General features: G+C 39.5%; 1 long non-coding RNA gene across 1 annotated transcript; it reads right to left on the bottom strand.

The window, feature by feature from the left end:
- Window positions 1-13,954: 13,954 nt before the first annotated feature.
- Window positions 13,955-27,543, bottom strand: LOC147821464 (uncharacterized). The gene is made up of 3 exons (XR_015446968.1): window positions 27,473-27,543; window positions 15,594-15,739; window positions 13,955-14,395 (listed from the first exon to the last, which is right to left on the bottom strand). It is a non-coding gene; the product is annotated as an uncharacterized LOC147821464 (long non-coding RNA).
- Window positions 27,544-72,089: the final 44,546 nt, after the last annotated feature.

The following is a 72,089-nucleotide window of genomic DNA, read 5'->3' as shown; positions in this document are numbered from 1 at the left end:
ACTTTATAGGAAGAAAAAAAAAGAATTATCACACTGCCTCTTCCTTTTGCTTTTCGTCCTTCATCTGCTCTTTCTTCTTCTCTTTCCTTCTTCCTTCTGACTTCCCTTCTTCTTTTTCTTCCTAATCATCAAAGCCACATTTAGCTACAAATTTTATGGCTTCTGTTGTTGGTTGGGCTGACCTTACATTCCATAATTTAATACTTTCAAAAAAGCTGGAAAAAGTAATATAACATTTTAAAAGCAGATTTCAGATTTTGAAATTTGCTTTAAATTTACTTAAATTTAAATACAATCTAGATCCAAACTTTACTTTTGATCCATTGAGTCTCTAAATTTACTTTCCTGGGGCAAAGTTTTGAATGACGAGCTCTCCTGTGGGCCTCGGAGATGCCGCTGTGAAATGGTGAAGGAACAGTGCTCTGGCGACTTGGGGGTTGGAAACATTTCCAGAAGTTTGCACTTAACTGCAACTTAGCACTTCACATTCTGAAAACTCCCTAAACCATTTATCAGGCATTTTCCTAGCTCCCTGTCCTACAGGTTGGGTCTAAAGAATTTCTTTACATGCCATATAGATAGACACAGATATAGTTGCATTTTCCCCCTGAGCTATCCTTGGAATAGTCAAAGAGAAATCTGGAGAGCACAGTCATTTGTTTAACCTTCTGAGAATTGATCTAAGTTCCAATTTAACTTTGAACATGAAATATCTTCTCTTACTTCACTGATTTCCTACCAGCCCTAAAACTTAGGACATGTCTCTAGGTATGAGAGACAAGGTAGCCTTGTTAGCAGCAAGAGTTCAGGCTCTTGCGTCAGAAAGATCAGTTACCTAAGGCCTCCAGCTCTGCACTATCTAACACGTTAGTTGTCAGCCAGCTGTGGCTACTGAGTACTTAAACTGTGGTTAGTCTGATTGAAGACATGCTCTTAAGTATAAAATACAACCCTGCATCTTGAAGACACAGTATAAAAAAGAATGCAAGATAGCTCATTAATAGTTTTCAAAGCATACTGATTTCGTGTTAAATATTTGGGAGTCATCAAGTTCAGTAAAATATATATTAAATTGATTTCACTTGTTTCTGATTTAAAGTGTGGATTATAGAAAATTTGAAATTATCTATGTGGTTCACATTATATCTCTATTGGACAGCACTGTGCTAGATCTTAATTTCCTCATCTACTATGTAGTGATAAAGTAGTAATTACCTTGTATGTTGGTTGTACTAATAACATCTGGAGCATAGTTCTAAATAAATGATCATAATATATAAAAACTACAAATAATATAAAATAATATTGATTTGGGTATTTTCTGAAGTAGTTAATTAGGGAATTATTTATGTATTAAAAGAAGAAAGATATAATTTTGAGCAATCCAGTCTACTTTTTAAGGACACCAGGCTCTGTGAAGTGCAGTGGAATGGAAACATTCCAGTTTGGTTCCTGAAAAGGATAAACATAGATTACCATATGACTCAGCAAGTCCACTGTAAGATATATACTCAAGAGAAATAAAAATACAACATATGTCCACCATCAAATTTACACACAAGTGTCCTTCGCAGCATTATTCATAGTGTAGAATTAAAAGGTAAAACTTTTCCTTACCTATCACAGGGTCATAGTTGACACTCCCGTAACAAAGACAGACTAGCAAGAGAAAAGCATGAAATTCTAAGTGACATGAGAGTTTCAGAAGTGGAGCCCGAAAGCCTTCTTCCACTTTCCATAGTGGAAAACTGCATTTTTATGCTAAACCTGATAAAGTGGATAGCTGTGGAGAAACATGACCGGGCAGGAAGGGTATGACCCATTGGTCACAGATAGGGGTGGGGGTCTATCCAAGCCCTGTTGGCTCAGATTCTTTTCTGTGTCTTGGCGTGCAAGTCTTTCCCACTAGGAGTAAGGAATAACATTTGGCACAGTATGATCTTCAGAGATCTCCTTAAGTTGTATGGCTTACTTTGGGGGAGTTTCTGTGACCTGCCTTGGAGGAGAAAGGGTTTCAGGAGAGGTAGGGTAGGAGAGAGACTTTGTTTCTGAGGCTCTTCCAACCTCCTTCAGTTCAAAGCACTTAACATTCAAAAAAGGGTCAGGGCTGGGGATTTAGCTCAGTGGTGCTACCGCCTGCCTCGAAAGCTCAAGGTCCTGAGTTCAATCCCCAGTACCATAAACAAAACAAAACAAAACAAACCCCCAGAAACAAAAAAGGGCCATACTTTTGAGTATTGTGCCCTGATAACAATAGGAAAAAATCAGGAAATAACCCAAATGTCTGTCAACAAAATATGGTACATCTAGGCAATAGAATACTACTTAGTCACAAAAATAACACATGCTACAACATGTAGGAATTTTGCAGACATGCTAAGTGAAAGAAGCTGGTCACAAGCAACCATGTTCGTATATGTTATTTAGATGAACCATGGAGAATAGGCAAATCTATGGGGACGGAGAGTAGGTTAGAGGTGGCCCTGGGCTAGGGGTGGTTGAGTGATTGCTAATTGGTGTGGGATTTCGTTCTGGGGTGATGCAAATGTTCTGGAATTGGACAATGGTGATAGTCTGTGAATACACTGAAAACCATTGGTTTTTACACTTTATGTGAATTATATGGCACATCAATGATCAATAAAGTTGTTATTTAAAAAAGCTTCTACCAACTGACATCCATTAGGATGGTTACTATCAAACAAAGAAGCCCAGAAAATAATAGGTGTGGACAAGGATGTGGAGAAATTGGAATGTCTGTGCACTACTGATAGAAAAGTAAAATAATGTAGCCTCTATGAAAACTGTATGGTGGTTCCTAAAAAAAAAAAACAGAATCACCATATGATCTGACTTCTGATTCATACCGAAAGGAATTGAAAACAGGTCTCTAAAAGATATTTGCCAAGTTTTCATCATTATGACTAAATACCTGAGGTGGGGGAAAACTTAGAAGAGGAGAAGGATTAACTTTGGCTCATGGTTTCAGACCATGGTCAGCTGGCTCTGTTGTTTTTAGGCCTGTGGTGAAGCAGAACATTATGGTAAAAGTGTGTGGTGGAGGAAAGCTTCAGGAAGCAGAGACAAGGAGACAGAGAGCTCTCCTGATCCAGTCACCTTCCAAAAACACTTCCTTTGAACACATGAACTTTTGGAGAGATATTTTAGATCCATAATATACATCTATGTTCTTTGCAGCTTTACTTGCAATAGTCAAAAACAACTCAAGTACCCATTGCCAGATAAATGGCCAAGCAAAATGTGATATGCACATACAATTCATCCTTAAAAAGGAAGGAAATTTTGATGTGTGCTGGAACATGGATGGATGGAACATGGATGAACCTCGAAGACACTATGTAAGGTAAAATTAGCTGTTAGAAAAGGACGGATACTGTGTGATTCCACACAGGTAGCTGGAGTGGTCAGCTTCATAGAGACTGAAAGGAGAGTGGTGGCTGCCAGAGCTGAGGAGGGACTGAGGAGTTACTGTTTATCATGGGTACAAAGATCAGTTCTGTAAGATGAACAGAGTTCTGGGGACAGATGGTGTTGATGGTCAATGAACTGTACTCTTAGAAATGGTTAAGTTAGAAATTTTGTTACATATATTTTACCACTTTGGAGAAAAGCTTATAACCAGGGTTTATAGCTGCAGGTTGTTAGGGTTTGGGTCTAGATGCCCCCTCAGAGTCTCAGGTGGTCATAGGCTTGATCCAGAGTGTGTGAAGCTGGAACTGATTCATGATGCAACGCTAGGCTCAAGGGCAGTAGGATTAAGGGTGTGCGTGCTACCCAACCTAAGCAGTCTGAATAAGATAAAAGGGGCAGGGAGACTCTGATAACTTCCCCTTGTTGCCTTTGCTGCCTTGTGTGTGCCTTATTGTTTGTCCTCTGCAATGTCTGCCTGTTTGCCATCCCTGCCTTGGAACCAGCTGATTATGGACAGAAACCTCTACAAACTGTGAGCCAAATAGACCCCTTCCCTTCCAACTTTTGGTGTCAGGTATTTTGTCTCAGCAACAAGAGAAAAGTAACTAGCACACAGGTTTAATGTAGAAAAATGAAATATATTAGAGAAGCAGCAGGGTAGATCTGAGAGTTCAGTGACTTGGGTTCTTGTTTGTGCCTTATGAGCTCTGTGGCCACAGGCAGGTCACCCAGCCCTGTGAGCCTCTGTGAGTTTATGGCACAAGGGCATAGACAGAGCACTTGGAATAAATTTTATGTGAGCACACTGTGAACCGGAAGCTTTGGCAAACAGGGAGCTGAAGGCATTTAGTTCTCCATGAAGTATGGGGTTCGATAGGTGAACACACTTAAAGCAAACCCCATTTATGAAAGTTTAAATTTACAAAAACAAATGTAGAAGATAATCATTTGATTTATAAGAGAATTTTCTGAAAACACTCTTAAGATCACAGCTTTCCTACAGCATATTATTTATTTCAAAAAGTTTTGATTTACTCCTAACTTTCTCAAGAAAAAAATGTTAGCTCAACTATATATATATATAAAATTTATCCTTCTGTTTATGTTGATATACACACATAGACTAAGAAAACATGCAAGCACTTACACAAATTGTCCCTTCCATTCATTTCATATTATACTCAATTCTCCAATGCCTGGCCTTGTGAAATGAGATTGTGCACAGTATAATCACTCTGACAAATTGATGGATAATAAATCAGGAGACTTTTCATTCAACCTGTCAAGAATAAAATATTGAGTATTTTTGCAGTTTCTAGGGTTGATGTTTAAAGATAGGATACTTTTTAATCATCTCTTCAAGAATCTAGCACAGTATTTGGCACCTGAAGGGACTTGACAGTGTAGCTCAACTCTTGAAGGTAAGAGAAATAAACAAACATGTGCTTAAAAATGACCAAGCCAAGCTGGATCTGAAGATAGGAAGACCCAGAGTTGTGTTTCCCTGGGGCGCTGCCCCTCTTCATCACTTGGGCTGTCTTCCCGCTGTGCCCTGTGCAGCAGGCCTGACTCCCTCCCTCACAGCCCGCTTCGTGTGGTCATGCACAAGTTTTTACCCTAAATAAGAGGCCAAATGGCCAAAGTCAGATTTCTGATAAGTCCAGAGCTACTTCCAAAAAGTCAGAAAAGCAATCTTTTCCCTTCACAGAGCATACTCATCTCTTGGGTTGGAATTAGGCCATTGTTTTCTACAAACCACCATGTTACAATGCCAGTATCCCCACTCTGAAGGAAAGGCATAGTGAAAACATACAACCAGGTGCATCCAGTTCTCTATTCCACGTATTACCACAGCCTGGACAGCATGGCCATGTTCCCAGTCATGTGCTAAGCGCCCTTTAATTATCTTCAGCAATCTGTCTTGGAGCATCTGCAATGACCAGGACACCTGGGACAATCAGAAAGGTGGAGCTCTACATCACTAGAGCTCGTGATCAAGGCTTAAGGAAGAGCTTGGAGGCATGTTGTCTTTGTTTATTTGTTTGTCTCTGTGTTTTAAAACTTTATTCCTATAAGAAATCTCTGCTTTAAAATGTAGCTGACTTGTAGATTCTAATGGAAAAAAAGAAATGCACTCATCAGTTAATAATGTAATGCTGAGGGACCACAGAGGAAGAGAACTGAAATGCTCGAGCCCCTGCCAGTCTCCCAGGAAAGCCACTGTCCTCCACAGGACCAGGGCCTGGGGCCAGCCCCTTTTCAGCCCGTCCCATTCATTCAGGGAAGCACATGTCATAACCCTTTTCACTGCAAGATTTCAAAACTGTAACCTGTCAAACAAGCTTCACTGACCTTTAAAAGCAAAGAAGGTGGGAAAAGAAACGTTTTGTAAATCAAAGGAGAGGAACAACCCACTTTCTGGTCCCCTTTCTGTCTCTCTTAGACAAGCTTTCTTTTTTTTTTTTTCTCTTTTTTTCTCATTTTTTTCCCCATTAACTTTATTGGTATATTTTAGGTATAAAATACAGTTACATTCATCACTGGGATCTTGTACCATTACATGAGTCTCTTGGTTCTCATTGTATTTCCCCTTTCCTTGCCCTCCCTTCACCCACTCCACCCTTCCCTATTTCCAAAGACCTTGTTTCCATTTTTTTCCTCTTCTCATACTTTTTTCTTTCCCTTTTTTCCCTTCCCCTACCCCTCCCAATTCCCCTGCTCTTTTAGACCTTTTCTTCCTGTTACACAATATCAATTATACATTTTTTAAAATTACAATATTAAGATCTAGGAGACATTACCACAGATTTTACAGAATTTAAAAGGATATAGAAAGCATATTACAAAAATCCTTATTGAAATAAATTTGACAACTTCTAAGAAGTACCTTGGAAGACAAATTAATGAAACTAACTCTGGAGGAAATATAAAATTTGAATAGCACCTATTAAAGAAAGTATATTCCAGCTTGAAAACCTACCTATATGACAACAGCAGGCTCATAAACATTTTAACTGATAAATTATATCAAACATTTAAAGCAGACAAAAGAAGGAACACTTCTCCCCTCATTTTAGGAACTCAACATTGGCTAATCCTAAAACTGGATAAAGATAATAGAAGAAAAAAGTATGAACATAGATAGAAATGTGTTTAACAAAACAAACTCTTAGAAGTCAGATCTGGCAGTATGTAGAAAATGGTTTTGTTATAGGGATGGCAGTGTTGGTTCAGCATTGGAAGATCCACCCCCAAAAGTCATCATTTTAACAGAGGAAAGGAAAAGGCCATATGATCCTGTCACTAGTTGGAGAAAAAGTATTGGACTAAATTCTAGAGCTGTTCATGGTAAAAGCTATCAGGAGACTAGAAGTAGAACAGAACCTTCTCAACAGATCAAAGACATGTACTCCGTACTTCCAACAAAAACTCCTTCTATGAATGGAGATGATACAATGCTTTCTCCCTAAAGTGGGGAACAAGGGCATATATGCCTACTCTTCATCTGTCCATTAGACTTTGAAACATAGGTCTAAACCAAAATAGCCTGGCGATAAAATGACACAACTAGGATAGGATTGGCACAGCAGAGGCAAAATCTTTATATGTAGATGAAATGATCATCTACAGAGAAAATACTAAGAAATCTCTAGGAGCCCCTAGAACTTGTACTTGAATTTAGCAGGATTAGAAAACACAAGGTATATATAAAAATTCAGGTCTGTGTATACTTTCTATAAATGAAGAACTGGATATTGAAATTTAAAAGTTATGTAGGAGTACAAAGGACCCAGAAAAGCCAAAAACAAAAACAAAAACAGTGTTGGAAGATGTTTAGCACCCAATCTTAAGACTTCTTCTAAAGCTACAGTAATCAAGGCAGTGTTGGTGTAAGGAAAGACATATAGATCATTGGAATAAAACAGAGAAGCTAGAAATAGAACCACACATATATGGTCCACTGAGTTTTGAAAGATTATTTAACATTAGCATTTTATAGAATAGAAACTCAATTCAAGAGCCGGGGAAGAGATAGTGTCTTCAGCAAACAGCAATAGAACACCTGGTGTCCATATATAAAAAATTAACCTCAACCCTTTTTTTCCATACATGAAAATAACTTGAAGGGGTCTATGAACCTAAATAAGAAAGCCTAAGAGTATAAAACTTTAAGAAGAAATTATAAGGGAAAATGTTTATGAATTCAGGGTAGGCAAGAACTACCTAGGATACAAAAAACATGATGTATAAAAGAAAAAAAATTGATAAATGAGATTTCATCAAAATTTAGAACTTTAAATGACATCATTAAAATGAAAAGTAGTCCTTAAACAGACCATATTTACAATGCATATAACCTATGAGCAGAATATATAAAGAATTCTTAGAGCTCATTAATAGACAACCCAATTAAAATGTAGACATAAGAAGATGATAAATAGCCAGTATAGCACAAGGAATGGTGTGCAACTCTAGAATCAGAAAAATATTAATCAGTACAATAATAAGATTGAATTATACACTCATTAGGGAGACCAAGTTAAAAGTTTTAAAAGCCTTATCGTGACTTTTTCTTTTTGTTCGATTCTCCCCCTTTGCATTTAATTTGTCACACCCAATGGATTCATTCTGCTGGGTTTCCTGGGGTTGTGATCCTCCTTGTCTTTTCCTAGGGTATTGTCTAAAATTTTTTCGAGTTCCAGTTTGGTATTCATGAAGTTCCTGAGGTGCTCTTTGTCATGAAAGTATCTTATTTCTCCATCAATTTTGAAAGATAGTTTTGCAGGGTACATCAATCTGGGTTGGAGGCTGTTTTCTTTCAGGGCTTAAAATACATCACTCCAAGCTCTTCTTGCCTTGAGAGTTTGCATTGAGAAGTCTGCTGTGATTGTGATGGGCTTTCCTTTGTATGTGATTTGTTTCTTTTCTCTCACTGCTTGTAGAATTTTATTCTTCTGTTGGATTTCTGGAATCCTAACTATTATATGCCTATGTGTAGATTTTTTTTGATTAAGGCTAGCTGGAGTCCTATATGCCTCACTTATCTGTATGTCAAGCTCTTTTCCCCTCCTTGGGAAGTTTTCTGCCATCACTTCTGTGAAGAGTTTTTTTATGTCACCTGCACTCTCTCCTCTTTCTTCATTGACTCCGATCAGTCTTATGTTATTCTTCTTTGCATCATCTACCAGCTGCTGGATGGATTTCTCATGTTCCCTTACAATTTTAAAGCAATTTTTCTTTTCCTGGTCACTAATTGCAATCTTATCTTCTATATGTGAAATTCTATCCTCACATCGGTTCATTCTGCTGCTCAGACTTTTGATGGAGTTTTTAATCTCTTGGAAATCTGTTTGTATCTGTTTCATGGATTCCATTTGTTTCCTATGTTGGGATTCCATCATATTCTTCAGATCCTCTATTTTTTTTTAATCTGTGTCCTCTCTAGATTTATTAATCATGTCTTGCACCATGAGCAAAATCTTTGATGTTATCTGAGTAATTATTTCTGATTTCATTTTTCCCAGTTCCTCTTTTGTTGCCAGTTCAGAGAGCCCAGGTGGTTGAGTATCAGAGTGTTCCATCTTGTTTCCCTTTGGGGTTGCTGTAGGTGATCTGGAAGTCTGTTTTTGAGGCTTGTTTATGTGTCTTCTCATTTCCACTGGGGTGGGGTGGGGTGTGCTTCTGGTGCCCACGTGGCTCACCTTCTCTGCTCTAGGAGCTTGGGATGGCAGCAGGGGAGCTTCCTTCTGGGTTCTGGGACTGGCTGAGCTTCTCTGCCCTAGGAACCTGGGATGGAGGCGGGGAGCTTCCTTCTGCGTCCTGGGACTGGCTGAGCTTCTCTCACTAGATTCATTCTTAATTACCCATCTTTCTTTCCTCCAATGACTGATATACCAGATTCACACGCAGACAGAGTGTTCCTTGGAGTGGGCCCCACAGGTCATACGTAACATTCCTCATATCACAGCTCAAGAAATAAACTCAGGAGCTTTGTGTTTATTGAGTTTTGTTTGTTTTATATTGAGAAGTATGATTTCAAAGTTTTTACTTACAGTAGGCCATAACAAAGGGTCACTGCAAATCCCCCGTGTCTCAAGTAGTTATCAGTTTAGGATCCGTACAATATAAACTGTACCTCCTTATAAGTTGCTAGCCATTTTTAGTTTCTTCTATCTTTCCCCAAATATTTATCCAATTTCTCTGTCCTATTCCTCAGTTACTCTAATAGTCCTATCCCACATTATTTCTGTTTTTGTACATTCTACTTTCCCTCCAGTCCAATCCATTCAAAATTTCCTATTACCTTAGAGTTTTCTGGTAGTTCTAACATGAGTAAAACACCTTATTCTGATATGTAAGTGATTTATCAGGATCTCTTACTTATTTTGACATTTCTCCCTCTTTCAACTTCACCTGTAAGAAATTTCAGTCATGGGCCAGGGATTTAGCTTAGTGGTTTCGCTGCCTGCTGGACCTGAGTTTGATCCCTGGTACCAAAAAAAAAAAAAAAAAAAAAAAAAGAAAAAGAAAAAGAAAAAAAAAAGAAATTTCAGTCACTTGAAATAAGCTAAGCCATGAGAAAAGGACCAATGAAATTTTGTCTCCTTCTGGATAAAAACGAGAGGGCAAAACTTTGTAATACATCAATTTAAGCCACGAACATTTCTGCCTGTTCAAAAAGGATGCCTATAAAACTGGCACTCATCACTGGAAAGAAAAATAATTCTCATATATTTTGCTGATAAAATTCTGACCCTAAAACTATACGGTGCTGTCTTAGATCATTTTCTGTGGCAATGACATAACAGACTGGGTAGTTTATGAAAAAAAGGATTTATTTCTTGCAGTCCTGGAGGTGGAAAGTCCATGTTAATGTGCTGCCTCTCCACAGGGCCTCATTGCTGTGTCCCAACATGGTGGCGGGCACCCCATGGTGGGAGAGCGAGCCTGTGAGCTCAGGTCTCTCTTCCTTTCTTACAAAGCCATGAGACCCATCCTGGGAGCCCCATCCTGTGTGCTATCAACATCTGAATTTGGGGATTAAGCTTCCAACATGTAAACTTTTGCAGGACACATTGAGCCCCTTGCAATCCCTGACAGGGAGTGATAACATACACGCATCTTGTTCCCTTTGTGCAGACATCAAAATGCAATTGAGAGAAAGGTGGTGCCTGAAGCCCGATTGAGGTTAGAATGGAGGGAAAATACAGAGAAGGAAAAGACTTGCGTGGCTCATTCAGTGTCATTGCAAGTCACTGTATTAGTTGGCTAGGTAGGGATGCTGGAGCAAAGTGACACAGACTGGATGGCTTCAACAACAGAAGTTAATTTGCTACAGTCCTGAAGCAAGTCCATGCTGAAGAAGTCCACGCAGGGTGACTGACTCTGAAGTCCTTGTCTTTGGCTTGTAGGCAGCCTCTTCAGGGGGTCTTTCCTTTGTGCATTCATGTTCAGGAGTCTAAGTGTCCTAATCTCTCTCTTCAGAAAGACACCATTTAGATTGGGTTAGGGTCCTAATGGCCTCATTTTTACTTAGTTACCTTCGTAAATGGCTTGTCTCCAGACACAGTCACGTTCTGAGGTCCTGGGGGATAGGGCTTCAACACAGAAATTGTGAGGGACACAATTCAGCTCATATCAGGCTTTTGTTTGAACTTTTCTGGGCTTTTCTTGTTAGACTGGCCATATCCGTCCTCTGAGTTCAATGGGTACTTACCTAGTCTTCAGTGGAGGAGACTAAAACATCTAAGGGCAGAATTTGGCTTCACAGTAATTTGAAATAAACATTTAGTGAGTAAAGTGGTCAATTTCCTCAGTGAAAAGAATTACCAACTGAGGTTCCTTCTCTATGTTTCTCTACACTCTTTGGGAAAGCAAAGGATTTCTACAAAAAGGCAGCAAGTCCTATATTCAGATGTTTCCCTTCTCAGATGGTTCTGGTGATGCTAATAAAAATTCACTGGACATAGACCTCATTGGAAACTGGTAAGCACAGTATGTGATACTCAGCCCTTAGAGCTCCTCTGGAAAGTGGTGTCAGGTCAACCCCATTTTATACGGCCATGAGAGCTGAACCATGGAGGTGTCAACTAGAGGCTGGGGTGGACTTAAATGCACTTCCAGATCCTCTAACCACAGTGGGGCTGCCATAAACTGTCAAACATAGGTGTTAAGATAATGAATACATGTTGCCTAGCCTATGTTTGCTATGCAGTTAGGTCCTCAATAAAAATTTTATTTATTGATTTATTTTGTTATTCTGGGTATTGAAACCAGGGCTTTCAGACTGAGCTACATCTTCATCTGTATTCTTACTTTTATTTTGAGATAAGGTCTGGCTAAGTCACTAAGTTGCTCATGCTGGGCTTGAATTTGTGATCTTACTGCCTCAGGTTCCTGGTGTGCTGAGATTACAGGCACCTGCAGATATGTATTATTTTCTGATGATAAAAGGCTGTTGCTGTAGTTTGGATCTGGAATGTTCCCCTAGTCCATGGCCCTGTTGGGAAGTGGGGAAATGAAGAGGTGAGGCCTGCTGAGAAGTCCTCTGCTCATTGGGGTGCATCTTTGGAGGGAAGGGTGGGGCCCTGGTCTCTTCTTTGTCCTTATTTTTGCATCTTGGCCAGGAGTAAAGGGCTTTACTCGGCCACAGGCTCACCAGCTGGATGGGCTGCTCCATTCTGGGCCCCAAATCAATGTGGCCAATCAACTGAAACCACCATAACTAGGAGCCAAAATAACCATTTTTCTCTTTACAAGTTGTCTTACTTCAGATATTTGTACAGCAATGGGCAGGTAACACAAATATTAACAAATATAGCAATACTTTCAGATTACAGCTTATTGAACTTTACAAGGAAAAGTTAATTCTCTGATAGTCACTAGACCCTGAATTCCTTGAGGATAGGCACTATGTGTTATTTATTTTTGTAGCCTGGGAGACCAGGAAATGTGCATGGTATATCACAGAGCCTCTAAGATGTCTGCTGAGTTAAGAATGAATTTACTTATTGACTAGGGATCAGACACATCATATGTATTAAATTAAGCCCCCAATTAATTCAGTTTCAATTATCAGATTTGTGAAGTTGCCTAGGCTGGCCTGGAATCAGTGATTCTTCTGCCTCAGCCACCTGAATTGATGGGATTCTAAATGTGTGCCCCATGTCCAAACCTAACCTGCATATTTAAAATAAAGATCTTGTCTTCTTCACAAAATTCTCATTGGAATGACATTTTAAGCTACATATAAAATACTTGAAATTATTGTCTTATTTTCATTCCTAGAAAATAGCAATAACCTGCTTCTCAAGTTGTACAAAGCCTTAAAAATAGGTACTGGGCAGGCTCCTTCCTTAATTAACCAAAACAACATCCTGATGTGTCTAATGAAAGCTATTCATTCTTGGTTCTTGGGGGATCAACAATTTTGAAATCCATTTCTAATTAAAATGTAGGCTTCTGATAATTTTATTCACTAGTTCAAAATCATAATTTAAAAAATAATATTTTGAGTTATGATAAGTGCCTTTCAGAGAATAGTCATTTTTTTGTTTGTTTGTTTCTTTTTTTCAGACATGATCTCACTATGTAGCGCAGGCTGGCCTCAAACTCGTAGTGATTCTCCTGCCTCAGTCTCCTGAGTGCTGGGACAGAATAGTAATTCTCATATATCTTTTCTGAAATAATATAATTTCAGAGGCTGTTTAGTCAAATGCCTTCATTTTTAAAATGAGAAGAAAACCTGGCCTGAAGAAGCTTCATGTCTTGCTCCAGTATATAGGACTGGTAAGTGGTAGAACCAAGATTGGGCCTTGAGTAAGGGTATTTCCAGGCCTTCCAGATTAGTTACTTTCATGCTGTGGAGACACAATACCTGATACCCACAACTTGAAGGGGGAAAGGTTTATTTTGGCTCATAGTTTGTAGAGGATTCAGTCCATAGTCAGCTGGCTCCAAGGTGGGGCGGGATGGCAGAAGAGAAGCAGTGCATGGCAGCAGGAAGCATAGATAGATCAAGGAAGAAGAGAAGGAGATAGATTCTTCTAGGCCACACCCCCAGAGACCCACCTAGGCCACGCTCCTATAACTCACATCCTCCAACCAGGCTTCACCTCCCATCAGTCATTTAGCTGTAAACTAATCAGCAGACTAATTCATATGACAAGTGTCACACCCTTATGATCCAGTCACTCCCCAAAGCCCCACCTATAAGTGCATGAGGCTTTGGGGGACATCTAGCTATAAACCATAACACCTCGGAACAATGACATTTGAATAAAAGAAGACTACAGAGAAGTTTTGGCACAGTATAAATGTTTAGAGTTCAGTGACTTCATGCAAATACACATATCTGAAGCTCCTGCAGACATTTTTAAGACAGTTTTTTTTTCAAAAACAAATATTCTTGGATTGTTTCCACTTTTAAATCGAAAAAAGCATCAAAGAAGATAATTTAATCATTATTATGAGACTTCACATAATTAATGTTAATTATTTAATAATTAAATATTTCCACAAATTGTTACAATTTTGTTAAATAAAACTTAGGTGTTCAGATGAAGATGGTGTAGAAAGCAACACTGCTAAAATCCTGACTGTCTTCAAGTCAGTACTTTCTATTTAGCTGTGAGCTTGCTCCTAAAGGCAAACCTCTGACATTAGAGTGTGGGTGTGCAAGTGGAGTCTCACCAGCCTTCTGTGCGGCTGTTTTTACACTTGAGATAACAGAAACCTGAGCTTCGCGAGAACCTGTCATCATGCAGAGGATGGTCTCTCCAATATTTCAAAGCCGGGCACAGAGGGCAGGGCTGGAAAGAGGGAATGGTTGCAGCAGTTACCTAGGCATGTAAAGGACTCTCTCGGCAACCACAAAGCCCACCCTGAAGAAGAAGCTGCTGGTGGGAATGAAGGGGAACACCAGGAACAACAAGCCCACGAGAACTTCCTTGTGCTCCAGCCTCTGCAATACACAACAGGGAAGGGCAGGTTAACTTTGGATTACTTCACTTCAGTTAGCATTTCACCACTGCTTTCATTTCTAGTTCTCAGTGACGGAATGGATAAGTTAGCATATACCAACCTTTGCTCTGTGAGCTGAATTTATCCTACAAAGCTTCAGGCTAGAGTCACTGGCATGTCAAAATGCTCATGGGAGCCCTGGACACACATTTGCTACCAAAACATGTAATATTGGCTACTAAGGCTTGTATCCAGATGTCTCCCCAATGTCTTATGAGGTCATAGATGGGGCTTTTCAGAGGTGGCTGGATCTAGGGTGTGTGATTCTGGGATCACAGATGTGATGCTTGGATTGATTCATGGTGAGATGCTAGGATTAAGGCTGCCCTACCTTGGGTGGTGAGTACTGTTCACCTGGGTGGGTTGCCTAGATAGGATATAAGAAGAGGGTCATCCCTTATTGATTGCTGCTTGCTTCTTTTGCTGCCTTCTGTCTGCCATGAACTGTTTCTCCCTTGCGATGCCCCTCTTCCATGCTTCTCTGACTTGGAGCCAGCCAACTATGTACTGAAACCTTAACAAACTGTGAGCCAAAATAAACGTTTCCTCCTTTAACTTTGAGTTGGATATTTTGTCTCAGGAATGAAAAAATGTGACTAAGACACTGGCACAATGGGATCAGTGAACTCTGCTCCTTGCTGTGGGCTGGCCTTACAGCAGTACTGCTTCTTGGTCCTAGAAGCTTCAGAATCCCTGTTGCCAACAAGCCCCTGGACACTGTTCAGGGAGCAAAGCAGATGGATAGAACCAATCATATTGAGCACCTCTCAAAAATAATGCATGTAAACACCATCACCAATAACAAAGCTCACCAGGAGACGCAAAGTTTAGTATGTAGGTAATGGAACACTAATGGTGAGATTTGGGACACCAATGAGGAGGGTTGTTGAGCTAAAGAATTGCTTATCACCCCTCAAATTAAGACAGTAAGCAAGTATTTATTCCATGAAAAAAATTGGAATAAAAATCATTACAATAATTCATTAAATGGAGAAAGCACTTTTCTCAACATCATATGTATTAATTTTTGAAGATTTTCTGTCACTTATAATTAACAGGAAAATATTACCATTTAGTACTACTAATATGTTATAAAAATAGTTTGTATTTTGATGTGTGTATAAGTCTTGGTCACTTACCTGTCACTGGGACACACTACTGAACACTACAACTTAAAGGAGAAGAATATTTGGCTCCTCATTACAGTTTCTGGTCTGCTGGGTCCAAGGCAGGTACATCATGGTAGAAGGGGCTGGTGGAGGAAAGCTGCTCACCTCATGGCAGCCTGGAAGCAGAGGGTAAAGGAAGGAGTTGGGGAGGGAGATACATCCCACCAAGCCATGTCCAGGTGACTGCCTCTAACTGGGTCAATTCCTAACAGCAAGTCAGCTATGGACTTAGCAGTGGACTAACCCACCAGTGAGTACAGGGTCCCTGTGAACCAGTCACCTTCCAAACACAGGAGGCTTTTGTGAGACACCCCAGATTTAAAACATAACAGTATATAATGTAAAAGAATTTGGAGGAAGATCTGTTTAAAATAGACCTGATTAAGATAGAAATATTGTATGATATTTCTTAAAATGATACTCTATATAGAGGACCCCAAGAATGCCACCAAAAGTCTCCTAGACTTAATAACAATTCAGTAGAGTAGCTAGATTCGATAAACACACAAAAATCAATAGCCTTCTCGTACATGAACAACAGAGACACTGAGACAGGAACTGGAAAAACAACTCCTTTCACAATAGCATCCCCTCAAAATGAAATACCTAGGAGTCAGTCTAGCAAAAGAAATAAAAGACCTCTACTCTGAAAACTGAAGCACTCTGAGAAAAGAGGTCAAAGAGGACGTTAGAAAATGGAAAGACATCCCTTGTTCCTGGGTAGGATGAACCAATATAGTGAAAATGGACACACTTCCCAAACTGCTTAATGCAATCTCAATTGAAATTCCAAAAGGATACTTCACAGAACTAGAGAAAACAATCCAAAAATTCATTTGGAACAAGATAAGATCTGGAATAGCAAAAGCAATTCTAGGCAACAAAGTCAAGGTAAGGGGTATCACAAACCCCAACTTGAAACTATACTACAAAGCTCCTGTGATAAAAACAGCATGGTACTGGCAAAGAAACAGACCTGAGGATCAGTGGAACAGATTAGAAGGTGCATAAACAACTCCAGACACACTCAGCCAGATCTCATCTTTGACAAAGGAGCCAAACACCCTTGATGAAGGAAAGATAGCCTCTTTAATAAATGGTACTGGAAGAATTAGGTTTCAACTTGCCAAAAATTAAAACCAGACCTAAATCTCTTATCCTGCACTAAACTAAAATTGAAATGGATTAAAGAAATGGATCTATGGACTGTGAGAACCCCCAGCCCCGGGCAGGCACACTGGGTGCCAGTTTGGCCTTGCGGTCAGACGTAGGTAGCTGCGTCCTGCTCCACCTGGCTTGCCCCACCCACTTGCATCCAGGAGACTGTGAGGACACCCCATCCGAGGCCCACTGGCTGCTGGCTTGGGCAAGTGGGCGCCTGTAACAACAGCCACCGCCCCCCCCACACCTCTGGCCTCTTGACTGTGCAGCTACCCGGTTCCACACTACAGAAGCACAGGGGGACATAAAGGCCATTGTCCTGAGTTGCAGAGGTGAGCAGCAGAGAGAGGGCCTTTCTCAGGCTTCCTGATGAAAACAGAAGCCCACTGGAAAAATGAAGATAATCTCTGCAATATAGGCACACCAGACTGCTGTAATTGGTAAGTTGGAGGGATCATCACCTCCCATATGATCCTGGATTATTTTCAGGGGAAAGACAGCTGGAACCTGTAGTAGAGCCTTGCAGAGTGTGGCCCTGTGGGTGGGTGGGGAGCTCAATTTGGAACTTGCAGCCAGAAGTCTATCTGAATCTCACAGGTCTGTGATGGGCTTACTGGGACTCATTGACTTATAACTGACAGCAACAAAAACAAAAATGAGAGGGCAGTGACGCTCAGCTGGTCCCAGCACCTGGTAGGAAGCTCCCTGCCTCCATCCCCAGCTCCTAGGTCAGAGAAGCTCAGCAGGTTCCGGCACCTGGAAGGAAGCTCCCCAGCTCCATCCCAAGCTCCTAGGGCAGAGAAGGTGAGCCGCTTGGGTGCCAGAAGCGACCCCCCCCCCCGGAAATGAGAAGACACATAAACAAGCCTCAAAAACAGACTTCCAGATCACCTACAGCAACCCCAAAGGGAAACAAGATGGAACACTCTGATACACAACCACCTGGACTCTCTGAACTGGCAACAAAAGAGGATCTGGGAAAAATGAAATCAGAAATAATTACTCAGATAACAGCAAAGATTTTGCTCATGGTGCAAGACATGATTAATAAATCTAGAGAGGACACAGATAAAAAATAGAGGATCTGAGGAACATGGTGGAATCCCAACATAGAAAACAAATGGTATCCATAAAACAGATACAAACAGATTTCCAAGAGATTAAAAACTCCATTGAAAGTCTGCACAGCAGAATGAACCAATGTGAGGATAGAATGTCACATATAGAAGATAAGATTGCAATTAGTGAGGAGGAAAAGAAAAATGGCTTTAAAATTGTAAGGGAACATGAGAAATCAATCCAGCAGCTGCTAGATGATGCAAAGAAGAATAACATAAGACTGATCGGAGTCAATGAAGAAAGAGGAGAGAGTGCAGATGACATAAAAACACTCTTCACAGAAGTGATGGCAGAAAACTTCCCAAGGAGGGGAAAAGAGCTTGACATACAGATAAGTGAGGCATATAGGACTCCAGCTAGCCTTAATCAAAAAAAATCTACACATAGGCATATAATAGTTAGGATTCCAGAAATCCAACAGAAGAATAAAATTCTACAAGCAGTGAGAGAAAAGAAACAAGTCACATACAAAGGAAAGCCCATCAGAATCACAGCAGACTTCCCAATGCAAACCCTCAAGGCAAGAAGAGCTTGGAGTGATGTATTTCAAGCCCTGAAAGAAAACAGCCTCCAACCCAGATTGATGTACCCTGCAAAACTATCTTTCAAAATTGGTGGAGTAATAAGATACTTTCATGATAAAGAGCACCTCAGGTACTTCATGAATACCAAACTGGAACTCCAAAAAATTTTAGACAATACCCTAGGAAAAGACAATGAGGATCACAACCCCAGGAAACCCAGCAGAATGAATCCATTGGGTGTGACAAATTAAACGCAAAGGGAGAGAATCCAACAAAAAGAAAAAGTCATGACAAGGCTTTTAAAACTTTTGACTTCATCTCCCTAATGAGTGTATAATTCAATCTTAATATTGTACTGATTAGTATTTTTTGGATTCTAGAGTTGCACACCATTCCTTGTGCTATACTGGCTATTTATCATCTTCTTATGTCTACGTTTTAATTGGGTTGTCTGTTAATGAGCTCTAAGAATTCTTTATATATTCTGCTCATAGGTTATATGCATTGTAAATATGGTCTGTTTAAGGACTACTTTTCATTTTAATGATGTCATTTAAAGTTCTAAATTTTGATGGAATCTCATTTATCAATTTTTTTTTCTTTTATACATCATGTTTTTTGTATCCTAGGTAGTTCTTGCCTACCCTGAATTCATAAATATGTTCCCTTATAATTTCTTCTTAAAGTTTTATACTTTTAGGTTTCTTATTTAGGTTCATAGACCCCTTCAAGTTATTTTCATGTATGGAAAAAAAGGGTTGAGGTTAATTTTTTATATATGGATACCAGGTGTTCTTTGCCATTTGCTGAAGACACTATCTCTTCCCCGGCTCTTGAATCAAGTTTCTATTCTATAAAATGCTAATGTTAAATAATCTTTCAAAACTCAGTGGACCATATATGTGTGGTTCTATTTCTAGCTTCTCTGTTTTATTCCAATGATCTATATGTCTTTCCTTACACCAACACTGCCTTGATTACTGTAGCTTTAGAAGAAGTCTTAAGATTGGGTGCTAAACATCTTCCAACACTGTTTTTGTTTTTGTTTTTGGCTTTTCTGGGTCCTTTGTACTCCTACATAACTTTTAAATTTCAATATCCAGTTCTTCATTTATAGAAAGTATACACAGACCTGAATTTTTATATATACCTTGTGTTTTCTAATCCTGCTAAATTCAAGTACAAGTTCTAGGGGCTCCTAGAGATTTCTTAGTATTTTCTCTGTAGATGATCATTTCATCTACATATAAAGATTTTGCCTCTGCTGTGCCAATCCTATCCTAGTTGTGTCATTTTATCGCCAGGCTATTTTGGTTTAGACCTATGTTTCAAAGTCTAATGGACAGATGAAGAGTAGGCATATATGCCCTTGTTCCCCACTTTAGGGAGAAAGCATTGTATCATCTCCATTCATAGAAGGAGTTTTTGTTGGAAGTACGGAGTACATGTCTTTGATCTGTTGAGAAGGTTCTGTTCTACTTCTAGTCTCCTGATAGCTTTTACCATGAACATCTGTAGAATTTAGTCCAATACTCTTTCTCCAACTAGTGACAGGATCATATGGCTTTCTCCTTTCCTCTGTTAAAATGATGACTTTTGGGGGTGGATCCAATGCTGAACCAACACTGCCATCCCTGTAATAAAACCACTTTCTACATACTGCCAGATCTGACTTCTAAGAGATTGTTCTGTTAAACAAATTTCTATCTACGTTCATACTTTTTTCTTCTATTATCTTTATCCAGTTTTAGGATTAGCAGAATGTTGAGTTCCTAAAATGAGGGAAGAAGTATTCCTTCTTTTGTCTGCTTTAAATGTTTGATATAATTTATCAGTTAAAATGTTTATGAGCCTGCTGTTGTCATATAGGTAGGTTTTCAAGCTAGGAATATACTTTCTTTAATAGGTGCTATTCAAATTTTATATTTCCTCCAGAGTTAGTTTCATTAATTTGTCTTCTAAGTTACTTCTTAGAAGTTGTCAAGTTTATTTCAATAAGGATTTTTGTAATGTGTTTTCTATATCCTTTTAAATTCTGTAAAATCTGTGGTAATGTCTCCTAGATCTTAATATTGTAATTTAAAAAAATGTATAATTGATATTGTGTAACAGGAAGAAAAGGTCTAAAAGAGCAGGGGAATTGGGAGGGGTAGGGGAAGGGAAAAAAGGGAAAGGAAAAAGTATGAGAAGAGGAAAAAAATGGAAACAAGGTCTTTGGAAATAGGGAAGGGTGGAGTGGGTGAAGAGAGGGCAAGGGAAGGGGGAAAAAAAAAAGAACCAAGAGACTCATGTAATGGTACAAGATCCCAATGATGAATGTAACTGTATTTTATACCTAAAATGTACCAATAAAGTTAATGGGAAAAAATAAGCAAAAACTAACATATAAAAAAAATGAGAAGGCATTTAAGCAAGTCATAAACTCAGGCCTCCACCCCACAAAAGGCAATTTCTGGGGAAAACGAGGTGGAAAAGTCTGATGATCAACCACCTGGATGCCGTGAACTGATAGCACAGGAAGTAACAGAACAGATGAATGAAGCTCTAGAAAAATTCAAAGCAGAAATAATCTCCCAGATAACTATAGAAATGGTGAGCAGAGTGAAAGACCTGATTAGAGGGTCTAGAACAGAAACGGATAAAAAAATAGATGAGTTCAGAAATATGCTGGAAGCCATGAATGGCCAGCATAAGAAAGAAATATAAACCATGATCACCCAACATAAGAAAGAAATGGAATCCATGAAACACGTTCAAACAGATATTCAGGAGATTAAAAACTCCATTGAAAGCATGCAGAGCAGATTGAAGGAATCTGAAATAGAATATCAGATATAGAAGACAGGATTGCAGTGAAGGACCATGAAAACAGAGATTTCTTAAAAATAGTAAGGGATCATGAGAAATCAATCCAGCAGCTGCTAGATGATGCAAGGAAGAATAACATAAGACTGATAGGAGTCCACGAAAAAACAGGAGAAAATACAATTGACATAAAAAAACTGTTCACAGAAGTAATAGTAGAAAACTTCCCAGACAGATGTGGAGAATTGGACATACAGACAAATGAGGCATATAGAATTCCAATTAGCCATGATCAAAAAAAAATCTATGCCTAGACACATAATAATCAAGATTCCAGAAACCCAACAGAAGAACAAAATCCCACAGGCAGTTAGAGAAAAGAAACAAATCACCTATAAAGGAAAGCCCATCAGAATCATGGCAGTTTTTTCAACACAAACCATCAAGTCAAGGAGAGCCTGGAGTCAAGTATTTTAAACCCTAAAATAAAATAACTTTCAACTAGACTGTTGTATCCTGCAAAATTATCTTTCAAAATTGATGGGAAAATTAGATACTTCCATGACAAAGAACACCTGAGAAATTTCATGAAGACCAAACCAGCACTCCAAATAATCTTAAGCAATATCCTAGAAAAAGACATTGAAGATCACAATTCCATGAGGGCCATCAGAGGGAAGCCACCAGGCATGGTAAGAAACTAAAGTGACGGGGGGGGGGGGACTCAAGAAATAAAAGAACCACCAAGAGTAAAACATCATGACAAGGATGAGAAAATATCTATCAATTATAACTATCAATGTTAATGGCCTCAATTCACCAATCAAAAGAAATAGACTGGTAGAATGGATTAAAAAGCAAAATCCAACAATATGCTGTATACTAGAAACACACCTAACTCAAAAAGAAACTCATAGACTGAAAGTAAAAGGATGGAAAACAGTTCTCCACACCACAGGAACCCAAAAAAGCAGGGGTAGCAATTCTATTTGCAGACAAACTAGATTTCAAACCAAAATTAATTAAGAGAGACAAAGATGGTCACTACATCCTTGTGAAGGGAACAGTCCAAGAGGAAGAGATGACAATCATAAATAAATATGCACCAAATACAAATGCCCCCAACTATACAAAACAAATATTAATGGACATGAAAAACCAAATAAGCTCTAATACACTTGTAGTGGAGGATCTCAATACCCCTTTACCACAAATAGACAGATCATCTAGACAAAAAATTAACAACAAAATTCTGGAATTGAATCAAGTTATTGAAAAAATGGACTTAATAAATATTTACAGAGTGTTCCACACCACAAAATCAGAATACACATTCTTTTCAGCTGCACACAGGTCATTCTCTAAAATAGACCACATGGTAGCTCATAGGACATGTCTAAGTAAATGTAAAAGAATTGAAGTTACCCACTGTATATTATCAGACCATAGTGCAATAAAATTGGAGATCAATGATATAAAAAACTGCAAAACTCCCACAAACACATGGAAATTAAATAACACCTTCCTGAATAACCAATGAGTCACAGAGGAAATTAAAGAAGAAATTAGACAGTTTCTACAAATAATGATAATGCCAGTAAAACATACAGGATTTTATGGGACACAATGAAAGCAGTTCTATGCAGGAAATTCATAGCAGTCAATGCCCATGTTAGGAAAACAGACAAAACTCAAATAAATAACCTAATGCAGAACCTCAAGCACCTAGAAAAAGAAGAGCATAACAAACTCAAAGCTCACATAAGAGAGGAAATTATAAAGATCAGAGCAGAAATCAATGCAATGGAGACTAAGAGGATGATACAGAAAATTAATGAATCAAAGAGTTGGTTTTTTGAAAAAATAAATAAAATCAATAAACCCTTAGCCAACCTTATCAAAAAAAGGAAAGAAAAGGCTCAAATCCATGGAGTCAAGAATGAAAAAGGTAGTCACAACAGACCCAGCAGAAATCCAGAGCATCATCTATACCTACTTCAAGAACCTGTACTCTAATAAAATGGAAAACACAGAAGAAATGGACAGATTCCTAGATACATACGAATTGCCAAAGTTAAATGAAGAAGATATAGAAATTCTAAACACTGCAATTACAATGAGTGAAATTGAAAATGTAATAAAAAGTTTACCAACAAAGCAAAGCCCAGGTCCTAATGGCTTCACTGCTGAATTCTACAAAACATTTAAAGAAGATCTATTGCCATTACTCTTTAAACTCATCAAGGAAATTGAAAGGGAAGCAAAGCTTCCAAATTCATTCCTGGAAGCAAGTATTACTTTGATTCCAAAACCGGGGAAAGACACAACCCAAAAAGAGAACTACAGGCCAATGAATATTGACGCAAAAATCTTCAACAAGATACTGACAAAGAGAATACAAAGGGTTACTAAGAAGAGCATACACTCTGACCAAGTAGGATTTATCCCAGGGATGCAAGGATGGTTCAACATTCGTAAATCAAAAAATGTAATACACTATATTAACAGAGTCTAGGGAAAAAACCATATGATCATCCCAGTAGATGCAGAAAAGACATTCGACAAAATCCAACACCCATTCATGATAAAAACCCTACAGAAAATTGGAATAGAAGGTCTTTATCTCAACCTGATTAAGGCTATCTATGAAAAACCAACAGCCAACATCACATTAAATGGTCAAAAACTGAAAACTTTCATGCTAAAATCAGGAACAAGACAAGGATGCCCACTGTCACCACTCCTGTTTAATATTGTTCTTGAAGCATTAGCCACAGAAATTAGAAAAGAGAAAGAAATAAAAGGAATAAAGATAGGAAAGGAAGAAGTTAAACTGTCATTATTTGCTAATGATAGATACTTTACATAGAAGACCCAACTCTGCCAAAAGATCTCTAGACTTAATTGACAGATTCAGTAGAGTAGCTGGGTATAAGGTCAACACTCAAAATACAATAGCATTTTTATATAAAAATAATAGACTCACTGAGAGAGAAATTAGGGAAACAATTCCTTTTACAGTAGCATCCAAAAAAATGAAATATCTAGGAGTCAATCTAACAAAGGAAGCAAAAGACCTGCACACTGAAAACGATAGCACTTTGAAAAGAAGATTGAAGGGGCAGGGATTTAGCTCAGTGTTTCCAGCATCTGCCTCACAACTGTAAGGTCCCGAGTTCTATCCCTGGTACCAATAATAATAATAATAAAAAAAGAAAAGCATTTCAAAAGAAGATTGAGGGGGATATAAGAAAATGGAAAGACATCCCTTGTTCCTAGATAGGAAGAACCAGTACAGTGAAAATTGCCATACTTCCAAAACTATTATATAGGCTTAATGCAATGCCGACTGAAATTCCAACAATATATTTCACAGAACTAGAGAAAACAATCCAAAAATTCATTTGGGACCAGAAGAGACCTAGAATGGCAAAAGAAATTTTAGGTAACAGAGATATGGCTGGGGGAATTACAATCTCCTACTTGAAACTATACTACAAAGCTATTGTGATAAAAAGAGCATGGTATTCACAAAGAAATAGACCCGAGGATTAGTGGGATAGAGTAGAAGATGCAGAAACAACTACAGATATGCTCAGCCACCTCATCTTTGACAAAGGAGCCAACCATCCTCACTGGAGGAAAGATAGCCTATTTAATAAGTGGTGTTGGAAAAACTGGATTTCAACCTGCCAAAGAATAAAACTAGACACATACCTATCACCATGCACTAAATTAAGATAGAAGTGGATTAAAAATTTAAATATTAGGACAGAAACACTAAATTTGCTGGAAGATAAGTTAGGTAGAACTCTTGAAGATATTGGCATAGGAGAAGACTTTATGAACAAAACCTCAGTGGCACTGGAACTTACACAAAGAATCAACAACTGGGATCTTATTAAAAAGCTTTTGCAATGCAAGAGAAACCACCAACAGAGCTAAGAGACAGCCTACAATGTGGGAAACAATTTTCAGCAACTGTACCTTAGACAAAGGACTACTATCTAGAATATATAAAGAGCTGAAAAAAAATCAGACCCCCCCCCCAAATTCAATGACCCAATTCAAAAATGGGCATCTGAAATGACCAGACATTTCTCAGACAAAGAAGTAAAAGCAGCAAATAAACATATGAAAAAATGTGCAACATCACTGGTCCTTCCAGAGATGCGAATGAAAACAATGCTGAGATTCCACCTCACTCCAGAAAGAATGTCTGCTATCAAGAAATCATCAAATAAATGCTGGTGGGGCTGTGGGGAAAAATGATTCCTTCTCTACTGTTGGTGGGAGTGTACACTGGTTGAACCACTGTGGAAATCAGTATGGAGATACCTCAAAGAACTAGGATTACAGGTCCCATTTGACCCAGGTATTCCTCAGCTGGGTATCTTCTCAAAAGAATTAAAAGAATCATTTCTCAGCGACATATGTGCACCCATGTTCATAGTGGCACAGTTTGTAATAGCTAAAACTTGGAAATAGCCCAATTCTCCATCAACTGGTGACTGGGTAAAGACTTTTTAAAAAATAAAACAGAGTACTACTCAGCCATAAAGAAGGAAAAACTAGACATTTATAGCTAAATGGTACACATTGAGGCCATACTTTTAAGTGAAATAAATCAGACATACATGTGCAAATACTGAATAGTTTCTCTGGTGTGAGAACCTGAAAGTGTAAATAAAGATCAAAATGTGTAGTAGATAATATGAAATAGGAACATAAAGCCCAAAAGGGAAGGAGAAGTGGCAGGGTAGGGTAAAGGTAAGGGAAAGGAATAAATATGAGAACAGGAAAAAATGGAAATGAAGTCTTTGTAAGTAGGGAGGGGTGGAGGGGTGGAAAGGAGGACTGAGGAATGGAGAAAAAAATTAGAACCAAGATACATCATGTAAAGGTACAAATTCCCAATGATGAATGTCATCATATTGTATACCTAAAATATACCAAGAAACTTAATGAATTAAAAAAATAAAACTATATAGAACTTTATACATTATGATTTAAAAAATTTCCTAGAAACATTTAAAATAGCCTTTTACTATTATTAATCATAAAATAAATGAAAGAATTTCAAAATAAAAACTGAACTCTGTAATGTACACTAACAAATACTTGAAGTATGCAAAGTAAAAGATTTTAAACATCTTCATGTGTTTGTCATCTGGATTTCATTTAAAACTTTGGTTTTACTGACTACAACATATAGAGAAATAGAAGTTCTAAGAGTGATTTCATATGACTTGGATAATTTCCTTAAACAATTAACAATTTATAATTGTCTCAGTTTTACTCTTCAGAATTAGATGAAGAAAAGACTAGCATGCATAGCATGTCTTTAATTCAAATGGATGCAACAGGTGCATTTCCATGACCTTAAAAAACCTGTAAAAATAGTGAAAGAGACCAGGTCCATGTTATTTATTTAGCTTTTGCTTTTTGAGCAGAGTCTCACTATGTAGCCCAGGCTGTACTTGAAATTACCATCTTCCTGCCTCAGTTTCCCCAGTTCTGGTATTATAGGCATGTACCACCATGCCCAGCAGATTCACGTTATTTAAAAGCTCTGAGCTATTTGTATTATATTATGCAGGTAGGTTATGTATATTATGCAAAGTATACTTCAGTTTGAGAATTTAAAGAATGTACTTTAACAAAGAAGAAACATTTCCACAAGACCCTATGACATCAAGAGCAGATGTTTCTCACTAATGCTGAAAATAAACCCCAGAGAATTGTGCATTCTGCATTCACCCTGAGCCTGTAATTGGGGAGCTCTTTGACTTTCTCTTTTTATAGGTGCACTTTCATTTTTAGAGATTGTTGACTTCATCTTCTGACTCCTTCCAAACACTGATATGAGCTTTTTCCAAAAGCATTCATGTGTCCTCCAGAGAGGGTGGCAAGGGACTGTGATCACCTGTAATCCATCCCAGGAAGTGAGAGGGAAGAGGACCCCTGCATAGTGTGTCCCTCTGAGCCTCCCCGGCCCTCAGAGAGGCCACCATAGGCGCCCTTCCTCTGTGGGTCTCTGGGAGGCCCCTTCCTCCTTATGCAGCTTGGGTGAGAGCTGAGGCCAGCTCCCTGCGTCCACAGGCTCAGGAGCCCCTGCACTGGGCGGGACCCCAAGACCTCAGGTGCTGGGGATGTGGATATGGGAGAGTCCTGGGGCCCTTAGGTTGGAAATCCCAATGTGCAGCTCATCCATTCCTCCACCTGGTTTTCAGGACCCACCTGTCTCCAGCAGATGAACGATGTGCAAATGGGAAAATCATGATGCATGGGCTCTTCCTCCACCAGGCTTTCTACAGAGACATCACAAAAGACATTTGGATGTAATTTCACATTTACCTGTGTGTGGTCTGAAATGTATGTCCTCCCCATAGACCAGGAGCTCCTCAGTGTGTTCATGGTTTGGGACATGTGCTTCCCTCAGTGTCTGGGCTTAAAGATGCTCAGAAAATATTTATTGAATTACTCAGTAAATGAATGGATGTGCTGGGCAAGAAAGAAAACTGGGTGGGAGAATGAGAGCACAGAGGGGCTCCCTGGTGGAGGGGGTGAGCTGGGCCTGAACAATGAATGCATTTTTACATAGAAAACATTAAGGGAGCTGTTAAGGCAAGGAATTTTCCAGACAGAAAGTGCAAATATACCAGGTGGGAAGATGTCCAATGCCATACAATGTGTTTAAGAGGCATCCCACACATGTGGCACACAATGTGTTGGGGAGTAAGGCCAGACATGTGAGTAGGAGAAAGGACATGAGGTCTTCACTTGCTGCAGAGTTGACCTTCATGAACTGAAGAGTCTCATATGCACAGAAAGAAAAGCCTTGCTTAGATGTCCAAACTTGAGCTGTGGCCGGGCCACTCACATTCCTGTGGCCACCGCAGGCAGGAGATTTGTCCTCAAGATGCCCATGTATAAGGTGACACAGGTGAAGCTCGGGCTTAGAGCCAGCAGTGGAGCTGGATTCACAAAGGTTTCTGCTACTCTGGAGGTTGAAGCACTGTGAGTCACATTGCCCTGTGCTATGAGATGAGAGGACGCCTCTGGCCCAGAGGAGGTATACCGTGTACTTTCTACTTAGGCCGTGACTCCCTACTTAGTTGGGACATGCAGATAAGAAAATGCAAGGCACTGGCCTGGGTTCCTCCTTATTTAAAAAAATCTCCCATTTAAGATTATGGCAAACTATTTAAATTATGAAGTTCATTTCTAAAACAGTATTTGTAAATGAATCTTTAACCTAACTTTAATTGTTTACACTACTACTTTTTCTTCCTCCTCTCTAATCAGCCCAGATAGATATAACACATTTAAGAATACATTTGTATAGAATATAAGCGAATATGCCAAGCAAACATGTGAAGGTAGGAAAATTTTTTTTTGCTAGGCTATGGCTAAATATCTTAGAATGAGGAAAACTGGGAGAAAAGCCCAGTTTTGCATCTCGTGAATCACAGATAGGACAGAATTTGCTAGACCATGTGTAATGTATCTCAACCTAACAGTTTTAGATGAAACTCTGAAACAACCAGGAACTAGAATGAGAGATTTGAGGACTTTTTCCAAAGGAAGCGCTTTAATTTCCAAGATAGCTAAGATAGTTTTTAGGAAAAGTGTATGATGGAAACTTATTTAATTCCTAATTTATACAGGAAGGAGAATGGAAATTTGAATGAAAGTGTCTAATAATACAACTACTAATAGTAGTTACACTATAATATACTCATGATCAATTGTGTGACTTCTGAGGAATTACCTTTTTTTGTCCATTAATTGGATGATCACTTAAGAAAGGAGGAGTTGATCTGACCTATCTGGTCTCATAGCAAAACTCGGGTGGGATATTAATACATTCTCTGTGGCAGGTATTATTGGGCTTGATTTTCCTGCACTGCTTAGGAGGAGACAAAAAAGCATTTTCCTGCACTGCAGAGAGCTCAGTCTCTTCTCTCAACAGCTCTGTGACTGTCTCCAGTGTAAACCTGGAACAAACTCAGTGCAGGTGGCCCAGCCATGCACCTGGCCAAGTGGCTGCTGCCCCAACAGCAGGCTTTTTCACACTACAGATCACCACGGATGACAGCTCTGGGCCCCAGCATAACCTGAAAGTCTTTGTTTTCTTTTCCTCTCTCTCTAAGCTCAGCTTCCTGAGCATGACAGCCAGCGGAGCACACAAAGGTACACACAGCCTAAGAGATGCACACACATGCATGGAAAGACCTAGATCACCAAGAGATCTGTGGATTGGTGTAGCAGATACCTCTGTCCAATATTAGCGGGCTGTAGTGGCACAAGCTTCTTGTCCCTCCATAATTTGGTTATACTAAGTTAGTAATAGCAGAGCTCAGTTGAGTTCACTTCCACCCAAGGTCAACTGACTCCAACTAAATTCTTCCCCTCTGAATTACCTGTTCTCTTCTAGTGCCCTCATTCTGCAGACCTGCTTATGAAATTTGTTATCAGCAGGTGTCCCAAGGCTTGCCCAGATCCCCTCCTTCCCACACCTGTAATGAATAAATACTGGAGGTCCTTGGAGGTCTTTGTCTTTGCTGCCCAGAGCAGCTTGGATTGACCCAAGACTCAGTTGCTTTCAAGTCTCTGCATCTTCATTCCCTCTTTCCTATCTCAAAGATGTTGTAATGGCTTAAATGAGATCAAGACCCTCGACCAGGGTTTTCAATAACGTCCATTATAGGTTGGTCCTACAGCAAAGAAAGATTAAAAGTATATTCCAGGGAGCCAAGTCATTTGTGTCACAACTGAATGAATGATTGTGTCTTTGACTGGGTCCATGGTTTAGATCTAAAGAGCCACATGCCCTGAGCAACATATGTATCTGAAATGCAGATGCAGATGGAGGCTGCTCTAGCTTCTATTCTGAAAACAACAGCACAAAGCTGAGATTCAATGACAAAGCTTAAATGGGAAGTTTAGTACCTAGGAGACATAGACTTGTATACGCCATTTTTATTATAGCTGATTCAAAACTTGCTTCTCCAAGGCCAAACTTTCTTTCCTAAAAGGTGAAGGCAGATTAAAAGCAGAGTATTATTTATAAGATCACAAAGTATAAGACAAAAGTGTCTCTTTTATCTATCGTGCATTATTGATTGCCACACAGAAAATGGCACCTCTGCTCTGTAATCTGAAATCAGTGAGGAAAAGGAACCCAAAATAATCTAGTGTTTTGCTCACTTGGTAAAGGCCTAAATATTTTAGAGCTGCACTTCCTGAAGGTAGCCAAAAGTTCATCATGCTTTATCAAATAAATATGGTGAGAATCTCTGGCTTATTTCACACCATATGAAAGTAACAGTAAGTCCAGTAATCTATCTTGGTGGCTGAAAAGAAGAGAGTTGTTTGCCTGTGGAGGAGCTACTATTAATAGTTTTGTGTTGAGCTATCCACATTGTATGCATGCAAAGCAAAATATCTTCTGTAATGAGAATATGTTGCATCTCTTTGGACAAGACCCAATTTCTTACTTCTGAGACATATGGTGATAAAAATGTGATGGATTATTTTGCATCTTAAAAGGTATTTTAAAAACTACTTTCCTAGATAAATCTCTTGAAAGAATAGCTCACTTCTTCCACAATCAAAAGTACATTTAAATAGCCTACCTCCATCACTTAGAAGGGCAGCTGTAATTGACTAATAAAATGTAGCAGTGGATAGGAAAGGAAGCCTTATATTTTAAAGATGATATCAAATCACCTGTATTACTCTGAGTGCAGTGGACATTCCCATAACATGCATCAGGACATGAAAGATGCCTCCATAAAAGAACTGCTTTCCATGAAATGGGATCAACTGAGTTTCAAATGCTATCCAGAGAAGGGAAACTTTAGATGATCCATTTGAGGCTTGAAAATACAGTAAAGATGCTGTGTGAACTCAACACAATGGTCACTAATCAGGCGGTAGTTTTTCCTAGAAAATTCCTCCAAGATTGTAGAAACAAATGTGTTTGCCTAAAAGTGAAGAGTAAAACTGATTTTCTAGCAACACTTGCCCTTAAATTATTACCAACCCCCCACCATATCAGATTAAATTATTCCTCCAGAACCCCACCTTGTGAAAGGCCTTACCTTTCCCTGTATTGTGATTAAATTCAACTGGCCAAAGTCACTAATGTCAAATGGGATTGTGACAGATCTGAATGATTAGAATTTTCCAGTGATTCCAGGAATGTGGACTTTAAAAATATTCCTCTTGCTGTGTTGCTTTTTAATCAAACACCACAGTCCTAGTGTTGGAAATTAAACTAAGTCAATTTGGCTGCTTAAGATCACCATGTCCTTTGTAAACACGGAGTTTCCTGGTGTTTGGAGCTGGATGGGGTGTAACATTGAAAGCATGTTTTGAATAAAACGCAGTTGGCAGTACAAATATTTATTAGCAAGCAAGTACAAAGAGAGTTTTACACCATCTGCTCTTGTGAGCTCGGGACTCACTGCCCTGCCTATGTCTCTCCTCTCCATGCTGGCATGGGGGTGCAGTCAGGGGACAGTGTGATATTGCTTTGAAGTACAACAGCCACCTCTACCTTTCTGGTTCTGTTAGCTCAGGGGCTTTGTGAAGCATGAGGACCAGATAGAGATGGCCTTCTGCTCCGTAAGGCTTCTGGGCTTGCCGGAAACTTAGACCTCTTCCGTTCAAGCACAACGGTGCCTATCCAGTGTTTCTAGATGACTCTCTGTCTTGGCCGCCCCTTGTTTCAGCCATGTAAAAGCACCTTCTAACACCCTCACACCTGAAGAACACAGCTCTGATACGGGCTTTGGCAATAGTGGAAGGGCTATGGAGGCCCCTAAAGAGTATGGACTCTAGAATAAGATGCTTTAAATGCTAATTTGTTTAAATTTGCATTAAAATTAACCTCACACAAATGGAACACAAAGTTAACACTGATGTATTTTAAATCATCACACACAATATAATGTCTCATTCTGCAGCTTTGTCCTTTGCTATTTTGTTTTTTGTGTTTTTAACTTCTTCCTCCCAACACATCTGTCAAAGTGTAAAGCTTTGCTCCCCAAAGACACTGGTGAGAATTTACAAGAGAAATGAAAAAAATTATGAATTTGTAGAGAATTGTATAATGTGTCACTTTGGTTTTACTTCGGGGAAACTGTCACTTAACATATGAATAAGTACTTGTGTGTGAAATACCCTATCCAAACACTTCTCCTCTGAGAGTGGTTTGCAGTGTTTTATGCCTTTCCCGTGGGGACAGACATGGTTGTTGGCAAAAAACAAACAAAAATATTCATGAATCTAATCTTAGCCTTTGCCATTGGTCCAGTACAGACAAGTAAAGCTTCTACTTTCTGGAAACTAGAATACAGATGAAAGTTGTATGAATCTCTTTCTGGTTCTTATCTTGTTCTTACTGGTGACTGGTTAGGAACTCTAAAATAAAAGTTCTCAAAACAATGCTTATTTAAGTGGTGGTGTTGAAGTGATAATTGTGTGAAGATTTCTTTGGATGTTCTTGAAAGTAGGGACAAGGCGATGTAGATAAATTCTAAATAGTGCATGAAAGGGGACGTTACCAGTCTGAAAAATCCACCCACCCACTTTCATATGTCCAAGTCAACACTTTCCAAATGGTTTTGAAGTGTGCCTGATGACAGAATCCCTATCTTAAGTAAACTCTTGGTGTGCTGTATAATGCTAGGATACATTTTGAGAAACATTGGCGTTAAACTATTCTGGGCAGAATGAGATTAAAAAGAATTTTCCACACAAGAAGGCTCAAGAACCCATATCAGAATCTGGCAGATCTTTCTGCTATCTGAAATATATCCCTTTTAAAATACTTTAGACTTGTTTGCTGCTTTTCTGTCCCAGTGGAAGTGAGAGCTGCGGGTCACCATTTTTGTTATAAGAAATCATTATTCATTTAGAGAACCTTATTGCAACATCCTTCTTCTGTCTTCTTGTTGGAGGAGAGACCTAAGATACATCTAATGAATGGGACTCACTGCTGTACGTGCCAAGCACCCCGGCTTTCTGAAGTACCTTTGATGGCTACATACCTGCAGATTCTGCATCTGTGGTACTAACTGGTCATAGACAGAAGACATTCAAAAACCATTCAGAAGACATTTTTGTCTTTTTTTAAACATGATTGTATAGCAAATTTTTATATAATATTTATACTGTATGAGGTATTATAAATAATCTAGTGATGATTTAACATTTATGAGAGGATATGTACAGATTACATGTAATTTTATACATCATTTTACAGAGGGGACTTGAGCATCCTTGCATTTTGATCTCTGAGGGGGCTCCTAGAACCAGTCCCTGTGGATCCTGAGGGTGAGGTGGAGCCACAGTGCTTAAGACACTTCTGTGGTGTTACATGGGGTTAAGTTCTAAAGTTATCAAATGCAGTATAAACCACACAGTCAAAATGACTCTTGAGGGCCGGGAATTTAGCTCTGTGGTTTCACCGCCTGCTGCACAAGCGCAAGGACCCGAGTTCAGTTCCCCGTACCAAAAAAAAAAAAAAAAGAAAGACTCTTGAAAGTCTTTTACATGGCTCCATGTTGGGACTGGCATGCTGTACCTCAAGAAGCCAAACAGAGAAATCATTCTTCAAGACTGGCATGAGTAGCTGTCTCTTCAACTGAGCTCTAAGGTAAAACTTGTATGAGACCATGCTATATGGAAAATGCATATCCCCAACACTAGAATCTTGTTCCTAAGCAACTGCTCATACCACGAAGGAGTGCAGGAACTGAGACTGCCTGAGGAGGGCAGATTCTTGCCTCTCACCCACTGTCTTCTGCAATTAGAGACAACTTTGTGCATATTAGAGACAACTTTAGGCAGAAATTTACCTCCATGATTTAGGTTGTTACTCCGTCTCTCTTCTCTATTTTGGTTTTCTTTTTCTTTTTACCAATCTAGCATAACTAACTTGTGTAAATATATCTCAGTAATATCTGGATACAATTTTTAGCCAAATTTAAAAGATAAAAGTTGGGTCTTGTTGCCTGTGTGTTTTTATTCTACTTAAAATGGGAGCTGAGGCTCAATATCTAATATGTTGCTCTGGCTGCTGGGCTGAAAAGAGACTGGGAGAGAACTGGTGAGGAGCAGGGGGTAGAAGAGAACAGAATGCAGTGACTGGAACTAGGGTAGCAGGGAGAGGAAAGATGTTGGAATGTGTCCTGACAGGAGAGTCAACAGTGTTTAGTGATGTCTTGCATGGAATGTCTGGGGAAAGGAGAGATGGCAAATATTTTGGCCTGAGCAATGGAAGTCTGGCATTTCCATCGACCAGGAAGGGGAAGACTGGAGAGGGAGCCCCGGCTGTGAGCTGAGTGTGGACCACGAGGGTGGCACCTGCCCTCCCAGTGTGGCTGCATGTCCAGAACGTTCCTTTCAGAACATGCTTGCACTCTCTAATTCTTTCTTATAACTTTTTTGGAGGAAGATAGGTATCTGTGTTATCATCAACAGCATTTCCTAGTGTGAAAAGTATTACATACAAAAATGGCATAATTTGTCAAAAGATGAATAGATACGCGCCAGCCCACATTTTCTTTCTTTCCTATTTATTGGGCAGCTACTTCTAGAAAGGGTTTCTGGGGATGATGTCAGCACTGTGTTTTCTAGGATGCTGTGTCCCTTAGGTTTGCCCCACTACAAGGGTACTGTAGGGCTCTGGAAAGCACTAAGGGTTTGCTGATTGGGCATATCCATCGCCAGTGCATCAAGCACTTTCCAGCAAGTTTTCTGTGAATGAGCTTGGTTATCTGCTTTATCCCTAATTACATGTCCCATGGAGTCCTTAGAATAGAAAAGAGTGTGTTCTTAAAATAGCTATTTCCATAGAAGTAAGAAGAACAGAATGGATTCAGTATGATAAAATGTCTTTTCACTTTTATAACTATATAAAAAAATCCAGTATTTTTTTGCAAGACCAAGTGGTAATAAGTTCCTTTTAGAAGAAGATGGAACATTAAGTTAAGAAAAATAATACTGGCTTAAAAAACCAATGCTACCTTTAATTATTTTTGGCACTATGAAATAATAATACAATTCACAAAATCTTGCTGAGAGTCACAATGAATAAAAACTTTTTAAAAAAAGAGTAAAAAAATTAAGAAAAACTTTAAAAAAGCAGTTGGTGAGCTCTTCTCTTTTCAGAACACAATTATCCAAGTCTTCCTTTAATTCAGTAATTCTTTAAGGAGTGAAGATCAACACAAGAAAGATAGTCCTGTACTAAATACTTTGAGCTTTGAAAATGGATTTGTCCAGTGAAGGCAAATAAAAATTGTTAAACTGTTAAATGATATTCCATCATTAGGTCTGCCAGACCTAAGACAAACAACAAGTAGATACAATGCTCCAGTATTAGATTGCTATAGAGCCCATAAACTAAGGAAGAGAGAGTTGTACAACTTCACAGGTGATGTATTCATAATCAACTAAAAGGAATGCTCTGATGGAGACTTTACCAAGGACTTCTGGCTTTCAGACAGCTGTTGAATTTAATGTTGCTTTTCTAGAATTCATTGCATCACTTGCAACAACTTGGGTGAACCTGGAAGATATTAGGCTGGGATAAGTCAGGGAAGTGCCCTACCACTGAGCCCAGCCCTTCTGTCTTTCATTTTGTTCTGAGTCCCGCTGCTGAGGAGATTGGAGAAATCCGTTGCAAGAGGTTTTACGAATAACAGAAAAATATTATTCATTCCTATTTCCTGCTTATTTTTCTTAATTTCTATACTCCTTTAAAAGTGATTCTACTGTTTTCTTTCTGCACTTGCATGCTCAGATGAGAACTGTAATGTCCATTTGTAAGAAGCCATTGAATTTTCCCATTGTTTGTTTCCCTTAACAAACATTTAGGGTTTTTTGGTGGGGGGTGCAGGATGGAGCCCAGGGCCTGCTGTATGCCAAGCATGTGCTTTGCACCATTCAGCTTTAACAGTCTGGTTTTATGTTACGATTCTGCCCTGCTGTTACATCTGAATATACTGTTTTCCTCAGTCATTCTTACGCTTTAAAAATCTGAAAGTATGCTATTAGCGTTGGCTTTTATGACAAGAATTTAAAGAAGCTTCCTGTTCCCTGAGGAGAGGCTGAGAAGAGGTGGGAGAGAGGAGGGTCAGTTTCATAAACTGCACATGTGGCCTCTGATCATGTTTGGACCTTGAAATATGAGTCTCAGAAAGCAGCGAGCTGAATTTCTCTCTGTCTCTCTTTCTTTTCTTTCTCTTAGCCTGATATGTCTACAAAAGGGAGATAGAAGTCCTTACTGTAATCTTGGAGTTAAGCAGTGATAATCTCATGATGGCGATGATGACAGGGACTGAAGCAGCTGTGAAGCGTTCCACACTCCACGTGTGCTGCCCCTGTGCCCAGTATGCCTGTGGCCAATGTCATACCATGGGCCTGAAGGCACAGTGAGGACACACAGCAGCTGCCACAGAGCCCGCCTCTCTGTCTTTGACTTGGGGCAACTCTGCTTCACACAGACCAGCCACGTCCGGCACAGATGGTCTGGCTTCCAGGGTTATTAAAGAGTGGGTGGTATACCAGTTACCTTTAATTAATAACCTGACTGGAAGAGCAATTAGATCATGGGGCACTGTGTTCTTCTGAGGATTAATCACTGCAGTTCATGCTGACTATGCTGTGGGGAGGCAGGACCCCATTGAGGGGTTGCTGGGGGAAGCCTTCGGAGGGTCTCCTGCTCATGCTGTTTCCCAGCCATTATGAACTGAGCAGCTCTGTTCCACCTTGCCCTTCTGCCATGATGCTCCTGCCTTGGAGCCAGCTGACCATGGACTGAAACCTCTGAAATAGTGAGCAAATTAAACTTCCGTAAGTTGTGGGTGTTGGGTATCTTGTCCCAGGGAAAGCTGACCAATACAGTGGGTATAAGATGTGTATGCTATCATGCTGTGGGCCTGACAGCAGACATAATGATGATATCCGTGTACTGAAGAGCTAGAAGCCAGCTGTCATCCTTTTCCTTTGTTATGTAGTTCAGGGAGTGGGAACCCCAGGAGGAGAAATGGTTTGCCTAAAGTTAAAGTGCCTTTTGGGATGGGATGGCTAGGAGAAAAAAACCAGAGCAAAACCAAAAAACAAAAACAACAACAAAAACAAAACACTTGGAAGAACAGGGATCCAGGTCAAAGGACATTGGCTAAGTCTTCTTTGCCAAATTAAGAAAAGTCTTCCACAAATTTATAAGTTCTATACAATTTTCAGTTCTCAAAAAGAACGCCTTTCTGTGTTGTCAGATGGTGTGACTCTTCATATGCAAATCATCCTCTCTTAGTCACCGCCAGATTTTGTTCCTACCTCTTCCCTCCCTGACACATCTGGCCCCAGAACCTTCTCTACCTATCCTTTGAGCTCTACCAGCCCAGCCCCTTGGGCCTCCACTCTGACCCACCCCAGGGTGGTCTCAGGACCCCAATGTCCTCACAGGGCTGGGGGCTGTGGCAGAGCCCCTGGAGGAAGCCAACTGTAAAGAGACATGTTTGGTTTTGAATTGGGCAGAGGGAAGCCTTCTAGAACTTTCTTAGGAATCTTCACTGGTTCCCCCCCCCCCCCCCCCCAGTATTCAAAGGCAGCATTTGGAAAGAGGTCTCACTTCTTCATGGGCCTACTTCTTCCTTCACTGTGTCATTTACCGCCTGCTCCTGAGCAGTCAGGGTAGGTACAGCACTGTGCCAGGCAGGCCATTACCAGTGGCACCATGTTCTCCAACTAAGAACATCTGAGGACAACCGGGGCAACTTTCATTACAGTTCACATCACTACAAGGGGAGTCAGTATTGCAAATTACTGAGACATCCTGACTAAGCTGAGAAGAATTCCTGTAGATCTCTGATACACTGCTCTGCTAAGATAGCCTGTGGATTTTGGTATTGGTGAAGTGAAAAGCATCATTATTTTCTTATTGCTTTGGGTGTGTGTTTACTATATTTTAAGTCTAGAAAGTATTCTGTAGGTAAAGGAGTTTCAGCTGCTTTCAGTCTGAAAACAAACAAACACCAAGTCATTCAACTAACACATACTGAGCACCAACAGAAGCATTGTCTCTATGCCAGGCAAGATAAAACAAACAAGCAAGTAAAACTACTGACAAGGCCTGGTTCCCATGCTAGGGAGCTGGCATTCTGGTGGAGGAGGCAGACATCCTTAGATTTGCTTGCATGTGACCTGTAGTTCTCATCATGTGACAAACTGGATGTACAGAGATTAAAGTGAATAAAGGATGCAGTGGCCCTACGAATGAGAAATCTCTGCTGTCAGCAATCACACTGCTGTTAGATGAAGACGGAAATACAGCTTCTTAACCTCTTTCTCGTGGTCCACATCTTTCTAACCCTATAATCTCTGGGAAAACAAATACGCTTCCTACTTTTTATTAAACACATTGCAGCATTTTAGAGGAGCTGAGAGGGATAGGTCCAGCACACAGATGTAAGAGCAGGGGTCGTTTATCCACAGCCAACGCAGGAAGGCAGAAGTTTCAGGTGGAGGCACCAAATGAACAAGGAGACAGGGTGGTGGGAGTGGGAGGTCGCCTGTTCTAGCACTTTCCACTTCCTCAGAGAAATAGAGAGCCAAGCCCTCAGCTGAGGGTAATGGGGCAGGTGGTGTTTGAGATGAGAGATGTTCGCGTGAAGTACTTGCTCAGGAAGCAAGACCGTGAATGCTGTCAATGGAACAAGGAGGAACGAGCAGGATAGTATGGCTGTACCGTAAAGTATGCAAGGACAAATTGAAGGTGAGGCTACCAAATGAATTTAGAGCAAGAGCTATATGTAGCAAAATAATGAATAAGAATATCTGGGATATTAAAGTACCTTGAATAAAGCATTAGCAATAGCAATGAATCTTTAAACATGATATATTTTAAGGTAAACCTATAATTTTCATTTTCCAATACTGTGTTAAATGCATCAGTAAGCTCATGTTCAAGATGTATTAAAATGATGTATAAACAAGTCTCCGCTTTGGAGTATAGACCAAGTACCCAAGGTGGTCATAGTTACTGAGCTGGAAAACTGACACAAGCAGGTTAGCAGCAAGTTAGCAGCGTAGATAAACAGTAGCAGTGGAAGAGCCTGCTAAGCGCAGCAAGAGGAAGATGAGCCAGCCTGAGACAGTGGCCCCTGTGGGTGGTAAGGGCAGTGCCCAGGGCACAGGTGGGCGTGGGTGGACAGAGTGTGATGATGTAGGGTAGGGCACCTTCCCCACGTGACTGATGGCTCCCAATGAAGAACATGCTGGGGCTGTCAGCAGTTGGCCGGAACAAGGTGTGTTCTCCTGCGCTGAGGTCAGGAAGGGGAGGGTGGACATAGTGAAGGGAGAGGGCAGGAAATGGGCAGGGAGATGTGGTCTAGAAGAAAAAAAAAAGATTGTCAGAGGCGCTGAGCTGCACGTGCTCCACTCTCCAAGTCCTCCTTTATTTTCCACTTGATGTATTGAGACCTGATGCTTATCCCACTAAATTTCATGACAGCTCTTTCTGGAATAGGCAATTATATCCCAAAGTAACCACTTGACCTTAAATGTGGCCTAGCTAACTGTAAAAGGCATTCCAGGGTAGTGTTCAATTTACTGTGCACACCCATGGTGGCATGCTGGTTTGCTCTGTAGGACTGTGTGGCCATCATGCCTTCCGCGTCCTTTTTGGATGAGATATAATAAGAAAAGAACTGCTTAAGAGTAGTGGGGAAGACAGGCTGTGAAGTGGTTCCCTGACCCCTGGCTCTTGTCCTTCATGTCTTTGTGTAATTCCTTCCCTTCAAGTGAGCAGGAACTTGTTGCAGCCATTGGTCTACAGAAAAAGTAAGGGTTCATCACTCCTGTGATGAAATATGTTGTGGAGGTTCTGATCTTGCTTGTAGACTATGGACCAATGCTGGAGACTGCCTCTTTGCATGCTTTGCAGAAGTAGGTGGTCATGTGAGTTGGCCTATGGTGAGGACCAGAAAGGAAAGATTGTGGATGCTGCCTGCTGTGAGTGACCCCTGATGACAGTCAAAAAGAAGCCAGGGACCTCAACCTCACAGCCAAAACAGGTGAATTTTGCCAGAAGCTCACTGGATCTGGAAGTCGATTACTCTCCATTCAAGCCTCAAGGCAAGAGGAGGCCTGGCCAACACTTTGTGCCCCTCCAGGCAAAGTGGGCCTAGACTCCTAACCCACAGCAACTCTGAGATACTTGGTGTGTGTTGTTTAATCTGTTAAGGTTGTGGTACTTTGGTATATAGCAATGGACTGATAACAGTGGCCAGTGTTCTATATTTACTTTCTTGTTGGTGTGTGTGTGTGTGTGTGTGTGTGTGTGTGTGTGTATTTCAGTATTGGGGATTAAACCCAGGACCTTTGCATTGAGCTACATCACCATTTTGTTGCGTTTACTCTATTGGCTTGAACTGTGATTCTCCTGCCTCCACCTCCCAGAGGGCTGGATTGTGTTTTAAGAGACACCTGCTGGAGAATCTTTGTTTTTTCTGTTGGGTATTTGTTTGTTCTTTTGGTGAGAAGGTTTATGAGGGCTGTGATATGAATAAGCATGCAGCTAATCACGAGCCCATCTGAGAACAAGCATCTCATCCCTGAAATGAACACATCTGCTCCCCTCAGCGGGGAGCTGCATTCCCACCATTCCCATTGCGCTGTCATTGGCTGTCCCTTCCACAGGGGAGGCTGCAGATTTCTGCCCATTTGGATCTGAGAATTCTGCTTGTTTTCCATGTGCTAAAGGGATAGCCCATATTTGTGTGGTTAGAAGTGGGTGGATGTAAGAGAAGATGGATACAAAGGTAGATGGGTGGGTGGGACACAAGGTCTCCTCTACTGGTAAAAGAAAAAGACTTCCAGTCACCCTGTCAGAAGGGCTCCACTGCCTCCTACCACGCACAGGGGTCTCTGACTGTGGTCCTTGGTAGGCTGTTGAGTTGAATCTTCCATTCACCCCCATTGCCACCCACGGTTCTTCATTTATGAGCATGCTTCATGATTGGAAAATTAAAAACAACCACAAATACCAAGGTACTTCATGAGAATGTGATGAAAAACCACTGCCCAATGCATAACTCATACATAAAATTCAGGGATGATTCTACTCATTGTGCAGGGAAACCGCACTAGGGAACATGGGAAATAGAAAACTATAAAAAAGAGAACCAATGGCCTTAGTGCTTTTAGAATCAAAATTAGACTGGCCATTTTTCTGATTTATGCCACTCTTTATTGCAAATGAGCATGGCTGGTCCAGTTAAATTTACAAGAGTCACAAAGGAAAACTCAAGTTTATGCTCAGACTACGGTCCTCCAGGGGTATAAACATTAACTGTCAGAGAAGAAAATAGAATCATCAGCCTTCATTGCATAAATACCTTTTACCTCTAACTGTGTGTACATTCCAAAAGAGTGATTATCCAAATCACAAATGTTGAGAGCAAATTAGTTCATTTGAAAATTCATTATTGACAAAGGATTTAGTTCAATACTGAATTTCTAAATGGACCTCTGCATCATGTAAGGTTTTCAGCTATAGTGTATCCTGGGCATAAGTAGTACCAGAAGATGACAGAGACACACAGAATGTTCCAAGTCCTCCAGTAGTCACATCCTCATAAGCAGTAAGGGCCATGTTCCTCAGTGATTCATGCTGAGACTTTTTTTTCTAGCAAATAGTGGCCTGCTGCTCAGGCCAAAGTTTCTTATGAACAAATATAAAACAATAACCAATCTCTAACTTCATCATGAAATTATTTCTGCAGAATAATAAAACCTTGAATTCTGAATTTTGACTCTTCCTGCTGGACAAAATTTTGGCAAATGGAAGAATCTCTAGTTTGCATCATCTACCTATGCTTATCTTCCAACTTCATGTTAAATGACCTGAAAAGTTCTGCAGCTTGGAATAGTGTCTGATTTACTTTGGAAAAGGGGAAGATTATGCACCTGCTCTTTAAATTGCTGTTTTATTTCTTATATGTGTTACCTTGTAGCTTTATAAAATATGGTTTGTCTAAATGGAAGTAAAAATTAAATAAATAGGAAAGATAATTATAACAGGATAGAGTAGTCCAACTCCCTGACTCTTATCAAAGTCGGAAGCAGGAGAAAGTGTTTAGTAAGTTGGACTACAGAAAAAAATTGCAAACATAAGAATGCACTATGTTGAAGTTGTAAGTGGTGTTTGATGTCAGTAAAGGCAAGGTTTGTGTGTCTGGTAGACTTTTTACCAGCTGGAAGGCTGTCTTTTTCTTTCAATCCCCAGCACCACCCCCTTTAGAAACAGAATAGCCAAGAGACCAGAAAAAATCACCTGGACAAAGAAGAGTGGAAGGAGAAGGGATGGTGAGCAAGGTTTTAAAGGATGGAGGCCCGATTCTGTGTGTTCATGAGCACGCACACACACACACACACAGACACACACACACACACACACACACTCCTCCTGCTCTCTGACACCATCGTGCAGCTCCCTGCCCCAGGCATGGCAGCCTCCCTGCTGCACTGTGAACATCCCAGCTCTCTTCTGCCTTAGGACCTTGGCACTTGCTTTCCTTCTGCTTAGAATGTTTTTCCACAGACACCTACATGACCCCCTCCTTCAGTCCCTTCATGTCCCTGCTCAAGTGTCACCTTATTTTTGAGGCATTCCTTGATATCTTCATAGCACCCAGCAATACTAACACACATTTGTACATATGTAACCATACATAGAGACTTACATAAAAGTGCATACATTACATGTGTACCTACTACAAGTATATATGCATACACACAAATATTCATTTTCACTTATTATTTAGACTGTAAGCTTCATAAAGGCAGGCCTTTTCTTGAGAATAGAAAAAGTATGTAGCTCATTGTTAGTGCATAATCCAAACTGGGTGGATATGAGAGGAGAGTGACCCTGTGGAGGACATGCTCACTTTGTTTACCAGCCAAGGTGGGTTAGGTAGAGATGGGACGTGTGGGAAATCACCCTATTGATTATGCCCAAGGAAGGCTGTAAGCAGTACAGGCTGTAAAGAGTTAATCCTGCAACTGGCTTATTTTAAGAAGTGAGTCCGACCAAAGCCTGTGAGACAACACACAGCCAAGGTCAGAGTGACTCTTACCCAAATTCCGTTTCCAAACACAAGAATGCTTTGTCTCTTCTTTTACAAGCCTTGCCTGCGACAGCAACATATCCCTAGCAACTACACATAGCCCCTTCACGTAGCTGCTTTACCCCAACTTAATAGTGATTGTGTCACCAATAAACATTGGTGGTTTTGGCCTTTCCAGGCCTTTGCTTGCTCAATTCCTTGACTCTGTCTCTTTAATTCTGTCTCTAAGTCTTTCTTCTTGCCATGCATCATAGCACCAAGCAGGAGATCAGGATCCACTGTAGGGATCTGTGATAGGGAGGCAGAGCAAGGAGAGATAAAAGGAATGTTTTGTGTTAACATCCAAACTCTCTATATATCTCTGTTACATGTTTGTCATTCAAAACCAGTGACTTTATTGTTTATTAATGAGTTAGACTTTAACTCTTTCAAAATTTAAGGACATAGCTGGGGTTATAAATTCACCTCAAAGAAATTTATTAATATAGTTCATATTGTGAACTATGTCACAGTGTCACTTGGGAAAAGCCTAAGACAACAGGGGTATGATTATTATACTGAGATTCTGTATGCATCTCTATTGTTCTTTTTAGTTACAAAAAAGCCCCTGAAGTGGGGTACTACATACTGGGGACTGAACTTTGGGCCTCTGCACTGAGCTACATCTTGAAGCTATACTGCTTAGATAACTTAAATAAAATATATATGTTGGTATTTCTTAAGCAATTTCTATAATCCTAAAAGAAAGAAAAGAAAACATAGAGCTATATAGGACTACTTTAATACAATAGAGTCAAGATTATTTACCCATATGTTCCCTTTAAAATGTATGCATCTAAACTGCACACTAGTAGACATTTCTTTTTGTTGATTTGAATTTGGGTCAATATTGCTAATTTACTGTTTAGAAACTATAGGAAAAGCTGACATTTCATTGCAGCTTTTTTTTTTCCTTTTCAAATTTAAGCAGGAAAGAAGCCATTTGGAATCAGTCCAAAAGCTAATTGCATTTGGGAGAGGAGTTGCTCTTAAAGCCAGGTATAACTAAAATACTTGTTTTTAAATTGGAAATTTGCACCTTTACATAATCTCTCTTGGTTCTTATTTTTTCCCATTCCCCTGCCCTTCCTTCAACCCCTCCATCCCTCCTTATTTACAAAGACTTTCTTTCCACTTTCACATTTTCTCATATTAATTCCATTCCCTTCTTTCCTTTCCCCTATCCCTCCCACTTCCTTCCCCTTTGCCCCGTTTTTTCCTATTTCACATTATCTATTATACCTTTTAGTCCTTATTTACACTTTCACTTTCTCACACTAGAGAAACTATTCAATATTTACACATATGTCTCCTATTTATTTCATTGAAGAGTATCGCCTCAATGTACATCCATTTAGCTATAAATGTCTCTAATTTCTCATTTTTTATGGCTGAGTAGTACTCCATTTTATTTTAAAAAACCCACATTTTCTTTATCCAGTGTCTAGTTGGTGAACAATTGGGCTGTTTCCAAGTTTTCACTATAACAAATTGTGCTGCTATGAACATGGGTGCAAATATATCACTGTGATGTGATTCTTTTAATTCTTTGGGGAAGATACCCAGCAGGGGAATAGCAGGGTCAAATGGGACTTCCAGTCCTAGTTTTTGAGGCATCTCCATATTGATCTCCACTGTGGTTGCATTAGTCTACACTCCCACCAGCAGTGGAGCAGGGTTCCTCTTTCCCCACAGCCCCACCAGCATTTGTTACTGGTTGATTTCTTGATAGCAGCCATTCTTTTTGGGGTGAGATGGAATCTCAGTGTTGTTTTCATTTGCATCTCTCGAATGACCAGTGATATTGAAATTTTTTCTTATGTCTATTTGCTATTTCTACTTCTTTGTCTGAGAAATATCTGTTCATTTCAGATGCCCATTTTTGGATTGGGTCTTTAAATTTGGGAGGTCTGATTTTTTAAAGCTCTTTATACATTCGAGATAGTAGACCTTTGTCTGAGGAAAGCAGGTGAAGATTTTTTCCCACTTTGTGGGTTGTCTCTTCACACTGCTGGTGGTTTCTCTTGCTGTGCAGGAGCTTTTTAATAAGAAGAGATCCCACTTGTTGATTGTTTGTGCTAGTTCATGGGCAACTGAGGTTTTGTTCATAAAATCTTTTCCTACACTAATGTCTTCAAGAGTTCTACCTAACCACTGTTACAGCTGGTTCAGCATTTCTGTCTTAATATTTATATCTTCAATCCATTTCTATATTAGTTTAGTGAATGGTGAGAGATATAGGTCTAGTTTTAATCTTTGACAAGTTGAAATCCGATTTTCCAGCATCATTTATTAAAGAGGCTACCTTTCCTCCAGTGAGAGTGTTTGGCTCCTTTGTGGAAAATGAGGTGGCTGAGTGTGTCTGGAGTTCTTTCTGCATCTTCTAATCTGTTCCACTGGTCCTCAGGTCTGTTCCTTGGCTAGTACCATGCTGTTTTTAACACAGTGGCTTTGTAGTATAGTTTCACGTTGGGGATTGTGATACTCCCTGCCATGTCTCTGTTGCCTAGAACTACTTTTGCTATTCTAGGTCTCTTCTTGATCCAAATGAATTTTTGGATTGTTTTCTCAAGGTCCATGAAGTATGCTGCTGGGATTTCAATTGGGATTGCATTGAATCTATATAGCAGTTTTGGAAGTATGGCCATTTTCACTATGTTGATTCTTCCTACCCAGGAGCAAGGGATGTCTTTCCATTTTCTGGCATTGTCTTCAATCTCTCTTTACAGAGTGCTATAGTTTTCAGAGAAGAGGTCTCTGATTTCTTTTTTTAGGTTGATTCCTACGTATTTCATTGTTTTGGATGCTAATGTGAAAGGAATTGTTTTTTTTTCTTTTTTTCTTTTTTTGGTTTGTTTGTTTTGTTTTGGGTACCGGGGATTGAACTCAGGACCTTGTGCTTGCGAGGCAGGCAGCGGAAACACTGAGCTCAATACCTTGCCCTGAAAGGAACTGTTTGCCCTATTTATCTTCCAGTGAGTCTGTTGCTCATATAGAGGAAAGCTATTGATTTTTATGTGTTGACCTTGTGTCCAGCTACTCTACTGAATTTGGTTATTAAGTCTAGAAGACTTTTGGTAGAGTTCTTGGGGACTTCTATGTAGAGTATCATGTCATCTGCAAATAATAACAATTTGACTTCTTCATTTCCTATCTTTATTCCTTTTATTTCTTTCTCTTATCTAATTGCTGTGGTAATTTTTCCAAAACTATATTGAACAGGAGTGGTGATAGTGGACATTCTTGTCTTGTTCCTGATTTTAGTGTGAAGGATTTCAGCTTTTGATCATTTAGTGTGATATTGGTTGTTGGTTTTTCATAGATAGCTTTTATCAGACTGAGGTAGAAACTGTCTATTTCAATTTTTGGTAGGGTTTTTATCCTAAATGCATGTTGGATTTTGTCGAATGGTTTTTCTGCATCTATTGAGATGATCATATGGTTTTTGTCCTTGGCTCTATTGATATAGTGTATTACATTGATTGATTTTCATATATTGAACCATCCCTGCATCCCTGGGATGAACCTTACCTGGTCAGGGTGTATGATCTTCTTGATGATCTTCTGCATTCTATTTGCCAGTATCTTATTAAGGATTTTTGCATCTATGTTCATTAGTGAGATTGGCCTGTAGTTCTCTTTTTTGGTTGGGTCTTTCTCTGCTTTGGGATCAAGGTGATGATTGCTTCCAGGAAAGAATTTGGGAGTATTGCTTCCCTTTCAATTTCATTGAAGCATTTAAACAGTAGTAGCAGTAGTTCCTCTCTAAATGTCTTGTAGAACTTGGCAGTGAAGCCATCAGGACCCAGGCTTTTCTTAGTAAGTTTTTAATTACATTTTCAGTTTCACTGGTTGATATTGGGTTTTTTAGAATTTTTAGGTCTTCTTAATCCAACTTTGGTAATTCATATGTATCTAGGAATCTGTCCATTTCTTCTGTGTTTTCCACCTTATTGGTGTATAGCTTCTCAAAGTAGGTATTGATGATCCTGTGGATTTCTGCTGGGTCGATTGTAATTTCATCCTTTTCATTCCTTTTTTTTCTTTAGGTACTGGGGATTGAACTCAGGTCCTTGCATTGGGGAAGCAGGCGGTGAAACCACTGAGCTAAATCCCCGGCCCATCCTTTTCATTCCTAATTGCATGGATTTTAGCCTTTTTTTCCCTTTTTCTGATAAGGTTGCCTAAGGGTTTGTCAATTTTGTTTATTCTTTTGAAGAACCAACTCTTGACTTCATTGATTTTTTTGTATTGTTCTCTTAGTCTCCATTGCATGGATTTCTGCTCTGATCTTTATAATTTCCTCCCTTGTATGAGCTTTGGGGTTGTCCTGCTCTTATTTTTCTAGAAGCTTGAGGTTCAGCATTAGGTTGTGTAATTGAACTCGCTCTGCTTTCCTCATATGAGTATTCACTGCTATGAATTTCCCTTGTAAGACTGGTTTCATTGTGTCCCATAGATTCTGATATGCTGTATTGTCATTGTCATTTAATTGTAGAAACTGTCTGAGTTTGTCTTTAATTTTCTCTGTGACCCATTGGTTATTCAGAAGTGTGCTGTTCAATTTCCATGTGTTTATGAAATTCTTGCCATTTCTTTTGCTATTGATCTCCAATTTCATTGCACTATGGTCTGATACTATACAGGGGATAACATCAATTTCTTTGCACTTACTTAAACATGTTCTATGAGCGAGTATGTGATCTATTTTGGAGAACGCCCCATGTGCAGCTGAAAAGAATGTGTGTTCTGATTTTTTTGGGTGGAAGACTCTGCAAACATCTGTTAAGTCCATTGTTCAAGAGTTTGATTGAGTTCTAGTATTTCATTACTTATTTTTTGTCTAGTTGATCTATCTATTTGTGACAGTAAGGTATTGAGGTCCCCCACTACTATTTTTTTTTTTACTTAAATTCTTTTATTGGTACATTTTAGGTACACAATACATTTACATATATCACTGGGTGCTTGTAACTGCACATGATGTATCTCGGTTCTTATTTTTATCCCATTACCTGTGCACCCTCCCCTCCCACCCTTCCCTAATTACATTACATAGACTTTGTTTCCATTTTTTTCTTTTCTCATAATTTTTCCTTTCCCTTCTTTCCTTTCCCCTTCGCCTCCCATTTTCTCTACCCCTTTGGATCTTTTCTTCCTATTTCAAATTATCAATTATTCATTTTATTCCTTATTTACACTTTCAGTTTCTCACACTAAAGAAACTATTTGGTATTTACACATGTGTGTCATATTTATTTCACTTAAGAGTATGGCCTCAATTTGCATCCATTTAGCTATAAATGTCTCTAGTTTCTTGTTCTTTATGGCTGAATAATTCCATTTTATAAAAAAACCACACTATAAAAAAACACACCACACTACTATTGTATTAGTGCTTTTTTGATTTTTCATGTCTGTTAATATTTGTTTTATATAGTTGGGCGCACTAGTGTTTGGTGTGTATATATTTAATATTGTCATCTCTTCCTCTTGGATTGTTCCCTTTACATGGATATAGTGTCCTTCTTTGCCTCTGTTAATCAGTGTTGGTCTGAAATCCACTTGACATGCAAAGAGGATAGCTACTCCTGCTTTTTGTTTGGATTCCTGTCACATGGAGTATTGTTTTCCACCCTTTAACTTTCAGTCTATGAGTTTCCTTTTGAATTAAGTGTGTTTCTTGTATGCAGCATATTGTTGGATCTTTCTTCTTGAGCCATTCTGCCACTGTATTTCTTTTAATTGGTGAATTGAGACCATTAACATTGATGGTTATAACTGATACGTATTGACTTATCATTGTTAGGCCTTTTCCTTTTTGTTGGCTTCTCCCCGTTTGTGTTTAATTTCTTGTTGTGCCAGATAGATTCATTCTTCTGGTCTTCCTGGGGTTGTGATCCTTGTTGTCTTTTCCTAGGATATTGTCTAAAGTTTTGTGGAGTGCTGGTTTGTTATTCATGAAGTTCCTTGGGTGCTCTTTGTCATGAAAGTGTCTTATTTCTCCATCAATTTTGAAAGATAGTTTTGTAGGCTACATCAATCTGAGTTAGAGGTTGTTTTCCTTTAGGGCTTGAAACACATCACTCCAAGCTCTTCTTTCCTTGAGGGTTTGTGTTTAGAAGTCTGCTGTAATTCTTATGGGCTTTCCTTTGTATGTGATTTGTTTCTTTTTTCTAGCTGCTTGTAGGATTTTGTTCTTCTGTTGGGTTTCTGGAATCTTAACAAGTATATGCCTATCTGTAGATTATTTTTGATCAAGGCTATTTGGAGTCCTAATATGCCTCACTTATCTGTATGTCAAGTTCTTTTTCCCTGCTTGGGAAGTTTTCTTCCATCACTTCTGTGAACAGATTTTTTTATGTTTCCTGCACTCTCTCCTGTTTCTTCATTGACCCTAATCAATCTTATGTTATTCTTCTTTGTCTCATCTAGCAGCTGCTGGATTGATTTTTTGTGGTCCTTTACTATTTTATTTATTTTTATTTTTATTTATTTTTCTGGTATCAGGGATTGAACTCAGATCCTTGAGCTTGTGCAGTAGGTGGTGAAACCACTGAGCTAAATCCCTGGCTCCCTTACTATTTTAAAGAAATTTTTCTTTTCCTGGTCACCAATTGCAATCTTATCTTTTATACCTGAAATTCTGTCCTCACATTGGCTCATTCTGTTGCATAAACTTTCAAGGGAGTTTTTAATCTCCTGGATATCTGTTTGTATCTGTTGTATGGATTCCATTTGTTTCCTATGTTGGGATTCCATCATGTTCCTCAGCTCCTCTATTTTTTAATCTGTTTCCTCTCTAGATTTATTAATCATGTCTTACACTATGGGCACAATCTCTGCTGTTATCTGAAAGATTATTTGTGATTTCATTTTTTCCAGATTCTCTCTTGTTGCCAGTTCAGGGAGTCTAGGTAGTTTAGTATGAGATTGTTCCTTCTCATTTCCCTTTGGGGTTGCCTTAGGTGATCTGGAAGTCTGGTTTTGGGACTTGTTTATGTGTCTTGTCATTTCATTGGGGGGTGGTGGTGGTGGTACTGGCATCTGCATGGCTCCTCTCCTTGGTGCTTGGTGGGGCTCTCACTAAAATACTTTTTAATTCAGTGGTTTATGTGTACTGTATTATTTTTCAAGCAATCATCTTGTTAAATTGTACAGAAATTTCAGCAAGTAAGCTCTTAAGAACCTCTTCCTTGCCAGTAGAAATGTCTTGCAAACAAAATGAAATGTTGGAACACTGAAAACCAGAATTCAAATGAAATAATTTATCCATATACTTTCATTGCTTCGCCCAGCAAGAGTAAAGAGCCTCCTAGCAGTGAAAGAGAAAGGAAGATGAGATGGTGAGGGACTTGCCATCTGTCTGCTGACACCCAGTGAATCATGTGTCCTTTTAAATTGAAACCCTCATTTTTGCTGAGAAAATTTTAAAAAATCAGAATTCTTTACATGCAAAAAGATACTCAAAGGTCTGCTTCTTACCTAAGAAATAAAATGAAACTAAAGTATTTTCTTGCCCTAGAAATGTGCCAATGATTTTGCATATGGAAAATTAAAGCTCTGTGACAGGCTGACACAGCTTTGTGGGGTGCTGCTGCTCAGACATGAGGGGCTCCCTGCCACCCACTTTGCCACCAGGGAAAGTTGGGCAGAGGTTTGCACACCTCTGCCTGCTTGCATCTCCTCTCCCTACTCATGGCATGTAAGCCACACTCATCTCTGATTACCATTTTCTCTGTCAATCTTGCTTTCAGGTGAAAGAGCTGAATGCATGCATAGCACATCCTGTGTCTAGAAGTGTGTCTTCTGACCATCTCAGCTAGCATCCTAGGGTTACAATGGGAGAATTAACTTCAGTCACTTTGGAGAGCCTGTAAAGAATCATCTGGCCTCTTTCCTTAGTGAGGCAACATGCACAGGAGTGGTGAGTGACATCACTGGAGCTAATGCACATGCGGAGGAAACAGGTATCAAGGGTCACTGTATGATTAGCAGTTCAAACTGAAAATGTGTTCAAATGCAGGAAAAAAATGAAATTAAAAGTACCGAAATATAAAGCTTTTTCTTTAAAATATTCTATTATCTCATAAATGTAATATGGCTAATTGTGATACATAAATTACAAAATTAACTTACAGAACTATTTGCAGCATCACAGTTCTATAAAATGCAAAATAATAGTACTTTAGTAATGTAATATTTGATTGATCTTTTGGGCTTATTTTTCTATGAATTCATTTCTACTCCCAGAAACTTCATTTTTAATGCTTTAATGTTTTCAATAAACTTTGTTTTTGCAGATGAGTTTTCGGTTCACAACAAATGAGTGAAGCTACAGATTTCCTATATGATCTCTGCCCTCACATATGGATAGCTTCCCTCATTATCAATGAAGTGGCTTGGAGTAGGAATCCCAAAGTATGCCAGTCTGGCATAAGGATTATTTCTTCATTAAGAAAGAATAGATGGTGGAGAGCACCCTGAGTGAGCTACAAATCCATAAATGGGCCTTCTATATTAAAAGCCTGAGTCTGTCCTAGGCCTATGTACCTTGCCTGTGAGCCAGCAGTTGGCAGGTGGAAGCAGAACTCCCTATGCCACTGACCATGGTGGAGGTTGCAATAACGTATGATACTGTGTTGCCTCAGAGGCAAGATAACATTTCAGTTGAGGACTCTCAACTTTCCTTCAAAATTCTATAGAAGAAACTATTAACCCAAGGGAAAAACAAGTTTCCCATATCAATGACATATTCATACAAGAACTATTTGTTTCTTTCTAGATCTTGCTCCTGTCAGTGCTGTCCACTCTGCTGTTCCCTGCATCTCTCTACATGCTCCCTGGAAAGCTGTGTACTTAATAAAAAGTAACAAGTCCAGAGAGTCAGGGTCTCAGCCTGATAAGAGCTCTGACCCTCTGGTCCCCCTTTTGCATTCTAGATTATTGTTTCTGTTTCTTTTATTCCTCTGTCATACCCTCACCCGGGTGACTGGGGGCCTAGCTAAGTCCCCAATAAGTAGATGCAGGACAAACTCTCTGCCCTCTTCCTGTCTGCTTGGAAAGACAGCATAAATTTCCTTTTTGAAGACACCCCCTTCCTTTCCTGGAAGTAATAACACCTGAGTCCATATGCCAAGAGTCTACACAAACACGTCTCACTAAATAACCCTCATTTTACATTAGCTCCATATACTTACCTTCCCGCAGTTTGCCACCCTGAGAAGCCTAAAATCTTTTTCTTTGTCTTGTTACTTCTACACACACACACACACACACTCAAAAAGCATGCCCATTTGGACACATATGTATGATGTAAAGTGGTATAGCCACCTTGGAAGACAGTTCGGTGATTTCTTACAAAACTAAACAGATTGTTACCATTCAATCCATTTTTTAAAAAGCAACAACAAAAACAAAATGGATAATACAACAATTTTCTACTGTGAGTTCTACTAATAAGAGGAAATGTCTTGCCAGCGAAATGAAATATCTATACATTGAAAACAAGAATTCAGATTCAATAATTTAGCCATGTACTTTCATTGTTTAGCCTTCCTATGAGAAAAGAAATAGGAGAAGATGCCTGAGGGGAGTTGGCCTCCATCCTGGGGGTCTAATCACTCTTCAAATTACTTGACACTGGATTTGTCTCATGTTATGCATGATGCACATCTTAATAAACTTGTTTGTTTTTCTCTCGTTAATCTCGTTTTTTTTTATTAAATTCTTTTATTGGTACATTGTAGGTATACAACACAATTACATTTCTCATTGGGAATTGTACCTTTACATAATGCATCTTGGTTCTTATTTTTTCCCCATTCCTAGCCCTCCCTTCACCCCCTCCACCCTTCCCTATTTGCAAAGACTTTATTTCCATTTTTTCCATTTCTCATCATTTTTTCCTATAATAGGTCATGTGAAATAGGAAGAAAAGGGGCAAAAGGGAAGGAAGTGGGAGGGCTAAGGGAAAGGATAGAAGGGAATGGAATTAATATGAGAAAATGGAAAAATAGGAACAAAATTTTTGTAAATAGGGAGGGCTGGAGGGCTTGAAGGGAGGGCTGGGCAAGGGTGAAAAACAACCAAGAGAGACTATGTAAAGGTGCAAATTTCCAATGAAGAATGTCATTATATTGTATACCTAAAATGTACCAATGATTAGAATGAATAATCGATAATGTAAAATAGGAATAAAAGGTCCAAAGGGGTAGGGGTAGTGGGAGGCACAGGGGAAAGGAAAGAAGGGAAAGGAAAAAATAATCTCGTTTTTTTGTCAGTCGTTTGCAGAGCTTCATCTGGAGAACCCAGGAGAGTAAAGGGAAAGGTCTTTACTCCTCTGCATTAGCCCCCCACCAGAGTGGTCCATTCATTGCAAGTGCTGAATCTACGTTGGCATGCCATTAGCACCCAAAGCTCAGGGTTTACATTAGAATTCACTCTATGCTGTACATTCTGTGGGTTTGCACAAATATGTAATGACATGTGTTCATAATCCTAGTGGCATAGAGTGGTTTCTCTCCCTGAAAAATCCTCTGTGCTCTGCCTGTTCATCCCTCTCTCCTCTCTGTCCCCTGGCAACCATTGATCTCCACTCCACTTACTCTCTTCCAGAATGTTGTTCAGAGTCATACATTGTAGAACCATTTCCAACAGGCTTCTTTCACTTAGTAATATGCATTTAAGTGTCTTCCATATATTTTTGTGGCTTGATAGTTCATTTCTTTTTTTAGCACTGAATAATATTACATTGCCTGGATATACCACAGTTTATTTCTCCATTCATCTATTGATGGACATCTTGGTTAAGTCTATGTTTTGGCAACTATGACTAAAACTACTATAAACAACTGTGCAGGTTTTTGTGTGGAGATAAATTTTTGTTCCTTTTTGTAAACACAAAGGAGCACAACTGATAGATCTCATGATAAGAAAAATTAGAACCAAGATATATCATGTAAAGGTACAAATTCCCAATGATGAATGTCATCATATTGTATACCTAAAATATACCAATACACTTAATGAATTAAAATTTATATAAAAAAGGATCTGTTTGGGCCAGGGATTTAGCTCAGTGGTTTCGCCACCTGCTGCGCAAGCGCAAGGACCTGAGTTCGATCCCTAGTACCAAAAACAAAAACAAAAACAAAAAAAGAATCTGTTTAGTTTTGTAAAAAATCACCAAGACTGTCTTGCAAGATGACCAAAACATTTTGTCTTCCCACTAGCAGTGAGAATTTCTCCACATCCTTGCCAGCATTTGGTGTTGTCAGTGCTCCAAATTTTGGCCACTCTGTTAGACATGTTGTGGCACTTCATGTTTACCCCTAAGGCATAAGCAGTAACTTGGAATTATACTGTAACTAGCACCACCTGGTCCAGGAAGTCCAGATAGGCATCAGTTGCCAGGTGGGTGACCAGAGCATCCAGACCCATCCCTTCCCAAAAATGCCTTTTTTCTTTCCATGTGCCCTTGCTATGTGACCCGTTTCCCTATTGGACTAATATTAGCTAAGTGGGTATACTTGTAATCTTATTGGTTGATTTAGTTTGACCCACGTTGCATTCACCTTGTGATTTTGTTCCCACCTCATGATTTTTCTGTATAAAACATTCTTAGAGAAGTTATGTCAGTGGCAACCCACTTCTGAGGCCCCTCGATCTCTCAGGAGCTCTCTCTCTCAAAAAACCTTTCTTACTCTAAACCTCCATTGTTCCTTAGAATCCATTCTTCAATTTTGGGGAGCACGAACTTGGCACATCTGACATCTAGCAGGTTGGGAATTATATTTCTCCCATATCAATGCCATATTTTACAAAGCCATAAAACTCAAAGTGTGCATGTCTCTCTAGATTCACTATTTTTTAAATGTGGATTTCCAGTTCTAGCACCATTTGTTAAAAAGCATTATCTTTTCTCCATTATAATGCTCTTGTTCTTTTGTTAAAGATGAGTTGGCTATATTTATGTGTTCTCTTGCTGGATTCTCTTTTCTGTTCCATTGATCTATTTGTCTTTTTTCCCCCAATGCCACATCATTAGTTTGAAGTCAGTTAGGGTCAGTCCTGCAACTTTGTCCTTCTCCTTCAATATTATGTTGTCTATTCTGAGTCATTTGCCTCTCCACATAAATGTTAGAATCAGTTTGTTGATAACCATGAGATTATTTTCTGGGTGTTGACTGGGATTGCACTGAACTACAGATCAAGTTGGGAAGAACTGACATCTTGGCAGTACTGAATTACTCCATGCATGGAAATGGAGTCTCTTTTCATTTATTTAGTTCTTTTTTTTTTTTTTTTCCGGTACCAGCAATCGAACTCGGGTCCTTGCACTTGCAAGGCAGGTGGCGGAACCGCTGAGCTAAACCCCCGGCCCACATTTATTTAGTTCTTTATTTTCTTTCATAAGTTTTGTACATTTTAAAATTCCTATTTTGTAGATCTTGTACATATTTTGTTAGATTTATAAGTATGTTTTTGGTTTTTGTGGGTGTTAACGTAGATGGTATTGAGTTTTGATTTCAAATTCTGCTTGTTCAGTGCTGGTATAGAGGGAAGTGATTGACTTCTGCATATTAACTTTGTGTCCTCCAATCTTGCTATAACAGCTTTTAAGTTCCAAGGGTACTTTTGTGGGTTCAATTAGATTTTCTAGATAAATCATTAACAATCTGCATACATTTTATTTCCCTTTCTTGTCCTATTGTATTAGTACTTTCAATATGATGATGGAAAGTAGTGGTGAGAATAGTTTCTCTAGTGTGAGAAACTGAAAGTGTAAATAAGGACTACAAGGTATAATAGATAATGTGAAATAGGAAGAATAGGGGAGGGGGAAGTGGGAGGGGTAGGGGAAAGGAAAGAAGGGAATGGAATTAATATGAGAAAATGAAAAAATGGAAACAAAGTCTTTGTAAATAGGGAGTGATGGAGGGGTTGAAGGGAGGGCAGGGGGAGGCAGAAAAAATAAGAACCAAGAGCGACTATGTAAAGGTGCAAATTTCCAATGATGAGTGTCATTATATTGTAGACCTAAAATGTACCAATAAAATTAATTTTAAAAAAAGAAAAGAAAGTAGTGATGAGAAAAATATATCCTTTTCTTGTTCCTGATCTTAGGGAAAGTATTTACTCTTTCCACCATTGAGGAGGATGTTAGCAAACAGCTTTTTTGGAGATGTTCTTTGTCAAGTTAAAGAAATGTTCTTTTATTCTTTTTTTACTGAGAGGCTTTGTTAAATTATTATTATCACGAATAGCTATTGGCTTTTTGTCATTTTTTTTTTGGCATTTGTTGACGTGATTACATGGTTTTTCTTTATCCTTTTGATGTGTCCTGGCCTTAGTCCCTCCTATAAACTTGAAGCCAGGCAGAGTTGGGTGTTTCCCTCTCCCCAGGTTGGCTCAGCTCTGATATCCCAGGAGCTTAGGCTCTGATTCAATAGCTGCTCCGGGATTGGACCTTATTTCAAAAACAAGAATGTTTTGGTGTGCTTTAAAATGGTTTCCTTTCCCCTCCCTCCTTCCATGGAGAGTTTTCTCTCGAGTACTCACAGTGAAGGCTCCTGCAGGTAAACTCACAGAAGAGTGGAGGCCACCTGAGGACCGGGCTCCCTGAAGTTGTGTTTCTTAGCCTGTCCACACTGCGCTTCCAGCAATCTGTTAATCACAGTTCAGATTTCTTCCTCTGACACTGTTGCTCCCATGGAAGTTTCTGCTCTTGAGTTCCCGCTTCGTGAATTGTGTTCTCTGTATTTGCCTGCTGGTCTCTTCAATTTGGGTTCAGCAGTTTGCCCTGTGGCCCCACTTCTCTTACAGAAAAGATGTTGATTTTTTAGTTTGCTCAGATTTTTACATTGGAAGTTTCATAACTTCATTTTCAGTCAATTTAACTAAAATCAATGTCAGTTACTCCTGGAAAATTCAAGATCACAAGGAATTTTTGTGAATTTTTAATTCTGGGAAGGATTATTTTCCTGATGTTACTATTTTATAATCTATGACATCATTTAGATAATTTTCTAATAAACTATTTCACAATATGAATTTTAGAACACCTAGAGGTGATAGGTTTGACAAAACAATTTCTCTGAAAATATTTAACTTGTCATACAAACCAATTTTGTGTAATTCTGAATTTAATTTTAAGTGTAAATGTATATGGTGCATCTTAATGTTTCTTCTGTTGTTTCCGATAACTTGTTCAAGAAATTGAAAGTGGCCTAATTATTTGTAAATAATTAAAATGTCTGTTTTATGCAATCAATTGTATCTTCAATTTAAAAGATTTAAAACTGTCTTCTTTAATATTCTTTAATAATTGGTTCACCTGAAGGGTCATACAAAAACAAAATTATTTTCCATAGAATGTGTTGATTTAAAAATTTGATTTATTTTTCTAAGTCTTTGAATATTTGCTGTCCATGTTGGAGTTGTTCTAAAGCAAGAATTCTAAATTCTGAAAAGTTCTTATGCTACCTGTCCTACCTTATTGAAATGTTCATGTATACATAAATTTTTATTTTGTAGTAATTTTCTGATAAAGTTTACTCCCTGATTGGAGCAGCTCCTGTCCCACCATTCAATTCAAGCATTAAGAGCCTGGGGACGGGCTCTAGGGACAGGCAGGCCAGCTGGTTTTCCACTGCTGGGCTTGGCCTTACCCTGTGTGGACATCCTCTTTTTCCTAAGCTCAGCGGCTACTTCTCTGCTACTGGCTCTGCTAGTTTGGATCCTGGTCTTGTTTTGGCTCCCCTTTGGGGGTCTGTAGCACCTAGGACTCCTCAGAGGCATGTTGTTACCCACCAGGTGGCCAGGCCTACCAGGCCCAACCCCAGTATCTGCAGGCCTCACTGCTGCTGCAACACGTGGCTTGTGTGCATTGTTCTGCTCAGGGGATGCTCAAAGGTAACATGAAGAATTTCAAGACAGCAGCCATAAGGCACGGGCAGGGCCCTTCTGAGTGCAGACTCATAGCAAAATGGCCCTTTCTCAGAACTGTTGCTCTTCCTATGTGGATGTTAGGTGACTACTTAGTTTTTGCTGGTGGATGGCTATCTCTTTTTTTCCTTTTGAGGCAGAGTCTTGCTGTGTTTGTTGTTGAGACTGGCCTTGTAGCCAGGCTGGCTATGTAGCCTGGGCTGGCCTCGAACATGTGGCAATCCTTCTGCCTTAGCCTCCCAAGTGTGACTGGCCATCTTGATAGGGTTTAGAACCATTCTGGACCCCTTATAGGTGAAGCCCCCTTTGATCACAGTGGGCATTTTGGAGCTTCTTTCATGGCCCTCCTTCTTCCTGGAAATTCTGATCTAGCTCTCATGAGGTTCCTGAGGGATGGTACAACGTGGCTGACAGATATTCTCTGCCTTTTGCTGGTAGAACATTTGTCTTAGCTGCCAGGGAACAAGTCCTTCTAGCATCTCACACATTGACCCCCCCCCCCCCCCCCACACACACCTGGCTTTCTCTGTTCCTCAGCCGCTGCACATCTGAGCCCTAAGGTTGTGGTCAGAGAGTTGCTGTTCCACTCTTGTGCTGTCCTTTCTCCTTTGCCATGACCTCTTTCCCATCACAGTTCTTGGACCTGTAGATCTGGCTTGTTCTATAGATAAGAAAGATTGAAGCTTTTCTTAGACCTGACTCCTGCTCTTCCCTTTCTTCCACTCAAACCTTGACATTGGGGAAAACACTTGTTTTTAATTCTCTAGGAGAGAGGCAGAGGAAAACAGAATGCAATAAGCATAATTTCACAGGCTCTCTTCTGCTATTTGGACTGGACTCTGAGTCATATGACTTTTCTCATGATCCCTTTGTGCTGCCGTCTTCTCTCCCCATTTCTCTCTGTGAGAGACCAGAAGACCAGCCTTCTTTTCCTGGTGCTCACTTTCCTATTATCTCTCTTCACCTTCCACAGCATTTCGTTGCATAGTTTCAGGAAGGATCTCTCCATTCCTGTACTGGGTGAAGATTGAGTTGTATTTCTTTTTCTGTCCCCAGAGTTCCTAGAAAATGAGCCAAGATCTCAATTCTATGACACTTACCTGTTCACGGTATGGTGGAAAAGTACTGTGTAATGAAGTGACCTAGCTTAATCTGGTTTCTACTTTGGTACAGTTCCTAGCACAGTAGGAGTTTATAAATAATTGAATAAATAGTAAATACTTAAATTACAAGTAAGCACTCATGAATTTAACACCTCTGATTTTCTAAACAAGTACATATATGAAATGTATGGAGAAAATTAGTAAGCAATGAAAGTTAACAAAGTAAATAATTAGGTTGAAAGTGACTTTAGAAGTCATCAGGAACCATAGCTTATGACCTGTTTGGAACCTATCTAGAAATGTGATAGACAAATATCACAGACAATTGAAATGGGAGCCTCAAAAAGTTCACAGACCTCTGGTCATGACTCCTGACCCAAAGGTGTTCACCTGTGAGGCCTGCTTAGAGTCATAATTACATTGGCATACTCAGAGCTGGCATACCCAGCATGGCAGTCCTCTGAAATACCAATGCTTTCTGTATGAAAAAATTCAAAAGCCACACAAAATATATTCTCTGGATCCCTTAAACTAGTTTGTTTTCCAGGAGATGCTTAATAGTAGAAATCACAAAAACAAGACAGATCCAAGATCTGTGGATATTTACAAAGCAAATCAGCATTGTAAACCAGGAGTAACATCCCCAAAAAACTTTATCCTGATATTCCTGTGAGTACGCTAAGTGTGGTGGATTAACTAATGGTCAGTTTGGAATGTCCAGCTGAATTGAGTCAGCATGGTTTTGGGCATGGAAGAGCCACCTGAGGATTGTTGCCAATGGCATAAGAGGAGAACTGGAGGAGAAGATTGTATGCTGTTGAATTTCCTGGAGAAGCGTGTGGCTGGTTTTCCTAATGCCAACTCCGCTGTTCTCACTGCCAGAGAAGCCAGCTGGGACAGCTGCTGTTCTCGGGGGAGCTCTGGTCTTGGTCTTGAGCATTGCTTCCTGGCTCCAGTGCAGTCCCTCAGCCTGGTGGCACAGATGCTTCACCCTGCCGACGTAGACTTTCTGGCTTCTACCACTGGCCTTTAGGCCTTCCCAGTGCAGATCCTCTATACAGACTTGCATGAGACATTATTGTGAGCTCTAGGCCTTCAGCTGGACAAGTGCAGGACATTGCCATGGGATCCAGGCCCTTGGCTGGATTTTTCAGGTCTCTGGTATGTGGACAGATCTGTTGCATTTCTCTGCTTTTGACTGTTTGGATGACTATTATAAAATAATCCTATAAATTATGTGTCCTGTATTAAATTTATTTCCTAGCAAACCCTGACTACAACACTAAGTTTCTTTCTGTTGTAAATAGAAACATGGAAATGAGACAGATGACTGTTTATGTGGAAAGTATATTCTTCCAGTCTAGTTCTGCAATTTAAAGAGACATTAATAAAAGAGCATATGGAGCAAGTGTTGAAACTAAAAAAAGGGAGATTTAAAAATAGCATTTCTTTCTTTGTTCTTCCACCAACAGAAAGTTAACATCTCCACGTCATGTATACTAAACAGAAACTGCAAGTATGAAGGCGGAATACAAGTTGTTTGAATATTTGTACAAAAAATTTCAGACTTTATTACACTGTGTTAAGAATACAGGTTTTAAGAGTCAAACGTCAAAATTTCAATGATGACGGCCTTCTGTGACGTGAATTTGCACTGGAGTTCTCAGAACCTTAGTTCATTTCCTCTAAAACACGAAAAATGTTTATGGGATAGAGCTGTGTATAGATTAAATGGAATAATTCATGTAAAGCACTTAGCTCTATATCTTGGCATGTTGAGAAAACTGCGAGAGTGTGTGAAGGAAAGAGAAGAATTATTAGAGGCTTTAAAGATGAATAGGATAACACATTTCCATGTAGAAATAACATCAGGTACATTGGAATGGAAAAATTTTGAGGGAATGTGTTACAGCCTTCTAAAAGAAAAAAAATGTGAACCAAAACCAGGTGGAAGGGTAGAACAAAGAATATGAGGTAAAAATGCTGTATATATAATTCTTTTATTATTAATGGCAACCTGTACATTTTTGTAAGACTCAACTATAGATCTGCCTATTTTTTAATGTGAAAATTCCTCATTTAGAATGATAAGATCACCATGTAATAAAGGCAAAACAGAAAGACTCTTAGTGAATAATGTTGTTTATAAAATAATGCACCCAGATAAATGTCAAGGTATTATAAGAAGTATTACTTATTCATAGTTCATAATTAAAAGAAAGCTCCAGGGAGGCAAGATGTTCTAGTACAAAGGTTTTTGTCATTTCTATAAAGAGGTTCATTTGATGTGCTATTTCACAACAGTTGATTATGTGCAAGTAGAATTCATCTACCCTGCATAACATTTCAAAGCCATCAGAGGCACACAGGGAATGACTTCCGGGGATGAGGGGGAGCACAACTATGAAGTCCTATTTTCAAACACCTAGTATTCAAATTCTAAATGTGATTCTGTTCCTTCTGAATGCTAATGTGTCTCAGTGCATGCATGTGCTTAAGTGTGCCGGTGAATGTGGAGGAATAGTATCATCTGAATTGGAGCAGTAGGTCCTTCCCTAGGAAGGGAGGTCAATTCCATCCTGGCTTTGTAACCCTTTGAAAGACCAGAGTCCTCATAGGCAGCCTTCCTAGATTCAGGGTCCCATGCCAAGTATTGAGTTGCCAAGTATTGGCCCAAAGGGAAGAGAAAAATCAAATATTGTGTCTGTTTCATCTGCCCCAGGTCCAGAATAACAATGCAGTGTAGGCTCAGGGGCCACCCAACCCCACAGGCCTGGGAGAGCTGCTGCAGCACCAGACGCTGCTCAGAGGCCAACAGAGCTTGGGAGGTGAGGCTGGGAGGAGGGAGGCAGTCATCTGTGTGAAACTACCCCTGATCTCTGCCCTGATCTCTGCCTGTTTAGTAAATGTCTTTGATATCTTCACTATAATCACAAAGCAATTAACATGAAAGCTGCTTTTGAGACACAGGGATAATTAAATGCAGGCCTGATCCAGATTCATCCTTTACACCTGCAGTAATTCTCCCTAGGCTGGTAATGGAGCCTGCTTCCACTGTTCCCAGTCCTGCCAAGTTCGAGAGGGAAAGCGTCGTGTGGCCAGGACCATGAAGGTAGAGGTGTGGGCTGCTCTGTTTCTGCACAAGGCATCTGCCCCTGTCGCTTTCAGGCATGCTTGGAACCCTCACTTTGCATGCACTCCAAGCTTTACAATGATGCTTTTATTCCTTAAAGTCCTAAAAAAATCTCATTCAGGCTAAGTGGTGGGCACACCAACACAGTGGATACAAGCCATGCTCAAATAATCACTCTAAGTGCATACACAAATCCCTCAGAACAGACCAAAAAAGACTAGAAAGTCATGTCACAAGGCAATATCCTTAATATAGAGATGTTGAAAGAGGGAAAGCTTGTTTGTACTGAGCATAAAGTGGCAACTCAGAAGATGATTCCTTTCCCAAAACCACTGGCCGTGTGATTAGTGCTGGAGGTACCGAGGGGACATTGGGTGATCATGGAGACAAGATAGTATTTAGGTGTTTTGGATGCTATTGTGAAAGAAATTGTTTGCCCTATTTCTCTCGCAGTCAGTCTGTTGCTTGTGTAGAGAAAAGCTATTAATTTTTGTGTGTTGACCTTGTATCCAGCTACTTTACTGAATTTGTTTATTAAGTCTAAAAGACTTTTGGTGGAGTTCTTGGGGTCTTCTATATAGAGTATCATGTCATCTGCAAATAATGACAATTTGACTTCTTCATTACCTATATTTATTCCTTTTATTTCTTTCTCTTGTCTAATTGCTGTGGTAATGTTTCCAAAACTATATTGAACAGGAGTGGTGATAGTGGACATCCTTGTCTTGTTTCTGATTTTAGTGTGAAGGATTTCAGTTTTGGACCATTTAGCATGATATTGACTGTTGGTTCTTCATAGATGGCTTTTATCAGATTGAGATACAGACTGTCTATCCAATTTTTTGTAGGGTTTTTATGATAAATGTGTGTTGGATTTTGTCAAATGCTTTTTCTGCATCTATTGAGATGATCATATGATTTTTGTTCCTATCTCTATTGATATAGTGTATTACATTGATTGATTTGCATATGTTGAACCATCCCTGCATCCCTGGGATGAATCCCACTTGGTCAGGGTGTATGATCTTCTTGATGATCTTCTGCATTCTATTTACCAGTATGTTATTAAGGATTTTTGCATCTATGTTCGTTAGTGAGATTGGCCTATAGTTCTCTTTTTCGGTTGGGTCTTTCCCTGCTTTGGGGATCAAGGTGATGTTTGCTTCCAGGAATGAATTTGGGAGTATTGCTTCCCTTTCAATTTCATTGAAGAGTTTAAACAGTAGTGGCAGCAGTTCCTCTCTAAGTGTCTTGTAGAATTCAGCAGTGAAGCCATCAGGGCCCAGGCTTTTCTTAGTTGATAAGTTTTTAATTCCATTTTCAATTTCATTGGTTGATATTGGGTTGTTCAGAATTTTCAGGTCTTCTTCACCCAACTATGATAATTCATACATATCTAGGAACCTGTCAATTTCTTCTGTGTTTTCCATTTTATTGGCGTATAGATTCTCAAAGTAGGTGTTGATGATCCTCTGCATTTTTGCTGGTTCCATTGTAATTTCATCCTTTTCATTCCTAATTGCATGGATTTGGCCCTTTTCTTTCCTTTTTCTGATAAGGTTGCCTAAAGTTTTGTCAATTTTGTTTATTCTTTAGAAGAACCAACTCTTTGCTTCATTGATTTTTTTTGTATCATTCTCTTGGTCTCCATTGCATTGATTTCGGCTCTGATCTTTATAATTTCTTCCCTTGTATGAGCTTTGGGTTTGTCCTCCTTTCTTTTCCTAGAAGCTTGAGATTCAGCATCAGGTTGTATAATTGAGCTTGCTCTGTTTTCCTCATGTGAGTAGTCACTGCTATGAATTTCCCTCCTAAGACTGTTTTCACTGTGTCCCATAGATTCCGATATGTTGTACTGTCATTGTCATTTAACTGTGAGAACTGTCTGATTTCCTCTTTAATTTCCTCTGTGACCCATTGGCTATTCAGAAGTGTGTTGTTCAATTTCCATGTGTTTATGAAATTTTTGCCATTTCTTTTGCTATTGATCTCCAATTTCATCGCACTATGGTCTGAAAATATACAGGGGATAACTTCAGTTCCTTTGCATTTACTTGAACATGTTCTATGAGGAAGTATGTTGTCTGTTTTGGAGAATGACCCATGTACAGCTGAAAAGAATGTATATTCAGATTTTATGGGGTGGAACACTGTGTAAACATCTGTTAATTTCATTTGTTCAAGAGTTTGATTGAGTTCTAGTATTTCATTCCTTATTTTTAAATTTTTTTATTTTTGGTACTGGGGATCGAACTTTGGTCCTTGTGCTTGCAAGGAAGGTGGCAGAACCACTGAGCTAAATCCCCGACCCCTCGTTCCTTATTTTTTGTCTTGTTGATCTATCTATTTGTGACAGTGGGGTACTGAGGTCCCCCACTACTATTATATTAGTGCTTATTTGATTTTTCATGTCTGTTAATATTTGTTTTATATAGTTGGATGCACTGGTGTTTGGTGCATAGATATTTAAGATTGTCATCTCTTCCTCTTGGATTGTTCCCTTTACAAGGATGTAGTGTCCTTCTTTGTCTCTGTTAATCAGTGTTGGTCTGAAATCCACTTGATCTGCAAAGAAGATAGCTACTCCTGCCTTTTTTGGGTTCCTGTACATGGAGTATTGTTTTCCACCCTTTAACTTTCAGTCTATGAGTTTCTTTTTGAACTAAATGTGCTTCTTGTATGCAGCATATTATTGGATCTTGCTTTTTGCCCCATTCTGCCAATCTATTTCTTCTGATTGGTGAATGGAGACCATTAATGTTGATGGTTATAACTGGTACATATTGACTTATCATTGTTATGACTTTTCCTTTTTGTTGGATTCTCCCTCTTAGCATTTAATTTCTAGTAGTGTCAGATGGATTCATTCTGCTGGGCTTCCTGGGGTTGTGATCCTCATTGTCTTTTCCTAGGGTATTGTCTAAACTTTTTGGAGTGCTGGCTTGGTATTCATGAAGTTCCTAAGGTGCTTTTTGTCATAAAAGTATCATATTTCTCCACCTATTTTGAAAGATAGTTTTGCAGGGTACATCAATCTGGGTTGAAGGCTGTTTTCCTTTAGGGCTTGGAATATGTCAGTCCAAGCTCTTGTTGCCTTGAGGGTTTGCGTTGAGAAGTCTGCTGTGATTCTGATGGGCTTCCCTTTGTATGTGATATGTTTCTTTTCTCTAACTGCTTGTAGAATTTTGTTCTTCTGTTGGGTTTTGGGAATCTTAACAATTCTATGCCTATGTGTAGATTTTTTTTTATTCCAACTAGTTGGAGTCTTATATGTCTCACTTATCTGTATGTCAAGTTGTTTCCCTGTGCTTCAGAAGTTTATGCAATCACTTCCGTGAATAGTTTTTTTTTTATGTTTTCTGCACTCTCTCCTGTTTCTTCATTGACTCTGATCTGCATTATGTTATTCTTCTTTGCATTGTCTAGGAGCTGCTGGATTGATTTCTCATCGTCCCTTACTATTTTAAAGAAATTTTTCTTTTCTTGGTCACTAATTGCAATCTTATCTCCTATATCTGAAATTCTGTCCTCACCTTTGCTCGTTCTGCTCATAAACTTTCAATGGAGTTTTTAATCTCCTGGATATCTGTTTGCATCTGTTGTATGGATTCCATTTGTTTCCTATGTTGGGATTCCATCATGTTCCTCAGCTCCTCTCTAGATTTATTAATCATGTTTTGCACTCTGGGCACAATCTTTGCTGTTATCTAAGAAATTATTTCTGATTTCATTTTTCCCAGATCCTCTTTTGTTGCCAGTTCAGGGAGTCCACGTGGTTGAGTATGAGATTTTTCCATCTTGTTTTTCTTTGGGGTTGCTTTAGGTGATCTGGAAGTCTGGTTTTGAGACTTTTTTACATGTCTTTTCATTTCAATGGGTGTGTGTGTGCTCTTAGTGCATATATAGCTCACTTTCTGGGAGCTAGGGGTGGTGGCAAGGCAGCCCAAAGGGTGAGCTCCTTGGGGCTGGGTCAGCTCTGCTCCTGGGTGCTGGGTGTGGTGATAGGGTGGTCCAGAAGGCTCCTCCTTGGCCCTGGGGGCAGCTCTGTTCCTCTGGGCTGGGACCAGTGGAAAGGCAGCCTGGAAGGCTCCTCCTCAGATCTGTGGTGGCTCTGCTCCTGTGTGCTTGTGGTGGTGGTATGGCAGCCCAGAAGCTTCCTCCTCGGTGCTGGAGGCGGCCCATTTTTTTTTTTTTTTTTGCTACTGGGGATCAAACTCGGGACCTTTCCCTTGCAAAGGAGGCGGTGGAACCAGCCCAACAAGTTAGACTTCTGCCAGGTTATGCTAAGTGTTAATTTAAAAAGCAGCACTCTGAAATATTGGTGCTCATTAAAGCCCACTAAAATAATTGTGAAGCTTTTAGTTTTTAGTGTTTTTTAAGCATTTAATATTACAATAACTATAGTCTCTTAAAAGTTAAATATAAGTCACTTGTAAATTAAAATAAAGAGAACCTATGGCCTCCTTTAGCCTCATTCCCTTACTTTCCACCAATCATAAACATGCCTGCATATATGTGCATTCCTGGGAGCAGGCTGGGTGTTTCCTTTAGGGCATAACATATTGGCTTACAAGTGTCTTCAGGAAACAGCAGAGACTTCTTGGCCCTTGGCTTCCCAGCCAGTCTCATGTCCCATTCAGACAGTCCTGGGTCACCAACCAAGCCATTGAGCAGGTGCTCAGATGCCCACAGTGCTAGCTCCATTCTCCCCAGACTGCTTCCCAAACCAGGACATTTCCACTCAATGAATCTGTCCACAACTTTATAATAAGATACATTCAAGAAAGCTATTTTAATTTCAGCTGTTGTGTTATTTTGGAAGCAAAATATTTTCTACCATTTTTGTCTTTAATCTTTTTTCCCTTATCTGAGAAATCATGGTGAGGAAACAGAAAATGTTATTTGGAATTATATTTGGGCAACACCTTGCCTGGGGCTGCCAGTTGTCAGGCCATTCAGAGTTACTGATAATTTCCTCCAGTCAAATGCTCATTTTTTTAATGTTTTGGTTTGATTTGGTTTGCATGCAGCAATCTTAGCTTAAGTGTCTTGCCTCAAAAGTTTAAAGTAGAGAACTTCAACTTATTCAAAATTCAGGAATTCCTCCTTGATCTCCTCCAACATTGCTCAGTCGGGTTAGCTATTGTGTCAGTTATCAAGTTACTATGTCTCACCCAGAAGTGCACACTTCACTACTCTGGCTGTGATTGTTGTAAGTGGTACCTCGATTCAAGAACACTTTTGCTTGGGAATGATTTGGTTTGCAAGCAAAAGCGTTTGGCAAATTTTGTTTTTGATTGCAAATTCTACATTGAGTGACAAACAGGACCATGGCCACCTTTCTTGCACAAACACAAATGTAGCCATCTTTCCAAAATCATGGAATAAATTAAGTTTGTGAATGTAGGTATCACTTAGCTGGAACCTGCCACTACTTGTCTTTTGCCACCTGAAAGATGCTCATCTTTGCCAACAGAGAGCACAAAGGAGACTGTGCTCATCTTCCTCTTGGAGCACTTAGGCAATGGACAGGATACCCAGGAAGCTGCAACACCCATGGGGAGGTTTTGTTAGCACTCCTAGGGTATTTTCCTGCTGTCCAGCTCAGCCAGCCACACTTCAGGGCCATGTCTGCCTTCAGGGAGCTCACAGCGTCACCTTCTCCAGTGAGGATGGCTCAGTCTTATTCCTGTGTGCTGCTCCGCCTCAGCCCTAGTGAATGCTCCCTAGGCCCACTGTTCGTATTTCTGCAGCATTCTCTTAACTTTTTATAGCTACTTATAGCTACCTCAGCTATTAATACTTCCTTATGTTAAAGCTTTCCTGCTAAGTGTCTTCTGTCTCCTGCCTGGATCCTGGCTGACCTGGTGTCTTGTCTGCAGACTCCTGTAGCATCCAGCCTCTGCCCCCAGATGATGCTCCTGAACCGTGTCTGTAAGTACCTGCCCATGCCTTGTGTCTCTGCCAACCTGGAAACTGCTGGTATCTCCTTTCTTCTCCTGGTTGCCCTAGCCCTTCAGCACACTGCCCTCCCCACCAAGGGACTGACCATTTTGGTGCCCAGCAATGACTTTCCACACACTCAGCTTGATTCCCTGTGGGAACCTGGACAGAAATCAGAGGGAGAAGGGATGGGAGGCATTTATTTCTCTGTGCATTCTTCTGTGAAGGACCTTAGTGGATTTGCTACTTCACTGACTCTTTACAGGAGCGTCTTCCAGGTTGTGGTAACCATCTCCTTCCTTTCCAGGAGAGAACCAGCACCCCTGCTACTATGCCCAGGTTACCCCATTGTCCTTTGAGGACACCAAGGCTCTAGCCGATGCCTGTGTGGAAACAGTCCTTTTGTAAACACACCCTTCAATTTGACCAATTTGAGCAGTTTTTCTTTCTTTGATTCTGATCTATATCTTGAGTCTCTACCCACTTGTTAAGAAAAAAAGAAAAGACCCTGTCATATTCCAGACAGTGTTATTCCAAGTCCTCGTTTTTCTGGGGATGGAGAATGTGAACCAGTGTTTTTTGACCTAGTTCAGTGCCTGAGCAGAGCCAGAACTATTTTGAATGGATGGAGATCCTCATCTTTTTATTGAACTTTTCAATTCAAACACATGCTTTCCAGGTGAAAGGACACAAGAGGACTGCCACATGTAGGTCTCACTGGAAGTGGGAGGCAGAGGTTTGGCAGTGAGTCACACCTGAGAACATTCCTAAAACCAGTGGCTGCAGCCCTCCTAGGAGGGTGCACCAGGACAAGGTTATCTTCATTTCATGGTAAATCAATGTTTTCATTGAATAAGTTTAAAGACAAAAGTAAGCTCTTAAAAATAAACACAGATGGTTCTTGCAGTTTTCCATTGGATCAAATCACTGCAAGGCATAATTTTGACACTTTTCTCAAGAACGATCCCCCCACACAAATATCCTGGTGGGCTTTCTTTTTTTAAAAACAATATTTATGGAAAACAATGCCAGTTTGTAGGGGGCAGATGGGTAAGCTCAGTGTCTTAGTGGTAATGTGTGTTTCACCTAAATTTCCAACCCTTGGTGTTTTGGAAGGTTGTCTTTTCCCATCTTTCTATCATTTCCATCAAACAGAACCTATGCCAAGAGACCAGAGGAGTTTATTCTATTCTTTTCTTCAACTCTTCCTTTAATAAAATGCAGTCAGATTTATTGTAAGCAACCAGAGTCCACTCTTAGACCACTTCTGAGATGGGTCACTGGAGGAGGACTGCAGGGTCACCCTAAGCAGGAAAGGATACCAGGGAAACAATACCAGGTACTTCCTCATGCTGATACAGGCTTTTGCCTGCTCTCTCCCAGGCTGTTCTAAATTAGAATAAATTGCATATATTTAAGAGAGTGAGTGAAATCAATAATAATGATCCTTAGGCCCCAACATCTTAATGGTAAAATGTGTACAGACTCATTTAATGCAAATTCTGGGATACCCAAGACCATTCTCAATTCTTATACCAGCTCCTAGCTTAAGGGTCCCCAAAGTTTCAGTAATTGTGAGAATGATCTGCAGAACTCACTTAAAATGGTAAAATTCAAAGTTGTAACTATAACAGTGAAAGGTCACGATTAAAATTGGCCATGGGAAGAGGTGCTGGGGACAGAGTCCAGGCAGCTTCTGCACGGGGATCTTCCCAGTGCACTCAGGGACAGTGCCAACTTTCCCAGCAGCCCCCTCTTCCCTGGGGGTACCTTCCAAGATCCCTTTTAGACACTAGAGACTAAGGATGGTATTAAATCCTATATATTATGCTTCTTCCCTCATATACATATCTGTGACAAAGTTTAACTTATAAATTTGGCACAGTAAGAGACTGACAACAATAATAATAAAGAACAATCTTGATATACTATCATAAAAGTTGTTTAAAATTTGTGATTTATTCCTGGAATTTTCCATGTAATGTTTCCAGATTGCCATTGACCCTGGGTAACTGAGACTGTGGAAAGAAAGGCTGTGTACAAGGGGGATGACTTATTGCCAAACAGGAAGGCTCATGTGAGCCTTGGAGTGCAACATTGCTAACTGAAGCTCAGTAGCACAGACATGGTTGGCTGCCCATGTGCCTGACCTCGGGCTCCAGCCCCTGTGAAGGTCAAGCTGAGGCCATGAACACAAATCATCTCTGGCTTGGCCAAGGTCCCTGGTAAAGAAATGTACTCTTATGAGGCAGGACACAGAAGGGGCTTAGAAGTCTCCTTCTAGGAGCTGAAGGCAAAGGCCAAATTTCAGTTTAGGTGAGGTCAGGTTCTTCACTGTATATTTGGGGAATTAAAAAGAGCAGATGCAATGTTCAGAAATTCCATTCAGTATTACTTCTAAATAGAAAGAAAGAAGAATCTTACTATACCATTTTGTTACTGTTAGCATCATCTCCTTTTATTTTCTAGCTTTATATTAGGTAGAATAGCATGAAATGTCTACTACTTTCTAAAAATATGGAGAAGCAAGACAGATCCTTAAGAAATAGGAAAGCCCTAAGGTGTTATTAGGCCATAAGGCCCATCTCTGTCAGTAATAAACAAAACAACATTAAATTTTACACATGCTTGAGGAACAGGAGAACTGGGCTTGAAGAAAGGAGGAAGGAGAGACAAGCTAATGATAATCTGCTTTTTGTGGTTTTCTATCAGCAAACTCCAGATTTTATTCAAAGAGGATTTAATTCAATAAGATTAAAAAGGGTCAAATAGTAGCCCAACAATCTAGCAAAGAGAATTTGTTAAATAACAGTAAGAACAACAACAACAGCAAAATAGAAAGTTAACATTAAATTCTTGAAACAAAGGGAAAAAAGCCTGGAAAAACACTTATGACTGTTAAAGCAATTAAAAATGCCTGTTTCTTGTACAATCAAAAGCTGTTAAGAGTAGATGGTAAAAGTTTCTTGTTCTGAAAAATGTCATGCTTGATAACAAGTCCAGTTAAAGTTACATAGGAAAATAAAATATATTTAATAATTTTATATACAGATTACTGTTTATATTGACATTGGCCTCTGCATTTCCTTTAAGGGTATTTGACACACAGTCAATCTAATTCTTTAAAAGTAGAATGTCAGCCCTCATGTTCCCCTGGTGTAGTCTTCCTATTTTCCTTTTGCTATAGTTTATTCATTTACTTTCTTTCAAGTAGGATTGTCAAGATGAACAAGTCACTTATTTCTTATGTTCCTAAGCTAAGAAAGTGTTAGAATTTTGGGGTAGAAATATTTTCTTTGTTGTTTCAGTGTTGAATCTTTGTATCAGACTACTTTTTATTTTGGAATTAGTCAGTTATATTTATTAAATCAGTTATAATTATTAAATATGAATATTGTGCAAATACCACATTAAGAATTTCTGGGTTAAATGAGAAGCTAAGAACAGAGGTAAGAAATGATAATTATAAAGTAAGTCAGCCAGTTACCTATGATGCAGGCCTTCAGATAGGAGCAACTGATTTGGTTTGGATGGTGAGA

This window comes from Heterocephalus glaber, unplaced genomic scaffold, assembly GCF_053883595.1.
Source record: "Heterocephalus glaber isolate CG9 unplaced genomic scaffold, H.glaber_assembly_v1.0 deba00001733, whole genome shotgun sequence".
Taxonomy (NCBI): domain Eukaryota; kingdom Metazoa; phylum Chordata; class Mammalia; order Rodentia; family Bathyergidae; genus Heterocephalus; species Heterocephalus glaber.
Note: the sequence above shows the minus strand (reverse complement) of the source record. Positions and strands in the feature narration are given on the sequence as shown.